The sequence below is a fragment of the Hibiscus syriacus genome, unplaced genomic scaffold, assembly GCF_006381635.1.
Source record: "Hibiscus syriacus cultivar Baekdansim isolate YM2019G1 unplaced genomic scaffold, ASM638163v2 tig00110831_pilon, whole genome shotgun sequence".
NCBI lineage: Eukaryota > Viridiplantae > Streptophyta > Magnoliopsida > Malvales > Malvaceae > Hibiscus > Hibiscus syriacus.
In genome coordinates, this window is record NW_024062882.1 from 1885536 (window position 1) to 1946518 (window position 60983).

Genomic DNA, 60983 nt, shown 5'->3' on the forward strand with positions numbered 1-60983 from the left:
TTCGGCCAAGGATCATTTCCCTCCATCTAGGGCCGAACCATCCTCTCTTTTAACATTAAAATTATGTCTTTATAGGGAGATACATAGGCTGGCCGAATCATCTTGTATTTATTCGGCCATGTCTCTCCATTTCCTATAAATAGGAAAACATTCCATCATTTATAACTACACATTTTTATTCAATTAAAGTGAGATTATTCTCTTCTTAAGTCCTGGTGACTTTTTATCGACTTATCAAGTATTTTATACTTGTGGCGTCAACCCCTTCCTTTCATCTTGATAGTTCTGGTTCCTAGTTCATATAACTAGTGGGTCAAAGTACTTAACACCATCCCTTGAAGAAACAATATAAAGATTGGGTCTCTGCTCTATATAACATTGGTTCTTCTTTGAGATTTCTTCAAGATACTATCCTCACAATCATCCTTTTATTTCATCACCATAACCATAGCCTTATCAACTATCTTCCGCTTCCACTACTCATTATTTAAATAGCCTACCAATTCACCCATACGTCTACCACCCTTAACCATTCTATTTTGAGCCATTCACTTTGCAGGTTGTTTTGCTTCCTTCCTAGATCCACAATCATTTGAAAAGGTACAAGTACCTTACATCAGTTAAGATCTTAACAATCTAATCCGTACTTAATCGAGTTAAGTACGAATCCTCAAATTTCTTTCTCATTCAGGGTCAACTGAGACTATTTTACCTCTCAAGGGCATTTTTATAATTTATTAACTAGATAATTTCGGTATTAACTCTTAACAAAAATAATATAATTTAAAGATCCTATGATTAATTGCTTTCTTGAACATTCTTTGATCTTGAAATGATTCCCTTAATAGACTTCTAGTATCTTGCACAAACCATCTTGGGGTTAAAAACTGATTATCCAAATTTTCTAAGCAAACTAGCATTTCTTATACATATCTATAGTTTATCAGATCAATAAGTCTTTTCAGAGTTATTAATCAACTTCCAGGGACAATTCTTATCATTTTACAATATAGGGGTATTTTTGTAATTTTACCTAATCGAAATATTCTCATAATTTATCATTCAAGTACCTTTAATGAGATAAATTATAATCTACATATATATTGTTGATTCATTTATCACTTAATTTCAGAACTTGAAATTTAATTCCAACTATCCTCCAATTCTTATAATAGTCTTCTGATCCATATTCAGTTACCTACTTTCTATCGCATTCACATCGAGTGTAGAACTTCATTAATTACACATATGAGACCAAACATTTACTTTAATGCATTTACCAAATCAACATGTTATATAAAGCATAAAGAGGTAGTAATGTATTACCTCGATTTTTGTGCCATATTGATCGACCATAAAAATTCCATTCGAATGCCCCCAATCTTGAAATCATCTTCCAATAATTCCTCAGATGCATAACACTAAACATTTCATAAAAAACGGGGCTTAATTCCCAAAAACGGATCGAATCAGGTGATTAATCAGTGAAAACCAACTTATCGAGTTTGAATTTGGCGAAACGGACCCCAAAAATAGATTCAGGACGTCAAAAACATAAAATATGACATTTCAAAATTTTTTACTTTTTGGCCAAAGTTAACGGGTTTGACTGGCAATTTTGAAGCTTTCGGGTCTGAATTTTGAAAAACGGAATGCGGAATCGGACTCAGGACGTCGAAAAATGTCAGAATAGGTTTACCCGATCAAAGTCAAAGGTCGTTTAACGCCCAGTCAATACCGGTCAAAGTTCTGGTCAACAGTGGTTAACGCCGGTCAACGATCAATGCAGGTCAACAGTCAACAGTTTTACACAAATATCATCCTAATAGAAATTAATTACAAATTTAGCCACATTCAAAAAATATTCACAAAACTAACACCCGAATTTTATACAAATATCACCGTAACAGAAATTAATTACAAAATGAGAACCCCCTACGTGCATTGGCGGCGCGTGAACAGTGATACTGTGTCGGAAAATTCTTGAAAAAATTCCTAAAAATTATTGTAAGGCATTTTGAGACACTTACCAAGCTCGGTTTACAATTTTGAATGGCGAAGAGCTCGATTCTGAAACATCAAAAACCTTGATTTTCTCAACCCTCCACGCCCCGACGGCGAAAGAGAAACGGAGAACAGTGGTGGACTTAGAATGATGCAAGGAACACGATGGTACGGGAGGTTTCGAAAACGGATGACCAGATCGTCGTGAATCGATGAAAAACCAATGAAAATCGAGGTAAAACTACGATACTTCCAACTGAAATTAACGACTAACGACGACGATTCATGACGAAAGGTTTAAGGGGTTTTGTTAATCGGTCGATAATGAACACGATGGTGGTTTCGATTCGTCAAACAAAGGTCGAACCGTGAGTAGATCGGAGTTTAAAATTGTTGACCGGGGAGAGGAATTATGAAACATTTCTGCAGAACCATACGAGGAAGAAACTTATAATTTTCTCTAAAATAAAAATGGTTAAACTATGAGTTTGCCACTAAATTTCCTGTACTTTATAAAATGGTCTTCCAATTTTGAAATTTTACAATTTAATCCTCAATTTCTTCCAAATTACTAATTAAATTCACCACTTTATAATTTCTAAAATTTATCCCCTCAATTGGGGTGTTACACCTCTTAACATACATAAGACTTAAATAATGTATGGGAACCCGAGTGTGATGTTTAAGGGAAATGAAGTGTCATTTTCGTGCTCAAACAAAGCATTTTTGGGTTTGGGTATCTTTACTGGATCAACAAAACTTATATTGTTCTTTAGATAGCATGAAACAAGAGCTTTTTAGGCTGGGGGTATCAATATTGTTTGTTGGGTATTAGTACTTAAGGGTGGAGTATTGATATTATGTTCAATATACATATTCCAATAGCCTATTTTGGTATCAGTACTCATGGGAGTAACGATACTGAGTGTAAGGTATTGATACCCTTAGTAAATGTATTGATACTATATTAAATTTCAAACATCGAATCAAATTTTGGTATCGATACTTAAGATGGTATTGATAAACCAGTTCAAAAGTATCAATAATAAAACTAAGGGTATCGATACTGCCTAGTTCCCTTAGATTCTAATAGCCATTTTCAGTATCGGTACCAAGGGTGGGTTTTGATACTCAAGGGTTCGTATCGATACTAAAAGGCTCAATATCGATACTAGTGTTCTGGTTTGGGTAAGAAACCCAACTGAATAAGGGGCCTAATAACACCAGAACATCATTAAATAAAACTACAATTGAGAACAATAATGAATATGGTTAAGATAACATAAAACTAGCCATTGTGTGATACTCGGGAAACAACCAGAACTTTCGAGTTACTTTAGCATTATGATGATAATCTTACATGTTAGAATATTTTTATATATCTCAGCTAGTACCAAGGCACTTCAGTTATTGTCTAGGCGTAGATTCCCCAAGACTATCAGGAATGAGCTAGTCGGGTGTACGTTTTTGATGCAGTTTCGAATATCACCCAGATACCCAAGGGTATCTTAGGTAGGCTAGAGGGGTGTACGTTTCGAGATACAGAACCCTCCAACCACACCATGATGTCTACCTTAACTTTTCATGTTAGAATTCTTGTACGTTTATGTTTATGCCTACTAGCATGCCCATGTAATGAATGCACGTAGTATAGTACATTTATTAGTGTGGCACTGAGCTCGTAAGCTCAACGTTCAAAATGTGTTTCCTTGCACAGGTTCTTAGAAGACTTTTTCGAGGAACATTATCATCACTAGTGATTTTCAGACCTGCCGAGGCTTTGAAGTACATCTTGAGTTATGTTTCAAAGGGCATAAACTATTCGTAAACCTTCTTGTATTTAGTCGTAACTCTATTTTCTTTTCGACACTATGATGTTACTTGGGATGTATTTAGGAGCTCCTCGTTGTAAACTTTAATTTAATTATAATTCCTCATTTTTAAATGGATGATATTTTTGTCAAGATTTCTCAATATAATTTTAATGTTGTTCTACAAATGTTTTGAAGAAAATTTTTGGGTTAACCACTTCGATGGTCCCGTATGATACTTTAATCCTTTAATTTTCGGGTACGACTGAATTATGACATTATATTTAGTGGTATGAGAGTGTCTTGTTCAGTCGTTCCTAGGATCTGTGGGTCAGAGTCAGTAAGCGTCTATCGTGCACATGCCTCATCAAGAGTACTTTAATATCTAAAATGATGATAATAACCTCATTTTCTATTTTAATTTTAGAAACAACCCATGGCCGACGACCCTACTCATTGTTAGGATTATAGGTACGAGAGTCATGTTTTTTTTTACAACTGATTCCAATGATGAGTTTATCCCATATTCTGAGCAATTCGAGATTTTAGTGGATGCATGGGTTGATGTAGCGACCTTTTTTAGAGGCTTGACCTTAGCCCTTAGACAGATAGTTTGGGCTATACCTAGGGCATCATCTATGCCATATTCCCCATTAATACCTCCAACCCAACTACCGTAGTTCCCCAAGAGTCCCTAGTAGAGAGGCTCCACAAATATAAAACCACAGAGTTCTACAGTTCTGGGGATAAAAACCTCATAATAGTTAGTTAGTGGCTCAAGGTGACCCTCCGTACACTCCATTAATTGTGTCTTACCCCTGAGGGTAAGCTATAGTACGTCACTGCCTTTTTAAAGGGTGACATTATAGACTGATAAGAGAAAATAAAGATGGCATTAGAGCCAAATAGACAATCATGGGAGTATTTTATATTCGAGTTCCATAAGAAGTAGATCAGAAAGGCTCACACCGACGACCTGAGGGACCAATTCCTACATTTAGTTTAGGGAGATCGGATAATAATTGAGTATGAGAGGAACTTTCTTTGATTGAATATATATACACCTTAGTTGGTTTCGACAGAGGACCATCTTTATTGGAGATTCAGATAGGGTCTGCACCTCAAATCCTATCACACCTTATGGTTGACCCTTCCATGGTCTTTATCGAGATGAGCCACTAGGAAAATTCGATCGAAAGAATCCTGAATATGAGATTTACGTAGGGTAGTGGAACCGTGGATAGATTAGGAGAGTTACCGAGCCGATGAGGTCCTCTCAGACTTTGGCTAAGAGAGCTAAAGTGATGTGGTATCATTTGACAATTACCTAGAAGAATTCCCTAGTGGACATGTGACACGTGCTAGGGAAAGGAAATTCCTAGAAGCCATGCAAAGTTTATTTTGTCAAGCCTATAATTTGAAAAATAAAACACCAAGTTTGAGGGAGGATTACTATATTTACTTGTGCATGAATTTGCAAGAGTATTAATAGTTTGCATATAATAAATTTACATGAAAAAATAAGCATGCTACATCATTCAAATCATGTACTTCATTTAGCATTTAGTTCATTAAAGCATGTAGTTCATCTAAGCAAGCTATTTCATTTAAGCATGTTGAATCATTCAATAAAGCTAGTCCATTAATTAAACTAGTCCATTCATTTAAATTGATTAATTAATTAAAATAGCTTCTTTAAAGTTTGCATGACAAGTTTATTTTTTTTTGTTCAAACATGAACATTTACTACTATTGTATCTAGGTGCAATAAGGGAGATGAACAATCACATCAAATACAAGAATATCAGTCAATTTGTCTTCTATTTTTGGATGCGATATAGATGCATGTGGGTCTTGAAATAAATTTGATATTATTTCTCTATCTCTTAGCTTTCTAATGCCTTTTGAATCACATCTATCCAATTTTGGAGCTTGAGATATGATCATTTTATTGAAGGCAGTGCAAGCTAGAATTTTATTACAAGAAATGCATGCAAGAAAGTGCTTGAACCAATGAGAGACTATTCAAATTCTACAATGAGACACACATTGAAGTCCTACTTTATTTATACCATTATGAAATTTAAGGAGGATAAATGGCATGCATGGAATATAAAGAGACACTCTCCTTGGACGTATAAGTTATCTACATATATTCAAAAGAGTCCACATTCATCATATATTTTTTCATAAGAAAGCAAACCATGGAAGTGCATGAGTTTTCCCCTTGGATGCATAAGATTCTGAATTTATCCTAGAAAGTATCCATTGTTTGGACCGTCAGCGCACCTCATAGCACAGAGAAAAAAAACTCGACTGTCTCACCAGCGATCCAAGTACACAAAACCGAAATTGGGAAGAAAAGATGTGAATACTTACAATGGGTTCCTTGAAAAATAGCAAAGACAACAACGACTAATGGTGATCACGAACTGTTCGAATCGTAAGCCACCACGAAAACACGTCTTGGCCTCTACTTAGTTCACCTGATTGAAAGCAAAATTTACTTTTCCCAAAAATAGTTTTGAGAAAAACGGCTGAAGAATCTGGCTGCTAGACCTTACCTTACTTTAAATATATCAGTTACCCTAACATATTAGGGATTTTAGGTTATTTTTGAATTAATAAAAAATATGATTTAATTAATTCAAATTAAATATACATTAAAGACTTATAATCTGAATTACAATCTTTAAGGTTTATTTAAACTCTCTTTTAATCATTCTGAATTAAATATCAAGTAAAAGAGTTGTAATCAAAATTACATTCTTTTAATGTTTACTTACTATATTCGGGATAATTAAAATCATATGTATATCAAATATATATATATTAACTCTAGATATATTTTAGTAATATACAACAAATTGTACATCTTTGCTCATTTCAAACCTAGGGTGTGACCCTGTAGGTTATTGTAACGTTAGTAGTAATTATTATAACAATTCTAATATTACATACAATGAGTGACATCAACAATATATCATTGTCACATAAGTTACAAGAAATTATGATTCGACATATCATCTTTTTCATTAACTCTTTTATGTATTACATCATTTTGTTCTTTATATCTAGAATAGGCACAAGTATTGGAATAATCACACTTGTATAGCCCATCTATTGTTTTTTGATATCTAGAGTAGACTATAATTAACGAATAATTTGTGATTTATGATATTAACTTATTCGAGCATGGCCATGCATTTCTAGTCTCACCCAATCAAATGGCATGTGATATATTTCCTATTATGTAGGAATGACAAATCATATCTTAATCACACACACCACACTACATATATCGAGATATATTCAATAGCAGTCTTTATAGTGCAACCAGTTACGAAGCATGTTTAACTGTATCAAAACATACAACAATATATGTTGGGATAACATTGATCTCAAGTCTGAGGATCATATATATAGTTATCACCATGGGCAATGTTATGGACGCTACATAATAATCCAAGACATATGCTTATGGTGGGTTAATCCAATACATTGTTCTCTAACAATATAATCATGTATCAATTCTGGTATCTCTATGTCAATGACAACTCGTTGTCATCAATCAATAACATGTTAGTCTTAAGCGTATTATTATTTTCCATGCCCATAATAATACTTGACTATGGATCCTTTTAATAATAATAATGTTATTATATGGACATTATTATCTTTTAGTTTATGTTAAACACATACATATAACTGAAAATAATAGTGACAATGCCTTTATTCAATAAAATCGGTAAATAAATGTATTATTACAATCATCATATGATTGGTCTTTGGGCATACTCTAACATCCATATCCATCCTAGGTTTCATGGACTATTCGACTACTAAAGAAGAAGATAAAAATAAGACTTACATGAGTATTCATCACCATTAAGATGAAGAATTCATTAATATTTTGTGACTTCATTTCCAACCTATGAACACTATAAATAGCCATCTTATTTTTCATTGTACATACATAACTTTGATATATAAAACCTCTTTATGAGTGCCTTCTTTGTAGTTCTCTATGAACTTTTTTAGCTTCAAGTTTGTTCTTGTGGTTATTCAATCCATTTCATTATTTTATAATGTTGGTTCTTAGTTCTTTATAGCTAGAGGGTCACTTTTCATCCTCTACCACTTCTATCAATTCCATTTTATTATATTGTTGGTTCCTAGTTCTATATAACTAGTGGGTCATAATCCATATTCTTCCAATTGTACACTTTCGACTCCAATAACACCAGTACCTTCATTATCTTTCCTTTTCATAAAAGTACAACTTCCATCACCTTCCATACTTTATCCCAATCACAATAACCATCTCATCATCAATATTTCATCACCATTTACATTCTTATCTTTCTTTATCAACTTACAAGTTTCATTTTCAAGATAAAAAAGCGTTCAATTCTAAACACTTACTAGAATCATGATCGGGCAAACACTACATATGATTTGGTAATATCGAAACTGGAATTATATCATTTGGTATAGAGCTACGATGATTCAATAAGTTTCACAGTTTTCTCTCTCTCAGGAGTTAGTACAAAAAAGTGAAATAAAAAAATCTTAAAAGGGGGAAGGATTATTTTATTAATCTTTTAAAAAATAAAAAGGTTTGATTTCAATTCCAAATTTCTTTAGAAATTTCAATTTTATTTCTCATTCTCACATATACCTTTGTTTCTTTGTAGGCACACTTTTCCTACACATCACCTCCTATTTTCTTAACCAATAGTTTCAGTCGAATTCCACTAGAATTATTGTCAAGACTTGAGGAAGTTCTATTAGGACTTGAAAAGTGAGCAAGAGTGGTAAAAGGAAAGAGTTCACATCAAAGGTAAAAGACATAACTTGAGTAAAACATGAGTATGAGTGACTTTTTCTTTTGGAGTGAATTGGCGAGGTTTTGTTTTGGAGAGGTTTTTTTATTACTAATCATGTCTTACACTTCTTGATACAATTCTCATATTTCAAGATAATAAGATGCCCAAAATTATGGTGGTGCACCAAACTTCCAAATGCAAGTAATGTTTCATGAGTTGTCTAGGTTGTTGAGGGAAAAATTAGAGTCACTCCATGAACAGATAGATCGTATTGAAGATGATCAAATTCAAATACGAAAAATGCAAGTTCAAAGAGATGATACCTACCATTAAGAATTCAAAGAAGAGAAAGAAGATGAGCAAGAAGATGAATGCATTTCACAATAAGGTGTGGAAAATCAAGGCATGTGACCTTAAAGGTTTCATCCTTGAATGGATGATAACCTTAACAATATCAACAATTTTCATTTCACTCTTCTAAGGAAAGACAAATCACGAGGCTTACCTTGCATGAAAAAATAAATTTGAGCATATCTTTGAGTGTTACAACTATTCCAAGCCTAAGAAGGTAAAACTTGTTGCCATTAAGTTTACAAATTATGCACTAATATAGTAGGATTAAATATCTTTTAGTAAAAAGAGAATTAAAGAACGTCCTATCTCTACTTGGAATCAAAAGAAAGAGGTGATGTGAAGATGATTCATTCCAACCCACTACCATCGAGAGTTGTTCAATACACTTCAAGCTTCATGCAAGAAAATCGGAGAGTGGAAGACAATTACAAAGAGATGAAGGTGGCCATGATTCGTGCTAATATATACGAGGATCGAGAAACCACGATGGAAAGGTTTCTAACATACCTTGATCCTAACATTACAAATATTGTAGAGTTGCATCATTATGTAGAAATTAATGACATGGTGCATATGGCCATGAAGGTGAAGAACTAACTCAAAAGAAAGAGGACTTCACTTACCTTTGGAAGTTCTACATCAAAGTGGGGGGAAAGCTCTTACAAAAGGAGTTCTTCATTTTTCACCCAATGAAAGAGGCAGACCATCCAAGAACAATAAACCCATTACTAAAACCAACAAGGGAAAGAGTTTAACCAATCATGTTCGTTCTCGAGATGTATAATTCTTCAAGTGCTTGGCGCGAGGCCACATTGCTAGCTAATGCCCAATTCATAACACTATTCTCCTTCAAGATGATGGGGAAATTAAAATGGATTAAGAGGGGGATGAAGAAGATGTCATTCCTATCCAAGAAGAAAAAGAGTTATAACATGACGTTGAAGGAGAGACCCTTATAGTCAAAAGGAGCTTAAGTAAGCAAGCAATTGAAAGGGATGAACAACACAAGAATATCTTTCATACTCGCTACCACATTAATGGAAAAGTATGCTTTTTCATAATTGATGGTGGTAGTTGTACTAATGTTGCTAGTACTTTGACGGTGGATAAACTTAGACTATCAACAACAAAAATTATCCACATACTTACAAGCTACAAATTAGCCTAGAAATCTTTCAGTCAAATTTTTAGAGATAAAAGTACGAGTATCTAGTCCTTTAGGATTAGATGTCCCTATGGACAAGGTTCACCGATGATGTCCAGTAGAGATACAAGGCCAAACCTTCTAAGCTGGCTTGATAGAGTTTCAATTCAAGGAGTTTGACATGATCTTGGGAATGGATTGGTTGTTTGAGAATGATGCCAACTTGAGATGTAAGGCCAGATAACTTAAACTCGGAAGGGTTGATGAGCAGTGATGACTACTGAGAAGTTGGGTTGTAAGTTAGCAATCGTTTCATCCATAATGGCTTAGCGGATGATCGATCGAGGTTGTGCATCCTTCTTTTCTCATGTAGTTGGGACTCAAATTTTAGTTCCAACACTCAAGGTAATCCGAGCTGTGGAAGACTTCCCTAACGTATTCCTAGAGGAGTTGCTAGGGTTATTACCTAACCAAGAGTTGAGTTTGCCATTAAAGTGCTACCTGGGACAACTCCAGTGTCTATTGATCCCTAATACATAGCACTGATAGAGTTGAAGGATTTAAAAATCCAAATTAACAATGACTCAATAAAGGTTTTATCAAACCAAGTATATCCATATGAGGAACACAAGTTCTCTTCGTCAAGAAGAATGATAGGTCAATGAGATTGTACATTGACTATCGAACAATTAAACAACTTGACCATCAAGAATCATTTTCTTATCCCTTGGATCGACAACCTATTCGACCAGCTTAGGGTGTAATACCCCAAAATTTTGGTTAGTAACTAAAATGTATTTTTTGAAAGTTTAGTGGCCAAAGTATAAATTTTGAAAAATCTAGGGACCAAAGTGTACTTTTTAAAAGTTCACCCCATAAATGAATAGTTCACCCTCAAGAATAACATTTTCGTGGGAATAATATTTTTGATCCGAAAATTATATTAAAAGCTATTAAGTGTTAAAGTCTGGTAAAAATTCGGATAATCGGATCAAACCAAAATTTTGAGAAATCTTGAAGGATGATAAATTAAGGTTAGGAATATTATTCCCAAATTTTAAAATGATGGAAAATAATATGGAACATTGGATTTGAGAATTATTTTTCATGTTAAATATGGACTGTGGGATAAGGAATGACTAGATTGGAATTTTTGGAAAAATAACATGGTTAAAGTTGTAAAGGGAAAATAAATTTGTTTATCTTTTACTTTGGAAGATTATAATTAACACGTGACAAGGTAATTTTATAATTATCAGGTTTTATTAACGGTAAAATTATCATTTCCCATTAAATGAATTTGTAATTCATTTAAACATAATAAATGGAAAATGTACATGAAATTAACTAGAAATTTCATGACAATTCTTCTTAAAAATCAGCCATGTACATAAGCTTCACAAGGTATGGAGGAAACATTTTATTTTTCATTTTCAAGCAATTTCCTTAGTTTTTTTGGATTAAAATGTGAAATGGAAAATTATTCTATTCGAAATGCTCTATCATTTGGTACCAATTATGCATGCTAATCATGAGTTCATGAATATGGTGGATGAATGAGATGTTAGGGTTTTATGAATTGATGATAGATTTTGATGTTGTTGATGTTGTGGAGTTGTTTCCAAGCTTGTATGATGGTTAAAACACTTGAAATCAAGCATTATTAGATTATGCCATAACATAGGGTTTTGAGAAAATTTTGATTTGGATAAATTATGTTAATGGTTTGATTGTAGAAGCTTTGAAATGTTGTTTGGAGGTTGAATTCTTGCTTGAACCAAGTTGAAAACCTAAGAATCCCTAACCCTAGAAATTCAACCATGATAAATAAATTTGGGGGAAAATATGGAAAAATTAACCTAGGCTTATAAATGATATTTGGAAGGTTCTACAAGCTTTAGAATGTTGTTTAGACCAATTTGTAAATTTGCACAAGTTTAGGGAACTATTTGTAATTTATGAAACAATTATGGGGTTGACGTCCAATTGTTCAATAGTTGTTGTACTATATTGGAATTTAATGTTATAATGTTAAATTTGATGTCAGAATGTGAAATTTGATGTCAGAATGTGAAATTTGGACTATTTTGGAAAGTTGGTAAAGTTTGAGGACCAAATCACAAATATGGAAAAGTTGGGAACTTAAGTGAAAATGGTGTAATTATTGATGTTCTATTTGTGAATTAAATGCTGGAAATTTTAACTATGTTAATTGAATCTTGAATGGAAGTTAAATGGTAAAGTGCCATTTTAAATAAAATGGAAAAGTTGAGATGGATTCTAAAAGAATTTATAATTAGTGGTTAAAATGTAAAGTTGAAAATGTTATGTGATGTTTTGATTAATTTGGATAAACAGGGACTTGAGTGGTCAAATTGAAGTGTCAAGGTTAACTTAGATTTTGTGATATGAAATTAGTATCGAATGAGCATCAAAAGATTTTCAGAAATTTATTTTATATTGCGTGCCTAAGTAAGATTCTAACATATGGTTAAATTATATATGTTTTGTAAATGGTGTTCATTTAGATTATGATTGAAATTAGGATCAAACAATATTAAAGCTAAGGAGAGGCAAAGGAAGGTTTGCAAGATAATGACACCATGTGAGTGCATATTTAATTTGTATTTATGTTATCGAGCAAACATTGGCTTGCGATGAGCTAGTGACAGAGTTACTATGGTAAGAAGTGACTCCTAAATGTTTTGTGATTTTTGATTCATGCATATATGTTCATTTGGTAAGCTATTAGAATTAGAGAGCAAGCTTAGGATGCTAGCTAGTGAAAGCTGCCTAGAAATTATGATTTGGATGATAAGTTTAGAAAATCACTATAAATTATACAGAAGTGATTAAATGATGATCTTTATACAGATGGATTTGTATATCAGTCTAGTTTCGTTTAAAACAAACAATTACTAATTTCAAGGAGTATAAAAGAATATGAATTTTTAATCGAGGATAGGTCAGAAAACAGGACAACATATTTTGCTTAAAACAACTTCTATAAGTCAGATTTGAAAATTCACTATAAATTATACAAATTGAACTAGAAGAAGTGCATTATATGGTTAGATTCATATTTGAGTCTAGTTTTCATTGGTATAAACGGAATAATTTTTAAGTGTGTAGATTAATACATAATAATATTTCTTTGAAGCAAATGATCAAGCTTAAAGCTTAGTGAAACTTATATTTTAACTTGTATATAAAGTTTCAATGTGAGTTCAATTCATGCATAACATGATACACACATATGTTTTATACATCATTAGGGAAGATTTACGATGAGTCTAACTTGTTATATTGGTATGATATTTATGTCATTTATCATATATTTGACATGTTTCAAATATTTCAAAAGTAGAATATAAAATTCATTGATCATTGGTTTATATATAATGTTTATCATGAATATTATTTTGAGTATGATAACCAATATTGAATTATATTGATATACATTGGCATGGATGAAATAAATATAAACTATATGCCCAAGTATGTCATTGAGGAACAGTGGTATAATTGACATGCCACAGAGTCCAGTAGCAGGTTACATATTCGGTTTAGCACTATAGTGTATATAAAGGACACTTAACGCATATGGTGGGCACATCCTTATGTGTATTAGCACTAAAGGACACTTAGTGCATATGGTGGGCATGACCTTATGTGTATTAGCACTAAAGGACACTTAGTGCATATGGTAGGCACGACCTTATCTGTATTGACACTTCAGTGAATATTTGACTCGTGTACTCAGGGTTCTCATAGGTTTATATTTGGGCTATTGGTTAATAAATGATAAACAAACGAATAAGTTTATGAGCTTTTGGAATGAATGACAAGTATATTGGTAAGAAATTTTATATGTGGTTTATATTAAATTCATTTATGGTAATATGGTTGAAATACAGGTAAAGTGATCATAATGGATTAAGTAATATTATTTATTTATATTTATGTGTTGTATTATATTGACTATTACTAAGATTGCCTCTTAAGTGTATTCTTAGCGTGTAATGATTTTCACGCGTAGGAAAAGGAGAATAAGAGGAGTAAGGAGCTGAGCTTGGCATTAATCATCAAAGAGTATTTTCAAGTAACAGTAATGACATCATGTTGTGTTCTAAATTTTCTAGATGGCATGTATACGAGTAAGAAATGTCTGCAAATTATTAAAATAGTTAGTATTAAATATAATTAATAGTCTAAATGAATACTATTATATTAAATTATGTTTTAAATATTAATTAATTAGATTTTAAATTAGAAAATTTTATTTATGATATAAAAAGGAATAGAATTGCCTAGTTGCTACCTAAAACCATATTTGAAATAGAAGTAAAAATATTATTATATTTTCATTTTATATAATAAACTATTTTATAATAAATGTTAAAATTCGGAAATTTTTAAAAGAAACAAAATTTTACCTATTTTTGGTTAAGAAATGTTTTGAATAGTTAGTGTGATATCTTTACTCGTAATAGTACACTATACGGGCTAATGGTGTTACAATTATTACTATCAAAGCTACACGTTTAGCTAATTCTAGGATTAAAATGAGCTTGTTTTGAGTCAAAAAGTTATATGCCACTAAGATATCATTGTTACTGATCTGGTTTTTGCAAGATTTGATTTATGCCACTCCTTACTAATGAAAGTGGATAAGTGTAGTATATGTATTACAAATGTGAAATTGAGGGTTTGAAATAAATGATTGAACAAAACGTTTGAGAATAAGCGAATAGTGGAAGTGATGAAGTTAATCTTAATCCTCTTGTTCAGTCTGATGAAGGTGGTACACCGACACAATTGGAAGTGTCAGTGCAAGAATAAGGAATCTTCATTCATATTTAGATGCTGCGTTGATAAAAAGAACAGACTTGATAGAATTGATTTTAAGTAAAATATGTGCGACCAACCCTTTAGGCTAGAGTGCAGGGTGAGTCGAATATAAAAAAATGGTTCGTAAATAATTCAAAGAGTTAAGTATTTAACGGACTTAATGGAGTTGCATTTTGAGGAAATTGAAGTAATGTTTGGTATGGATTGTTTATTCTTACCATGTTATTGTGGATTGTCGCTCAGAGCGATTAATAAAGAGGAATTTGGAAGGTGCTAAGATAATAATAGTCGGTAAAAGAGTAAATCCCTTATCTACTATGTTTTCCACTTTCTTTGATAAAAAACTATTATTACAAGGCTGCTAAGCTTTCTTAGTCGATGTGGTAGATACCGGAGCTTCTAAATTTAAGTGGAAATATATTTTGACTATTCGAGAGTATTTAGATATGGTTATAGAAAAGTTATCGGGATTATTACCCAAGTGAAAGATAGAATCTAAAATAGAAGTGCTGCCTATTTTTATGGCCCCATATCAGGTGGCTCCAACTGATCTCGGAGAATTAAAGGTATAGTTACTAGAATTGTTAATATCGAAGATTTACAAGACTAAGCATGTCATCTGGGATAGACTAGTGTTATTTGTGGGAAAAAAGGACGAGTCTATGCAATTATGCATGGACTATCGTCAGTTAATTAAGGTAAATGTTGAGTTAATCGATTGATGAATCGGCCAAGAGGGGTGAATTGGCAATAAAAATTTTGGTGGAAGCTTTTGCTGAAAATTGAAAATATTTGAAAAGCGATTTAGAGTGGTTCAACATTCTCAACCAAAGTCTACGTCCACTACGTTAGCTATCCACAATAAGGATTTTCCACAAATTCACTAATTTGTCTTTCTTTTGAGGACAAAGAGTAACCTTACAACTCCCTCAAGAATTATACCCCAAATTCTTGAGAACACTCTCTCCCAAAGAGAAAATTACAAATTCACAAACTTTACAGAAAAACCTCAAAGGGTAGATTGTTTGCACAATTCTAGAACAAAGAAAGAACACTCAAGAATGAATACAATTGAGTACAAGTAGAGTTCTTGAAAGCAAAATGAATATTGAATAAAAATTGACTTGAATTGCTCAAACTTGATGTTTAAGGCTTTCTCTTTGTTTCTCTCATAATTCTTATTTCTAGTTTTTGATCAATGGCTCCTCAGCTTGTTTAAATACACCTTGAATTGATTCTGAACGTTGGGGATCATTGGGGAAGTCAATAGAGCTGTTATGGTGTAATTATCATTTAAAAAATCTGTTGGGAGCGTAGGTGCATCGGTACACTCTCAAGGTTCATCGGTACACTGTGTGTAAAATTCAAATATTTTTGACCGTTATAAGACCTAGTGTATCGGTACACTAATTGCATTCGATGTTTTAATAGAGTTAGGAGTGCATCGATGCATTAGCTGTACATTGGTACACAAAATGGATTCGAAGTTGGGTGTGCATCGATACATTCGATAGTGTATCGGTACACCCCTTTGTAAAAATAATTTTTTGCCCGATTATGGTTCGAAATACTTTGTAAAAATTGTTTAAAAAATATTTTAAGTTTAAAACACAATTTTACACTATAGTAAGGATTGAAAATTTCCTTTGAAAAACTTGGAGAAATATTTTGATATTTGAATAATTTAATCGAATATACTTTAAAAATGATTATAAAATCTTAAAATTCAATAACACTTAATTTGTTATATCGAAACATCAAAATGTTTTCAACAATATCCCCTTTTTGATATACCAAAACATTTTAATAATTTTAAGATTTTTCTTTGAAAATCATTTTTGAAAATTATGAAAATTACTCCCCCTTACTTTATTCTCCCCCTTTTTGTTAAATCAAAAAGACTCTATAAAACGTTTTAAACAAGTTCATGAAAATTAGCTAATTGATATTTATATAGGTATAACTTAAGCTGCTAAGATCACAATCAAGAGAAAGATTATTCATTAGTTCCAAAATCAATATTAAAAAATAATCAATGTGAAATGGTAAATTGGTCATATTTTTCTAAAATGATGCAAAAATTAATAAATTAATAGAAACATTAAATCCAAACTAATCAAACCAATTCCAAACAATCAAAACCATATATATATATAAGCATTCAAGTTCAAATTAAAATTCAAGTCATTGAAAAACAAATATTGAAATCATCCAAAAAACAAATCCAAAAACATCCAAAATGTTTTAAAAATTGAGTTCTAAATCAACCTAAGAAAACAAAGCAAGGCAATGTCTAATCATCCATAGGTGGATCGGGAGGAGGAATATAATGTGCTCACATCTCGAGTGTAAGCGCATTTATTCGTTTGTTTATAGCTTCATTGTTTGCGCGCATCTCCCGTTGAATTTCCAATTGTTGATCCCCCACAGCAGTTAAATGGGACTCTATGGATGCAAACCTCAGATCAAATGACTCCAAAAACAATTGAAAGTATGGAGGCATTTGATCCTCTTGTTGGACCGGCTTGTCATCGGGTACGTGATCATCGATATTGCACATAAGTTCTTTAAGCTCTGGATCATCGTCCGCAGCCGGTGCCCGAGTAGCTCGTGAAGAGCTAGCTCTTGGTGTTTACTCGGGGGATCGAACCCATTGATCCTTGTCCCTGGACCATCCTGACTTTTTCAAGGTTGTGAGACTGATTGTGTTCTTAAGTGGGATACCTACGTCAAGTGATACCCTAAGCTTTGATTTGATAAACAAGTTGCTAAGAAGACAACCGTAAACTAAAGTTTCTACATGTTTGGATGGGACATTGTTCACGGTTTCGAGTAGCTCGACGAAAATTATTTGTGGCAAATTTATTTTCTTATCCTTTTGGATACAATATATCCACCATAAATTTATAACTCTAAGGGAGGAGTACCTACCTCTCGATGGTCTAAACCACCAAGAGATGATCAAGTGAAGAAAACACTCGTGATGAGTTCTTAAGGTACTTGCACTAGCCTTAGCTTTATAAGGTGTTACCACAGTCTCTTTTTTGTTATCTAAACCTACGTTATCTAGTCCAAAGGTGTTAGCGATAGTGTCAGATTCAATATAAACAAATTGAGCTAGAAGATAGGATCAATTCCTATAGTTTCGGTACGAGACTCGTTTTGGACACAAATCACATTGGAATAGAAAATGTGGACTAGTTAGTGATAAACGATAGGTTTGAGGTGAAAGAGTTTATCAAATTTCCAAGAACAGAGAGAAGGAAGATATTTAAATTTCATATCAACCATTGCTTGGATAGAGGGAATACGCTCTTCCCAGATTTTATATGGCTCAAACAGATTATGGAACCTATGGTAGAGGTTTTGTCTACGACCAGGCTCATTAAAACAGGAGTTTGGAATGGTCATTTCCAATTCGTTCGAGTTTGTATTTGGATTGGGAGGTAGAATAGAAGGTCGATTTTGAGGTTAGTTTGAAGACCGACTAGAGAATGACCTAGCGCATTTAGACATGATTTTGAATCAGAATAGATAGGGTTACCTGCAATTTTGAAACACATGTATGCAATATAATCAATCCCAAAACTCAATATGAGTCTGCAATATTCAAGGTTCTCTAAAATAATCCTAATGAGCAAAATTTGAAAACTATTTTTAAAACAATGTTTGAAAAAAATCATATTATGTATAGTTTTCATGAAAACAACCTAATTAAATCAAAAACAACAATTTTAAAAGTAAAACAATATTTTTTTTATTATTTCGAAAATTTTAATTTTTTTTATAAAAGTATTGTGTTTTTTATGAAATTTGTTGTAGAATCTAGTTTATAATCAAAATATAAGCAATTTTTGATCTCTATTTCGAACTAGAACTAACTAAAACTAGTCCTAAGTTCAAAATCAATAAAATAGTAGTTTTAGAAAAATACCTTGAAAAATTTCGGATTTGAGTGAGAATAGATGTTGTTTGCACGATTTTGTTGAATGTAGCAGGATTAAGTGTTGAAGAACGAACTAAATTCGACTTGAAATCGTTGATTTGCGCAATTTAGAGAGTAGGGTGAAAGAGAGGGATGAATGACGTTGAGTGTTTAGTTTTTGGGGTTTTGATAAAAATAAAATTTTAGGGATTATAAGCCTAAAACCCGACGAGTGTATCGGTACACTCTTGAGTGTATTGATACACATTCAAGGAATGCATCGGTGTACTTTCATAGTGTATCGATGCACATTCAAGGAATGCATCGGTACACTTTCATAGTGTAATGATGCACTTTGCACAAAAATGTCAAAAATCTAATTTAAACAATTAGAATGCTGAATTAATTAGCTCTAGTGGTATTGGCAACTCATATATCGAAAATTAACAATGTTAAATCAATCAAACCTATCATTAAATTTTATTTGAACATATAATTAATTTTCACTAAAGAACCATAAACCCCCTAACTATTAACAAAGAATGCAATCAAAAATATTATTTTTATAAGCATTTTTCAAAACTAATTAAAAGTTCTAAAATTATTTTAAACACTAAGTCAATGTAGGTTTGTTAAATCTAATTCTCTCCTAAGTGTCCAAAATCTTTCTTTATCTAAAGGTTTTGTAAAAATATCCGCTAATTGGTGCAAAGTATCAACATATTCTAGAACTATATCTCCTTTAGTGACATGATATCTAATGAAATGTTGTATAATTTCAATATGCTTACTTCTAGAGTGTTGGATGGGATTTTTAGTGAGACAAATAGCACTAGTATTGTCACATTTGATAGGTATGGTACTAACTTCAATTCCATAATCTAAAAGTTGTTGTTTCATCCATAAAACTTGTGCACAACAACTACCGACTGAAATGTATTCTGCTTCAGTGGTAGATAATGCAATACAATTTTGTTTCTTTGAAAACCTTGAAATCAACATATTTCCTAGGAATTGACAAGTATCGGAGGTGCTTTTCCTATCTATCTTCATCCTCCATAATCCGCATCAGAGAAGGCATGCAAGCTAAAGCTAGAGTCTCTAGGATACCAAAGTCCTAAACTAGGAGTGTCCTTAAGGTATTTAAAGATTTTCTTAATCACTTTTAGAAGTGATTCTTTAGGACATGATTGAAATCTAGTACATAAGCAAACACTAAACATTATATCCGGTCTACTTGCGGTTAGATAAAGCAAAGAGTAAATCATAGACCTATAAAGTTTAACATCTACACATTTACTTCCTTCATCTTTGTCAAGCTTTGTAGATGAGCTCATTGGAGTGGCTTGGGGTTTTCATCTTCCAATCGAAACTTTTTGAGCATATCCTTGACGTATTTTGCTTGATTGATGAAGATGTCATATTTTCTTTGCTTGATTTGGAGTCCCAAGAAAAATGAGAGCTCCCCCATCATGCTCACCTGGAATTCACTCTGCATTAGCTTAGAAAATTCTTGGCAAAGAGCATAATTAGTAGAACAAAATATTATTTCATCAACATAAATTTGAACTACTAATAAATCTTTACCTTTTCATTTTAAAAACAATGTAGTGTCAACATTCCCTTTTAAAAAACCTTTTTCGATTAAAAATTTTGACAATTTTTCATACCAAGCTCTAGGAGCTTGTTTTAAACCATATAGCACTTTTGTCAATTTAAAAACATGATCTGGAAATTTTGAATCTTCAAAACCATAACGTTGTTCCACATACACTTATTCTTTTATAAAACCATTTAAAAATGCACTTTTAACATCCATTTGATAATTTAAATTCATTGAAACATACAAATGCTAATAACATTCTTATTGCTTCCATCTTTTACTTCTCTCAAATTGATTTAACTCTTCTTGAATAGCCATTATCCAATTTTCATCTTTTAATGCTTATTGGATATTCTTAGGCTCTATGCATGAGATAAATGCAACATAATTACATATATTTCTAAGAGAAGATCGAGATGTCACCCCTTTAGATGGATCACCTATAATTTCACCATCCTTGACATAATTGTATTCTCTTGGGGTAAGAGACTTCCCTTTCTTCAATGGTTGGATTCTCGAGAACATCATGAGTTTCCTCGTCTTTTACTTCTTCATTTGATGATGGTTCTCCAATGTCATGTCTAACGTCATGTGCATTTACAATACTTGCATCATCATTCACACAAGAATCATTCCTCAAAAGGGGATTATCATCAAAAAAACATGTATAAACCCTTCTACCACTAAAGTTTTTTTATTAAATACTCGATAAGCTTTAGAATTTAAGGAATAACCCAAAAAAATCCTTAATCACTTTTAGCATCAAATTTGCCAAGATTGTCTTCACCGTTATTTAAAACAAAACATTTACATCCAAATGGATAAAAATAGCTAATGTTAGGCTTTTTATTTTTAAAAAGTTCATATGGAGTTTTCTTCAAAATAGACCTAATCATTACACGATTTATAATATAACAAGCGGTATTTGTGGCTTCTGCCCAAAAATATTTTGGCAAATTGTTTTCACAAAGCATAGTTCTAACCATTTCTTATAAAGTTCAATTTTTCCTCTCAACAACTCCATTTTGTTGAGGGGTTCTAGGTGCAACTTTTTCTAACAAAGTTGGATTTTGAACTTTCTCCATTTTCAAAACGTTTTGTTCCAACTTTATTAAAACAAGCTTTAAGATTTTCAATTTCTTTTTGATGATCATCATTGACCTTTGAAAGTAAATTATACAAATCAAAATTTTTCTTTTCAAACTCATTTAGTTTGATTTGTAATTCATTAATTTTACTTTCAAGATCATTGTTAGTCTTAGATATGAGATTATTTTCGTTCTTCAATTTTGAAATATCTTTATTGTATTTTGAAAATAATTTCTCATAATCCGAAGCCCACCCAATATATTCCTCTACTAACTCATCGAAAGAATAATCTTCAAAATTGGATGAGTTAGAGGTTACCTGAGAGTTTTCCCAGATGGCCATTAAGCACAAGTTTGCTACTTCTTGTTCCTCTTCATCGGATTGTTCATTATCGCACCATGTAGCCATGTGTGCCTTGTATTTTTTCTTCGATTGACCATTCTTCTTCATTTGTGGGCAATCGTATTTCACATGCCCCATTTTTTGTATTCGTAACAAATAATAGGGTCTTTCTCCTTCGGTTCATTCTTGAAGCCTTCATTTTGTTTGATTTTTCTTCCTCGGTTGGGCTTCATCAGTTTTCTGAATCGTTTGGCAAATAATGTCATTCCCTCGTCATCGTCATCTTCATCCGAATCACTCTCATCTTTTGTAGATTTGAGAGCAACTCCAACACTTTTCTTATTCTCTGTCTCCTTCTTTGTCTCGTCATTTTTCTCGAGGTCTACCTCATCTTGAATCATCATTTCATGAAGGAGAAGAAAACCGATGAGTTCATCGAGAGTTAAAGAGTTTAGGTTTTTAGCTTCGATGATCGCCGTCTTCTTCGATTGCCAAGCTTTAGAAAGAGAATAAATTAACTTCCTCACAAGCTTCTCATTTGGAATGATCTCTCCATATGATTTGAGACCATTGACAATCATAGAAAATCTATCTGTCATAGCTTTGATATCTTCTTTCGATTTCATCTTGAAATTTTCATAGCTATGAGTTAGAAGACTCATTTTAGATTCTTTTAACTCGTTTGTGCATTCATGAGTGACTTGTAGTTTATCTCATATCTCTTTGGCAGTTTTACAAGATGAAACTCTCTTGTATTTATCTGGTCCAAGAGCACAGAATATAATATGGATAATCTTTGAGTTGAGCTGGAACATTCTTGTCTTTTCTTCACTCCACAATCTTGAATGAGTGGAAGGTATGGTGTATCCGTCTTCCATGATATTCCATGCTCCGATGTCACTTTCTTGAATGAAGTACCTTATTCTATTCTTCCAATAAGCATAATTAGCTCCATTGAAGAAATGAGGCTTGTTGATGGGCATTGAATCAAGACCGAAGTCGAAGTTTGAAGTGGAGGTCATTGATGACTTGAATATCGATATAACTTTTCCCGAATCGACTCAAGAGGTGTTTAAACCTTCAAATGAGTGTAGCTCTGATACCAATTGTTAGGTTAATCGATCGACGAATCGTCCAAGAGGGGGGTGAATTGGAAATAAAAATTTTGGTGGAAGCTTTTGCATAAAATTGAAAATATTTGCACAGCGATTTAGAGTGATTCGACTTTCTCAACCAAAGTCTACGTCCACTACCTTAGCTATCCACACTAAGGATTTTCCAAAAATTCACAAATTTGACTTTCTTTTGAAGACAAAGAGTAACCTTACAACTCCCTCAAGAATTATACCCTAAATTCTTGAGAACACCCTCCCCCAAAGAGAAAATTACAAATTTGCAAACTTTACAGAAAAACCTCACAAGGTAGATTATGTGCACAATTCTAGAACAAAGAAAGAACACTCAAGAATGAATACAATTGAGTACAAGTAGTGTTCTTGAAAGAAAAATGAATATTGAATAAAAATTGGCTTGAATTGCTTAAACTTGATGTTTAAGGCTTTCTCTTTGTTTCTCTCACAATTCTTGTTTCTTGGTCTTGATCAATGGCTCCTCAGCTTGTTTAAATACACCTTGAATTGATTTTGAAAGTTGGGGATCATTGGTGAAGTCAATAGAGCCGTTATGGTGTAATTATCATTTTGAAAACTTGTTGGGAGCGTAGGTGCATCGGTACACTCTCAAGGTGCATCGGTACACTGTGTGTAAAATTCAAATATTTCTACGGTTATAAGACCTAGTGTATCGATACACTCCAAGTGCACCGATACACTAATTGCATTGATATTTTAATAGAGCCAGGAGTGCATCGATGCATTAGATGTGCATCGGTACACAAAATGCATTCGAAGTTGGGTGTACATCGATACATTCAAGAGTGTATCGTTACACCCCTTTGTAAAAATAATTTTTGGCCCGATTATGGTTCAAAATACTTTGTAAAAATTGTTTTAAAAATATTTCAAGTTTAAAACACAATTTTACACTTTAGTAAGGATTGAAATTTTTCTTTGAAAAACTTGGAGTAATATTTTGATATTCGAATAATTTAATCGAATATACTTTAAAAATGATTATAAAATCTTAAAATTTAATAACACTTAATTTGTTATATCGAAACATCAAAATGTTTTCAACTGTAACAATGAAGAACAATTATCATCTTCCGAGGATTGATGAGTTTTGATCAGTTAAAAGATGCATTGATGTTTTCCAAGACTGATATCAGATTTGGATATTATCAGTTAAAGATTAAGAAAGAAGATCTTTCTAAGATAGCTTTCAGGAATCAAAATGGACACTACGAGTTTGTGGAAATACCGTTTTGCTTAATGAATGTTTCTATGTAATTTATGGATTTGATAAACCGAGTATTTCAATAATACTTGGACTAATTAGTGGTAGTGTTCGTTGATGATATTTTGGCCTATTTTAAGACTAAGGAAGAACATGATGCATGTATTCGTATAGTTCTTCCAATTCTTCGAGGGAAAAATTGTATGCTAAGTTGACAAAGTGAAAATGATGGTCGTCCAAGGTTGCATTCCTTGGCCATATGGTCTCAGCTGAGGGGATAAGAATAGATTTCAAGGTAACTTAAGACTTATAAAAAAATTATCTGACTCAAGATCTCGTGTTGGTAGAGGTAGTAGTGTTCATGTTAAAGATATATCGCCATTATTTATATGGTGAGCGATGCTATATCCACAAATATTATAAAAGTTTAAAGTATCTTGTTAACCCCAAAAAGAGTCAAACTTGAGACAAAGAAGAAGGATATAACTCCTTAAAGATTATGTTGTGGTTATCGATTATCATTCAGGAAAGGCTACTGTGGTAACAAATGCGATAGTGCCAAAAGACATATGTTCTAAAAGTTTTGGATGTGTGATTGTCTTTAAAGAAAGATTGTTCATTGATTGTTAAATTAAATTTAAAGCCTATATTGTTGGATCGGATAAAAGATCTACAAGGTAACGATTATTCAAGTTAATCTCAAGAGTTGTTGATCGACAAATGTCTTATTTAGACTCAAAGAGAAAAGAGAACATCAAGTTGGTGATAAAATGTTTCTTAAAGTATTATCTTAGATAAAGAAACTACAATTTGGATGAAAAGGAAAATTGAAACCAAGATTTATTGGACCATATGAGATTGTTAAAAGAGTTGGTTCAGTTAGCCTTATCTCTGGAAATGGACAAAATTCATAATGTATTTCATGTGTTGATATTCAGGAAACATCGATAAAATCCTTCACATGTCATCAGCCCATAGGAAATAGAGATTCAAACAAAAATTTGACTATGGAAAAAAAAGTAAAAATAGACGATACTGCTTACTAAAGTTCGTTAGAGAAGTCAAAAGTTGAAAAAGCTAATTGGAGAAGAGAACAAGATATGAAAAAGCAATGTACTCTTCTATTTACATTATGTGCATATTGAAAATTAAAGGATGAATTTTATTAAGGGGGAAGAATTGTAATATCTCTAAATTTTGGTTAGTGACCAAAAATATAATTTTTGAAAGTTTAGTGGTCAAAGTATAAACTTTTGAAAAGTTTGGGGAGCAAAGTGTAATTTTTAAAAATTATGTATTTAGACCCTTAAATGAATAGTTCACCTTCAAGAATGACATTTTCGTGGGACCAAAGTATAAATTTTGGAAAAGTTCGGGGACCAAAGTACCAAATCCATAAATATGTTCCTAATGTTTTCTCTGTTACACTTTTAAGTCTTACCGTTAAAAAACCCGTTAAGTGGCATGTGTCACGCTAATATTTTTTATTCTTTTTTTAAAATATTATTTAAAATATTTTTTAAAAAATATGAACGTGACATGTGTCATTTAATATTTTTTTAACGGTAGGCACATAAAAATGTAACAGAGAAAACATTAGACACCTAGTTTTAATGAAAAATTCTTTAGACACCAAAAGTTAATTTGAGGTATAATTTAGACACCTAGAAGTTTATTAAGCCAGAAAATTTTAATAACATCTCCTTGCGTAGATGAGTATGTCAAAATATGCCTTGAAGCAATTGAATCATATGTCACTTTGACCTTGCCCACTAGCTCCCACCCCTCTAAAAAAAATGATAGTATAGAGTTTTGTAATTGCAAACCTATGATAGTATACAATTTTCTTGTTCCGACTAATAAAGAGTAATTTTGTTCATGCATGATACACGTTATTCATTCAATATATGATCCCTACATCTGTATGGAAAATTTTGATGACAAAGAGGAGCGAAGATCGAGAGGTTGTGGTGAGATCGTGATCGAGATTTGGGGATAGATTTAGGATATTTTATAGGGAAGGATCAAAATATAATGATCATAATTTTGAAACTTTATTGTAATTTATAAAAATATGGGTTGTTATTGTGTAATTTGTAAAAAGTATGTCATTTAGGGGTGAGCATTCGATCGAGTCGAGTCAAGTAAAAAAATTTCGAGTTATTCGAGTTGACGAGTCGTATTTTACAACTCGAACTTAACTTGAAATTTTTTCAAGTCGAGTCGAATTTAAGAAATTCGAGTCGAGTTATTCGCGTTTCTATACTAATTTTATTAGAATTATTTCTAGTTTTATGATAGCGATTTGTTCCATTTTTCTTACTTTCTCTAACCATATAAGATATATATATTCTTTTCACATTATAATGTTATTTAATATATCAAATACAATATAAAACTATGAAATATATTCATAATAAAATATTGATGAGAGTAAAGGAGTCAAGGAATTGATGGAAAGAAAGAATTTGCAAACAATTGTAGTCAAAAGACCAAATTGAGTAAAATGCAAAGTTAAGGGACTAAATAAAAAAAGAGAGTATAATTTTAGTAAAAAAAAAGTAAGAATTGAATTTACATAGGTATTATATTGTGGTATATGAGCATGATGTTCAAATTTGGTAAAAATTGGACTTAAAATAAAGAATGAATTGAATAAATAAGAAAAATATGAAAAATTAAGGGACTAAATTGAAAAATAAAAAAATTATTATCAAAAAGAGGAATTGAATGTACACATGTATTCTACGATGGTTGTGAGCATTTGATTCAAATTTGATAAAATTTGACTTAAAATGAAAGAGGAATTGAAAGAATATTGAAATCAGAGACTAAATTGTAAAATGGTCAAAAAAACTTATTCAAATTTTTTATTTTTCGAATAACTCGAAATTTCAAAATTTTAACTTAACTCTAACTCGAAAACCAAATTTATAATTCGAGTTGACTCAAATAACTCGAAATTGATTTTTTTCTCTCGAATTGAGTCAAGTTTTGCTCACCCCTAATGTCATTAATAATTTATAAAATGTTTTTATATTTATTGTAATTTATAAAAAAGTTTTCTTTTATTTAATTTATAAAAGTATGTCATTAATAATTTATGAGATGTTTAAACATTTATTAAATTTATAAAAAGATTTGTCTTTTATATAATTTATAAGTGTTATCCTTAAATGTAATTTACAAAAAAAGTATTCCTTTATTGTATTTATAAAAAAAATAGATATTTATTATAATTTATATTTAAAAATTTTAATTAAAAATTCCGATGATATTGTTTTTCGTTATTTATATATAATAAAATAATATATTATTGTTCACAATACAAATAATTAGAGGCGACATTTTATATTATTTAATGATATAATTAATTATCACTACATTTTAATGTGACATTATTCATTAATATCACTATGTGTTTAATAAGTTGTGATGAATAAATATACATCGTCACATTTGGCTTTTAGTGACACACATAAGGTGACATTCTCTATAACGTTAATCTTTACGTCACAAAAACATATAGTAACATAAATATAACTTTCTATGATAGTATTTCAGATGCCACAAGTAAGCAAATTTATTGTAGGGGAGAACACTAAAGGTGAATACTCTAATCTCGAACATGAGGTCGATTAGCTAAATTACTTTGAAATTCACAAATGTTAAAGTTTCGATTAACTAATCCGTGTAGTCTTAGACAATTTTTAATACCCTAAGTCAATCTGAATCAATCCAAAAAGAAAAAATAGAACAATATAGAAGAAAAGAACTTTAAAAGGAAATTGTTCACAAAGACAAAGCAAGAGAATTAAGTGAATGCTCTATGTATTCCTCAAAATTTAAGTGAAAAATGAGGTAGGGTAAAGGTCTTTATTTATAATTGACAGATCCAACTTTTTGCGGGAGCGCCCTAAGCAATGCTCAGAGCCTAATTTTTTAAATCTTACTTTTTACATTTATAATTGATGTTGTAATTTTTTCAATTTCATTTTTTACCTTTATAATTGTGCCCCTAATTTTTAAATTTATAATTGAAGCCCATACACTTTTTTTTTTCAATTTTACTTGCTACCTTTATAATTGAGTCCCATAATTTTTTTAATCTCACTTTTTATTTTTATAATTGAGGCTCCTATGTTTCTTTAATCTCACTTTCTACCATCATAATTGAGGTCCCTAATTTTTAAAATTTTATAAAATTTTCAACTTTTATCCCTTTCTCAGTCTATCTCGTCAATTCATTTAATTTTGGATCAAATCCAATCATATTTGCCTTTGTTTTTTTTACAACTCTCATTCTCTAATTTTTTTCAAATATTCTTTGACTCTTATACTTCTTCAGTCTCAATCTAACAATGAAATAACATATAACACTTTATTTTGTATTTAATATTCAAAATCAAACTCCATATCATAATTCATACCCACATTTGAGGGGGTTTTTTTTTTTAATTCTTTTAGTTGTATTTAAGGTGTTTTCTTAACAAAATAATGAAAACAATATATAAAAAAATAATTATTTTTCTATAGTATTAAATTAATTATTCAAAATAATAAAATATATTTCATTCTATAAGGATCTATTTTTGAGTTTTTGCTCAGGGCCTCGAAAATGTTCACGACAGATCTGATTATGGAAACCTCCTACATTTTCCTACCATTAATCTTGGGCTTCCTTTGGGATAGTCGATGAATTCATCAGACATCTGGAAGCCTATAGTTGAGAAGTTCAAATCTCGACTTGATGATGCTATCAGAGGAAGGTTGTAATTGTTTTTGAATGTGAAATCGTTACTGCTTCTTTGGAATAATCAGTGCATTCAGAATTTGGCCAAACCAGTCTGGAAGATGAGCTTTTTCGGTTTTATATGGTATATTTGACTGTGCAGGAACAACATTGAGTTTAACAATGGTAGTTACTGTGCGGAGCGAATCTATGATGCCGCGATTTTAAGGACCGGGTTATGGGTTAAAAAATAAATGGTCTCAAATTTGTCCATCCATTGATGATTTCTACGCGACTGCTTTCTCCTCGAAAACAATGGGCTGGCAGTCTGGCTGTTTCTGGAATGCTATATGGGATCGTAGTACAGTTTTGTTTGGTCATCAGACCAGTTTTCGTCTCAGTGCGAGTGCTTTGGAGTTGTGTCGACTAGTTCTTATGGTTGAGGAATCGTCATCTTCTGAGTTTTCGTATCGCTATTGAGTGCTTTGAAGCGACAAGTATGTCTGGAGCCTGGCGCTGACATTTTGAGAGGTCGGTCTGCTTATATCATGTCCTATTATGGTTTCAACGAATCTGTAGTGTTTCCTTGCATCTGGTTTGCTCGTGTGTTGTTGCCTCATCTCTGATAGTCTATGTATCTAGTTTTTTCTGTAGATTAGGTGAAGTGTTTTGGCTCATTGACTTTTTCTAAGGGTTGTGGCTGATCTTTAAAGTACATGTGGGTTGGAGTTTATACGGTTTTATCTGGTTTAGTGTTTCAATGGGGTAAAGTCCTTTTTTCGCTGGGGCTTTATAGTGCCCGTGGGGTTCAAGTGTGTTGTTCTATGGTTGTTCTTATTATTATTGTTGATTACCATCGTCGACATTTACATGTATATGATGCACTCTTTTTCTTCCACTTAGAATTAGAGAGGTTTTTTAACGAAGCTCATGCTTACGTCATGTTTTGTATGCATGCTTCCAAATAGAATACAAAGCATCCCATTTCAAAAAGAATTACATGAACAGCTGAGATTGAATCTCATTTAACAAACCCTATCTTATGGATTTCTAATTTAAACCAACAGTATCTCTACATTATTTATTTATTTTAAGTAACCATCTTAAATTAAATGAAACATGCTTCATCCTCCAATTTGAGCCCTAAAATAATCCAAATTTGAAGTAATATCGACTTAGAACAATTAGAACCCTAAATGATCTGAACAAATGACTCAAACTTAAAATTGACCCGAAACAAAATTATCTAAAATTTATCCACTGACGCGGCCTTATGAAATTTCCCTCGTGATATAATTAAGAACCGACCACTAGCAACTGGCCACTTGCAACTTGGAAGCAAAGGTGAAAGAAACCAGGAGGAGCATAGATGAAAACGTCGTCGTTCCTGCGCAACAGATACTGGGTTCTCAGGCATGGCAAGAGCATCCCAAACGAGAAAGGCCTCATTGTTGCTTCATTGGCCAGTCACTCAATTCCTTCATCTCTTCTATCGTTATCGTGTCTTTCAATTATTTTATCTCCATTATCAGACACATATTCAAACATGATTAGTAAATGTAACGGTGTTATTATATTAAAGCCTCCCAATTTTTTTTTTTTTACGAATACCTTAAATCAAATTTGTTAAAAAAAATATCTCAAACTGCTTACTAGGATGATCTCGCATCAGATACGGATCAAGAAATTAAAAAATGAGATCTAAAATTATAATACCTATTTTAAAACAGTTTGGGTATGCAAGTTTAATTATTTTTCCTATTTCCGTTAACAAATTAAACTGAATTTAATTTTTCCCCAAAATAATGGGTGTGCAAGTGGTCCCCTAAATAGCCACATAACTTATCTAAAAAAATAAATAAATAGCCACATGCATCCACTACACTCGCGTTCTACAAAAGGTGAGGTTAGATCTCACGTTTTACGAAAAATAAGTTTCATGCATTTATTATTGTCTTTATTCAAAATTGAATGACTTTATCTGAAAAAGTTTATAGTCTCGCGTCTTATAAAACTCGAGATCACTAAACACGTTTTATAGGGTCTGGTAGTGTTACGTGGTGGGCAGTTTGGAAGTATTTTTTTTATCTAATGTTGTTTTGGGAGGTATTTCTCCAAAAAATAATAAATTTTGAGGTTTTTTTATATAATAGCGTCATATGTAACACCCTAAAAACATTAAAGAAATTAAATATATTCGGATCGGACTGTACCGGAACAATAAGCTATATGGGCCTATAAAATTTCAGTTTTGGTGCTTGGCTCTTGTTAGTAACCAATCTTTAGAATTCCATCAGGAAAATGGTGTTCGTCTCGAATATCGGTTGGCATCGGGCGGTGTTGAGCAAGCTCGATTGGCTGGAAAATTGTTCCTAAAGGTAGTTGCTGCTCATGTAATTTTAACATAAAATGAACAAGTTTACGCTTCTGAAAAGAAGGTTTTGATGGTGTTAACATTGAAAAAAAACACACATATTGAGCTTGTGATTGCTTTAGTAGGATGTAGGCTCTAAGAACTGTTCGTAAATACAAAAACGAAACAACATGCCATTTGTTTACTTGCTTGCATCCCGATTACCGAGTGCATGAACTGAAGGAAAACAACATACCGTTCGAGAATGTGCGTATTTGTTACTCGCCTTTTGCAAGGACGAGTCATACGGCAGAGGTTGTTGCGTCGGTATTGAATCTTCCATTCGAGGGTCCTCAATGCAAGGTGAGCTTATAGTTATTGAGATTCTAAACCTGATTCTGTGTCGGAGTTTCTCTGCTTCCGATTTCATTCTTTTCTCAAGGGAAAATTTGTAATATCGAATTTGGCTAACTGGATAGTGTTGGAAATAAAACACACACACAAACAACTTTTATTGAAACTCAAACAAATATTACAAGAGCACTCTCACTCAAAACAAGAACTACAACTCACTCTTATAAGACTTTGCTTCTTCACTCACTTAGAAGCTCTTAATTTTTCTTGATGCTTAAAACTAAAATGGGAAGGGGTATTTATACTACTCAAGAACAATCCTACACCACACAAATAAACTAATTTAAACCATTACAAATTCAACAAATATCTAACTCTCACCTAACTAAATTGATGTAAGCAATGACATCATTACTTAAATGATGTAAGCAATGACATCTTTAATTAAATGATATAAGTAATGACATCAATTTAGTTTGGGTTTGGGTTTAGGCTCCCATAATGGATCAAGTTTATGATCCAACACCCCCCTTAAACTTGATCTCGTGACCCCTAGTAGGTTCCTTAATCTTAAGAAGTCTTCGCTGGTCAGTGGCTTGGTAAAAATATCAGTAACTTGATCTTGTGACTTCACGTATTCAACTTCCACATCTTTTCTTGCAACACACTCCCTTATATAGTGGTAGCGAATATCAATGTGCTTGCTTCGATCATGGAATACTGGATTCTTCGCTAAGGCAATGGCTGACTTGTTGTCGGCACAAACCTTGGTAGGCTCTTCTTGTATCAAACCTATATCCTTCAATAGATTTCTAAGCCAAATTGCATGACAAACGCATGAGGTAGCAGCAACATATTCCGCTTCACAAGTGGACAATGTGACAATCGGTTGTTTCTTTGACATCCATGTGAACGCAATATCTCCCATGAAAAATATGAATCCAGTAGTGCTCCTTCGATTATCTATGTCTCTACCCCAATCATTGTCGTTATATCCAACAAGCTTGTAATCGTCAGAAACTGAATAGAACAAGCCAAAGTCAATTGTACCTTTCAGATAGCGAAGAATTCTCTTTGTGGCTTTAAAATGGGTGGTTGTTGGAGATTCCATATAGCGACTAACCAATCCAACTGTGTGAAGAATATCGGGTCTCGTGTAAGTTAGATAGCGTAGACTTCCTACCAAACTTTTGAAGAATGTTGGATCTACACTTTCACCTTCTTCATCTTTGGTCATCTTGATCCCGTATTCTGCCGGTGTGCTTCTTGGCTTACAGTTCTTAATCTTGAACTTCTTCAGTATCTCCTTTGTATAGCTTTCATGTGAAATGAAAATTCCATCATTTTGTTGCTTAACTTCAATGCCAAGGTAGTACGCCATGAGCCCCATGTCTGTCATCTCGAATTCTTTCATCATCATATCCTTGAATTAATTAAACATGCTTGGGTTGCTTCCAGTGAAGATCAAATCGTCCACATAGAGACACACGATCAAAATATCTTCATCTTTGATCTTGATATATAGAGCATGCTAGTAGGGACATTTGTTGAAGCCATTCTCTTGGAAGTACTTGTCGATTCGGCTATTCCATGCCCTTGGTGCTTGTTTTAGCCCGTAAAGAGCCTTCTTCAACTTCAACACCTTGTTTTCGTGCCCTTTGACTTCATAGCCTGATGGTTGCTGAATGTAAACTTCCTCTTCAAGAACTCCATTTAGGAAGGCGGACTTTACATCCATCTATTGTATCTTTCACTTGTTTTGAGCTACCAAAGAAATGATTAGTTTGATAGTCTCCAATCGAGCAACAGGAGCAAATACCTCATCATAGTCAATTCCAGCCTTTTGACTATAGCCTTTAGCAACTAGTCTCGCCTTGTGCTTTTCAATCTCTCCTTTGGCGTTTTGCTTTGTTTTGTACACCCATTTGACACCTATCGCCTTATGTCCCTTGGGAAGTGAGGTAAGTTCCCATGTGTCATTCTTCTCGATTGCCTTGATTTCTTCATCCATCGTATCTCTCCATTTCTTTTCTTGTACCGCTTCTTGAAAGCTCACTGGTTCACAATCGACAAACAAACAAAATAATGTAAGATTATCTTGTCGTTCAGTTACCTCATAGAGATCTCTAAGGCTTCTTGTGCGTTGCACAACTCTTTCACTTTGACTCCCACTTGACGATGACGAAGGTGATGAGTCTCATTGAGTGGTTGATGTTGGTGAAGTGGGTGGAGTTGCAAGCTCTTGTTGAGATTCATCTAGTTGTTCCCTCATTGTCTGCTCATCTTCTTCAAACTGAGGAAAGAAATTGAAGTCATCTGTATGAGAGTTAAAATCCCATTCTCTTTCTTCGTTGAAGACCACATTTCGACTAATCACAAACTTCTTAATGTTTGGATTGTACAACTTGTAGCCCTTCGAATTAGCATCATAGCCGATGAAGATAAAACTCTCCCTTTTATCATCAAGCTTCATTCTTCTCTCATCTGGTACGTGAACATGGGCTATACTTACAAAGGTTCTCAAATGGGAAATGCCAGGCTTTCGTCCACTCCATGCTTCTTGCGGTGTCTTTCCCCATACACTTCTTGTTGGAGATCGGTTTGTCAAGTAGACTGCACACGCTACTGCCTCCGCCCAAAATTCCTTGGGTAGTTTCTTGCTTTTGAGCATGCTTCGTGCCATGTCGAGGATTGTTCTGTTCTTTCTTTCTGCCACACCATTTTGCTTGGGGGATCTAGGAACTGTCATTGGTCGACGAATTCCATTTGCTTCACAAAACTCTTGAAACTCCTTGGAAATAAATTCTCCACCTTGATCGGATCTCATGGCTTTGATCTTTTTACCGCTTTCTCTCTCCACTGCTGCTTTGAACTTCTTGAAGACTTCAAAAACTTCTGACTTCTGTTTTAAGAAATATACCCAAGTTTTTCTTAAAAAATCATCAATGAAGAGAAGAAAATAGTTACTGTTACCGAGAGAGCTTGGCTTGATCGGTCCACACACATCGGTATGGATGAGCTCAAATGGCTTCTTGGCTCTTGTCTCTGACTCCTTTGGAAAGCTTTTCCTGAATTGTTTCCCGACTAGACACCCTTCACAGAACTGGTCAGGATGGTTGATGCGAGGTAGTCCTTTCACCATCTCCTTCTTAGATAACAGTTCTAGACCTCCAAAATTGAGATGCCCAAATCGAAGATGCCAAAGCCATGATGCATCTTTGTAGCAAGATTTCAGGCACTTTGCAACATCATTTTGTATGTTGATCAAGAACATTCTATTCTTTGACATCGGCACTTTAGCAATGAAGTTATTCTTATCATCTTTTATAGAAAGATTATAATTATTCATATGAATATCATAACCTTTCTCTACCAGTTGCCCTAAACTTAAGATGTTACTTTTCATATTGGGCACATAGTAGACATTTGAAATAAATTGATGTCTCCCATCTTTCAAACGGATAAGAATGTTACCTCTCCCTTTCACTGCTATTGTGGAATCATCTCCAAACGAAACATTTCCGCTTACTGACTCGTCTAGCTCCACGAACATGTCTTTCCTTCCACACATGTGATTGCTTGCACCACTATCAAGATACCAGGAATTTGCTTGGCAACCATCAGTTTCCTTTCGTGCTAGAAGAAGAGTTTCTTTTCCATCTGTCTTTTCATCCACGTAATTGGCCTTCTCCTCAATTTTGTTGTTGGAAGCTCTACATTCTGAAGCATAATGCCCAAACTTCTGACAATTATAACATCGAACTTGAGATTTGTCATGCCTTGAGTTCGGATTGATTCTTCCACGGCCTCGTGTTGAGCTTTCTCCTTTCTCATAGTTGTTGATGGAATTGTTGTTGTTGTAATTCCAGCCTCGTCCACGACCTCGACTTCCACCTCGTCCATGACCTCTACCTCTGCCTTGGCCACGTTGGTTTCTATCATTGCGTTGGCTCTCATGCATATCCTTGAGTTGCAGCTTGAGGAGTTACTCAGTAAACTCATGCTTCTTCTTATGCTTCTCTTCGTATGCTTGCAATGATCCTTAGAGCTGCTCGATCCTCATTTCTTCCAAGTCTTTAGTTTCTTCAATCGTCACGACGATGTGCTCAAATTTGGGATCCAACGAACGAAGTATCTTCTCTATTATCCTCACATCTTCTAACTTTTCACCATTTCTTTTTAATTGATTAGAACAACTACTACTATCGAGAAATAATCTGAAATAGACTCAGATGCTTTCATGTGTAAGGATTCGAATTCACCTCTTAATGTTTGGAGATAAACCTTCTTCACTTGCTCGGATCCTTTGTAAGAGGTTTGCAGCTTCTCCCATGCTTCCTTGCTAGAGCTTGCACTTGAAATCTTTTCAAAACCATCATCATCTAATGCTTGGTAGATGAGGTAGAGAGCCTTCTTGTCTCTCTTTCTTGAATCCTTCAAAGTTGTCTTTTGATCTGGTGTAAGAGTAGCAAAAACAACATCATCCACAATCTCGTTATAGCCTTTCTCTATGATATCCCACACATCTTGTGATCCAAGAAGTGCCTTCATTTTGATACTCCAATTGTCGTAGTTGTTGTTGTTGAGTGTCGGAACTTGGAATGGTGCCATACCATTTGTCATATCTCTCAATATAATGAGATTTTGTAAAATCCGATTGCACAGATGAATCCGGAACGCCGAAAAAACCTTGGGAGGGACTTGGACAACTCGGTCAAGGGCTCCAACTCGGCTGACTTGGCTCAACTCGGTGAGTCAACTCGATTTTCTGGCAACAGTTTTCCGGCGGTGCGTGGTGGTGCGTCAGAACTCAGATTGAGAAAATTCTGGCGGCATCGGATTCCTCTCGTCGTGACCTTCGATCTTTCCAACTCACTCTGATGCCACTTTGTTGGAAATAAAACACTCACACAAAATAACTTTTATTGAAACTCAAACAAATATTACAAGAGCACTCTCACTCAAAACAAGAACTACAACTCACTCTTATAAGACTTTGCTTCTTCACTCACTTAGAAGCTCTTAATTTTTCTTGATGCTTAAAACTAAAATGGGAAATGGTATTTATACTACTCAAGAACAATCCTACACCACACAAATAAACTAATTTAAACCATTACAAATTCAACAAATATCTAACTCTCACCTAACTAAATTAATGTAAGCAATGACATCATTACTTAATTGATGTAAGCAATGACATCTTTAATTAAATGATGTAAGTAATGACATCAATTTAGTTTGGGTTTGGGTTTAGGCTCCCATAATAGATCAAGTTTATGATCCAACAGATAGGTCATGGAAGATCTTCGAGAACGATACTTTGGCCCTTCATTCGAGCTTCAGTTGCATGAAAAGAAAGCAAGTGACAAGTAAGCAGGCTCAATTTATATCTTCCCAAGCATAATGTTGAAGCTGATGGATTATAACGTATATCATATAACACCCTTTTGCTGTAATTTATAAACAATATCCAGAATTATGTGCAATTCATGAAAAAGATCCATCCACAAGGCCAGAAGGTGGAGAAAGTGTTGAAGATGTGGTTGCTAGACTTGCAAGTGCAATGGCAACTATGGAATCCGAATGTCAGGGGTAAACAACTCGCCTCACTTTACTGAAAATCGTATCAGATTATGAAATAATAGATATCAGGGGTAAACAATCCAAATACCAAGCAGTTTCTTTGTTTTCGGTTTTCGATTCAGTACATGCTGAAAATCATATCAGATTATGAAATAATAGATATATTCTCTCCCCATAGTAGGCCAACTTCCAGCAAATTATGTGTAGAGTCATGGGAAATACTCAAATAGGCATGCTTCTGTTTGTGATTGGAAATTGGAATCATGAAACACTTTAGAGTGCTCACACTAGTAGTCATGCTCCTAGTTTACTCCAACTAAAAGTACAAATTTGTTCTCGAATATTATCACATCGAAAGTAGAATCGATTATCAGAGTTGTTATTCAGATGTTATGCTACTCGAACAAGGGTAGAAGTGTCCCATACTGGTATGCTGAATCTTTCATTTCTATGTATTTTATGAAGTTTTTGGAGGGTCATAGTCATATTCTGCTCTATAAATAGAAGAGTATGCAGCATTGGCCTAATTCGAAGTTAATATCGTTTGTTTCCCGAAGCAGATGTGCGATATTGGTTGTCAGCCATGGTGATCCGTTACAGATCTTGCAAACCATACTCAAAGCAGCTTCAAAACAGACGGGATCAATTTGCGGTGACTGGGCATCGAGAATTCAAGCTGTCAGAATCCCTTCTATTTTGTTTCAGCATCGGAAGTTCGTACTGCGTACAGGAGAGCTTAGGACAGTTCTGTAATCTGTGAGGGGAAAAAAACCTTGGGTTGGCCTGCATTCCATGTCTGAATAATGAACTTAAAACATTTACAATGGTTAATCTTCCATTACATTGGAGAAGAGAGATCCATTGATGGTGAAATCACTCTGTTATTGTTGAACTACAATGCAAATTTTAAATAAATTTATAATTATATATATTTTGAAATATTCGAGAATAATATAAAAATAATAGAGGTTTAGAAATATATAAAATAATCTAGGTATTTATAATATTTAATATTATATTTAAAATTATCTATAAAAAATCTATATATTTATAAGATTAATAGTTAAGATGTTAACATGTGTCGACAATCTAATGACCACTAAAATTTATAATATGAATGATATTTGAAAAGAGTAAAAAGTGAGAGTCAGAGAAAACGAGTTTAGAGATAAAAAAATATAATAATACTAGATAAGCGTATAATATTATAATTATAACTTGTATTCACAAAAAAAAATTATTCTCTTAAATCTTCTAGTTAATCCTTAAATATTTTAAGTTTTTAGTGTATTTGTGTTAATTTTAGGACAAACTATACATGTGACAACCTAACTATTACTTTGTTTCATTTTTACCAGGATCTTTTGAAGTTGTCGAAGTGTTTCCTCATGATGTTGTCGTTGACACAAGATGGGTATCGATTTAAAGTCAATGAGAAATTTTGGAGATACACACACTACAATTGAGACCATTAATTTGAACAAAATTTTCCAACTTTTTGTGTAGCCACAATTGTAGACGTAATTTTTGTACATATTTCTTTTGGTTTGTTTAGGTTTTGTTTTTATCTATACAAGTACTCATTTCATTGCAGTGACAATTCATTGTCGACACACTTTGAACCTTTTCAAATTTTGATGACTTATCATATGGGGCTTTTCATCATAAATTGTCGTGATAATCTGGTGGTCATGAGGACAGTTTCATTTTTTGGATGCATTAAAATCCCAACCTCTATTTCTTTCACCCACTTCATGTTCTTTGCTCTCACTTTTATCCATTTTTGCATTTTATAACTGCAACAAAAACTCCAAAAGTTAGTGGCGAAACACGATATTTATTGTTTGGGGCTATTTAAAATTTTGTATACGTATTAATCAAAATATCATACTAATTAAAGAAAAACTTATAAATCCTTAATTCACATAAAAATTCAAAAAATATATATTGATATTCCCACATTAGCTTATGTAACTAGGGATGACAACTCAACCCGAACCCGACCCGATCGGGTCAGATTTTTTTTTTAAAAATTCGGGGTCGGGTCGGGTTTAGGGTGAAAAAAATCCGACCCGACCCGAAAATATATATAATTTTACCTATATATTTAGGGATAATTACAATATTACCCAACTATATATAATTTTTTTTCAATTAAATCACTGTTTTTATCGAATAAAAATATATATTTTTTAATTATTTCGGGTCGGGTCAGGTGAAACCTTAATTTCTTCGGGTCGAGTCGGGTCACGGGTGGAGGACCCTTTCTTCTCGGGTCGAGTGACCCAAAAACCCGACCCGACCCATTGACATCCCTATACGTAACCCAGAATCGAGTTCTATAAACGAAAGATTAACGTCTTCAATTTCAACAACTGGAGACTTTGGAGGAGATTGACTACAACTCTGATGCTCAAGCCTTGGAGTGGTTTCTAAGTTTTAAAGTAAAATACTCATTCTTTTAAATAATTACATTTAATAATATATTATACAAATCTTTTGAGGATATATATACATACATATATACCCAAGTCTCTTAAGGCTTTCACCCCTGTCAAAAACTCTCATTTTTTTTCTCTTTTCTCACAAAGCTTTAACCTTTCTACTTCCTTACATCTTTTCCGTCTTAAAAAAATATTTGAATTCGCAAAGCACGTTCTTGAAGCATAACTCTATTTCCAGAACTTACATCCACTCCTCGTGAAGTTTGCGCATCTGGTTCATCGGAGCCACTAGAGAAAAAGATATTCCAGACCACGCATGCACGAAAACGCATCATAAGTTCATATTGAGCCATAACCAATACCTAGAATAGGGCATATCTTTGCTGCTGCAATAGCTATGGGGATAGGTTGTTCATCAAACCATCACTCAACTCCATTTAAAGATCTTTTGCACCCATCGAGACGATTATGCTCCAGTAGTAATATGCAGGGATTTAAATTGCGGTCGCAGCTGCATTTTCGGTTTCGTTGCGTTTATCGCGGTCTCGAACGTAACGGATGCTATCGCGGTCACTGTAGGTATCGCAGACGTAAATTTTTTTTAAATTCGCACAACTTATTATAAAATACAGTAATTATAATTATAATTATAGAAAATTAATTTTAATTATTTTTAGAGTATTTTGTAACACTTATAGACTTTTATTAATACATAAACACAATTTTTACCATCATTAATTATTTTTGTATTTATTTATAAATTTCTTAAGAATATCATATTAATGTTGAAAGTATTAAAATGGTTTTCAAGTTTGGTAACCAACTTTGAAAAAATGGTTTTCAAAGTTTGGTAAATGTTTCTTTGAAAAATAATTTTTTCTAAGTTTGGTAGATGTTTGTTGAAAAATGATAATGTGATCATCACAATTAATCCCTAGGTTTTAGGGTATTTACAAGATTAAGTCCTTAAATTTCAACTATAAATACCCTAGCTCATTTAGCTTCAAAACCATCTCAAAATTCATTTCTTTCTCCCAATACTAGAGAGTTTTCTTGTGAGTAGTGAGTGTTTTGTAAACACCTGTAATTTTTCTCTCTTAGTAAAAGATCTGCAGTAGTCCGGAGACGTAAGCACAATTGGCTGAACTCCGTTATCAATTTCGGGTATTATTTTTCTGCTTTTATTTCGTATTCTCACTAATCTGACTATAGGGAAATTACTTGTTACTTGTTTATTTCCCAACAACTGGTATCAGAGCTTTTGGTTGTGAATTCTATCAATTTTTTGCGGGGTTACTATTTGGGTTACTATTCACGTGAATAGTGAATTTCATGAATAGTAAATTTCGGTTGCCGATACGAGTTTGTCGACGGAGGTGTTCTAATACACGGCGGTTGTTCGCAGAAATTATCAGAAATGATCCAAACGAAGCCAAATTCGAGTGGGAGCGATGGCTGCAGACGAAGGGAAGGTGAAAATTGAAAAGTTCGATGGTGCGGACTTTGGATTTTAGAAGATGAAAATTGAAGATTTTCTATACCAGAAAAATCTATATCAACCCCTCTTAGGAAAACAACCAGAGGGCATGAAGAATGAAGACTGAGCTCTTCTCGACAGACAAGCCCTCGGAGTTATCCGACTGACGTTATCCCGCAATGTTGCTTTCAACATAGCAAAGGAAAAGACCACGGCGGGTCTTATGACGGCTCTCTCCAGTATGTATGAGAAGCCATCGGCCTCAAACAAAGTTCATTTGATGAGGCGATTATTTAATTTGCGGATGACAGAAGGGGCATCGGTGGCACAACACCTAAATGAACTCAACACAATCACAACCCAGTTGAGTTCAGTGGAAATTGAATTTGATGATGAAGTTCGAGCTCTAATTCTCTTATCATCTTTACCAGACAGTTGGAATGCTAATGTTACAGCAGTCAGCAGTTCATCGGGAAACAACAAATTAAAATTCGACGATGTTCGGGATCTGGTACTGAGCGAAGAAATTCGACGGAGAGAATCGGGTGAAGCATCAACCTCCTCAGCCTTGCACACAGAGTCTAGAGGGAGAACTTCAGAAAGAAATTCAAATCGTGGTAGATCGAAATCCAGAAGGGGAAAATCAAGAACAGGAAATAAAGATTTTACCTGTTATAATTGCGGCAAGAAGGGCCACTTCAAAAGAGATTGCCGAGCACCGAAGAAAAATACTGGCACACAGGAATCTGCCAACATGACGGAGGAGACAGGTGATGCCATGATTTTAAGCATCAACAGTCTGATTGAATCATGGATTTTGGATTCAGGGGCATCTTTCCACTCCACGCCATACCAAGAAATCATGGAGAACTATGTCAGTGGTGATTTTGGGAAGGTTCATCTTGCTGATGATGAAACCTTGAAGATCGTCGAAAAAGGAGACATCCGGCTAAAGCTGTCAAACTAGACCACCTGGAAGCTGACAGGAGTGAGACATATTCCTGGTCTCAAAAGAAATTTGATTTCTGTAGGACAGCTTGATGGAGAAGGATACAGTACAACCTTTTCAGGTTGTGAATGGAAGATTACCAAAGGAGCACTCGTCATTGCTCGTGGTAAGAAGACTGGTTCTCTCTATGTAACCTCAAATTTAGAGAATATCATTGCAGTAGCAGATGCTGATGGAAAATCAAACCTATGGCACCAAAGGCTTGGTCATATGAGCGAGAAAGGGATGAAGACGCTTTGTCAAAGGGGAAGCTGTCGGATCTAAAGAATGTAGATGTCGGACTATGCGAGGATTGCATCTTTGGCAAACAAAAGAAAGTCAGCTTTGCAAAGATTGGTAAGACACCCAAGGCTGAAAAGTTAGAGTTAGTTCATACTGATGTATGGGGACCATCTCCAGTTCCATCTCTTGCAGGCTCATTATATTATGTCACCTTCATCGATGATTCTACAAGGAAGGTGTGGGTTTATTTTCTGAAGAAAAAGTCAGAAGTCTTTGATACCTTCAGAAAATGGAAGGCCATGGTGGAAAATGAGAATGGTATGAAAGTCAAGCGGTTGAGGTCTGACAATGGAGGAGAGTACAGAAATAGGAGATTCAGAGAGTTTTGCGCAAACAATGGGATCAAGATGGAGACAACAGTTCCCATGACACCGCAGCAAAATGGCGTAGCAGAGCGCATGAACAAAACTCTGAATGAACGTGCCAGAAGCATGAGGATACATGCCGGATTGCCCAAATTTCTATGGGCTGAAGCTATTAACACTGCAGCTTACCTGATCAACCGTGGGCCCTCAGTTCCTTTGGATGGCAGAATACCAGAGGAAGTTTGGAGCAAGAAAGAAATAAACCTTTCACACTTAAGAGTGTTTGGTTGTATTTCTTATGTACACATAGACTCTGCTGAAAGAAGTAAACTTGATGCTAAGTCCAACAAATGTGCCTTTGTTGGTTACGGCGGTGATGAGTTCGGTTACCGGTTTTGGGACTATGAAAATCGGAAGATCATTAGAAGCAGAGATGTCATTTTCAATGAGAATGTGATGTACAAAGATAGGTCAACTGTAGAATCAAGCAGCTCCAATACCAAAGCTGAAACAAAGGAATTTGCTGAGTTTGAGGAGATTTCTGAAAATGATGTTCAGATCAGTCCTGAAGCAGTTCAAGAAGAACCAGGCACACCGGAACTAAGACGCTCCTCCAGAATTCCTAAACCAACCCAACGGTATTCTTCTTCTTTGCACTACTTGTTGCTGACTGACAATGGTGAACTAGAGTGCTATGATGAAGCAATGCAAGTGGAGGATTCAGTCTAGTGGGAGTCTTCCATGAAAGATGAGATGGACTCGCTTTTGTCAAATCAGACGTGAGAATTAGCTGAATTACCACCAGGCAAGAAAGCGCTTCACAACAAGTGGATTTACAGGATCAAAGAATAGCATGATGAGAGCAAACGCTACAAAGCGAGATTGGTTGTCAAAGGTTTTCAGCAAAAAGAAGGTATTGACTACAATGAAATTTTCTCTCCAGTCGTGAAACTGTCTACAATCAAACTGGTGTTGAAAATTATAGCTGCAAAGAATTTACATCTTGAGCAGTTAGATGTAAAGACAGATTTCCTTCATGGTGATTTGGAGGAAGAAATCTATATGAGGCAGCTAGAAGGCTTCATAGAGGCAGACAAGAAAAACCTGGTATGTAGGTTGAAGAAGAGCTTGTATGGTTTAAAACAAGCTCCTAGACAGTGGTACAAGAAGTTTGATAGCTTCATGAGTAGCAGTGGTTTTACCAGATGCCAAGAAGATCATTATTGCTACATCAAGAGGTTCGACAATAGCTTCATTATTTTATTGTTGTACGTTGATGACATGCTTGTTGCAGGCTCAGACATGCAAGAGATTATAAACTTGAAGAAAAAATTGTCAAAGCAGTTTGCTATTAAGGATCTGGGCGCTGCAAAGCAGATTATTGGGATGAGGATCAAGAGAGACACAAAGTCAGGGACTTTGATATTATCACAGGCTGAGTACATCAACAAAGTACTCTCCAGGTTCAACATGCAAGATGCTAAACCAGTAAGTACACCTTTAGGTGTTCATTTCAGACTCTCCAAAGAACAAACACCAAAGAAGGAGGAAGAACGTGCACACATGGTGAATGTGTCGTACGCCTCAGCGATTGGAAGTCTGATGTATGCCATGGTTTGTACCAGACCAGATATTGCTCAAGCAGTGGGAGTTGTTAGCAGGTACATGAATAATCCGGGCAAGGTACACTGGGAAGCAGTCAAATGGATCCTCAGATATCTACGGGGTACCACAAACAAAGCACTTTGTTTCAAAGGTGGAGATACGATACTGACAGGCTATGTAGATGCTGACTTAGCCGGAAATGTTGACATCAGAAGGAGCACTACAGGGTATGTCTATACTCTAGGAGGAACCACAGTGAGTTGGGTTTCTCAACTACAGAAGATAGTTGCTCTCTCCACAACTGAAGCAGAATATGTCGCTGTTACGGAAGCTAGCAAGGAGATGGTTTGGCTCCAAAGTTTCTTGGAAGAGTTAGGCAAGAAACAAGAAAACAATGTCTTGTATTACGACAGTCAAAGTGCTATACATCTAGCAAAGAATCCGTCTTTTCATTCCAGGACAAAGCACATACAATTGCGATATCATTTTATCCGGTCTCTCCTGGAAGATGAGATTTTGAAACTTGAAAAGATCAGTGGAGCTCAAAATCTGGCAGATATGTTGACAAAGACGGTGACTACATACAAACTGAAGTTGTGTTCAACTTCAGTTGGCATGCTAGAGTAACAAGACTAGAAAAGTTGTTGCATTGATCGAGGTGTGAAGACATATTAAAATCAGTCTTCAAGTGGGAGATTGTTGAAAGTATTAAAATGGTTTTCAAGTTTGGTAACCAACTTTGAAAAAATGGTTTTCAAAGTTTGGTAAATGTTTCTTTGAAAAATAGTTTTTTCAAAGTTTGGTAGATGTTTGTTGAAAAATGATAATGGGATAATCACAATTAATCCCTAGGTTTTAGGGTATTTACAAGATTAAGTCCTTAAATTTCAACTATAAATACCCTAGCTCATTTAGCTTCAAAACCATCCCAAAAATCATTTCTTTCTCCCAATACTAAAGAGTTTTCTTGTGAGTAGTGAGTGTTTTGTAAACACCTGTAATTTTTCTCTCTTAGTAAAAGATCTGCAGTAGTCCGGAGACGTAAGCACAATTGGCTGAACTCCGTTATCAATTTCGGGTATTATTTTTCTGCTTTTATTTCGTATTCTCACTAATCTGACTATAGGGAAATTACTTGTTACTCGTTTATTTCCCAACAATTAACTCATAACAAATAAAAAATTAGAAAATATTGAGTTCAACATAGAGTAGGGCTGCATAAAGTTTTCAATGCATTGAGTTAAATTCTCTTAACTGGAACTCAAATTTCTCATCGTACCATAACTTTCTTACAGATTCTTTACTCAGCATAACCTTTTTGGTTTCTTGTAGAAATAAATCCTCTGCCCTCTGGAGTTCATCATTTTGCCTACAGTCAATATTTTCACCTCCGATCCAAGACCCCTTATGTTATAGTAAATTATCTCTATCACGTTCCGACTAACTCTCGACTGAAAGAATCAATGTAGCTTTGACCAGCCTCCACTTCCAGTGAAGCTAATTCATAAATTAAGTCTTGATTGCTTCCTCAAAAGTTGATACTTAATTCTTTACCCAGCGAGATTCTTTCTCCTTCTTCCTTTAAGCCTTTTTTCAGAACATGCATGTTGATTTGGAGATGAGATTTTAATTTCCAGATCTTTTGAAAGCTTGTCTCTCTTCTTTGGTCTTCTTCGAATTCTTCTAGATTTTACTTTGTTTTGTGGCTTTTGAGATCATTCTCTGAGAACCCTGTTGAACACCAGTTTTCTTAGCAATGTCTTGGAACTTCTTTGATTCCCACTCTCAAAAGAAACTATCCTCCTGATTACTTTTGGAACCTCTTTAAACTAACTCCCCACTTATCTCGTCATGTTGTAAGGATTTTTTTTAAGCCTGCATCCTAATTTAACGACCCGACCGCCCCACTTTCCTTTATCATTCCTTTATAGACTTCATATTCAACTCGACCCAGGTATGCTCGATAATCTTCCATACATAAACTTCCTTTATGAAAACTCATAGCCTCTAATTCTTCAATAGCCTTTTGAAAGCATGTTTTTACTAAAATTGGGTCTGCTTCAACCAAGACTTCTACCCTCGAGAGCCCAACTTCTCACACGAGACCCTTTGATCGTTGTTCATCTCTTTACTTCTCACGTTATGATTGTTGTTAAAGTTTAAAACGTCGGGTTGAATTACGATGTTGCAGCCCACTAATTTCATTTCCCCAAGAGATCTATGTTTTTCTCTTGAATGAGATGATGTGTAATCATACTCCGAAATTCCCTTATTAATAGCATTTATGGTTGCATCGGTTCTAGTAACTTTGTTTTCTTCTGTCATCTTCATTTTCCTCTGAGATGAAACTGCTTTCATTTCTGACGACCTTTCTTCTTTCTCAGAACTTGATTTTTGGTTCCTCATGCGATTCTCATTTTCTTTGTTATCCTCTATGACTAATACTCTTCCCATAGCGTGCCTACAACAATCACTAGCCGACATCATAATTATGTTTTTTTACTTTACACACGTTTGGACCAATCCAATCCCTATTAGCATTTAATTTAGCTTGGAGATTGCCCATCGTTCCTGGACTGTGCTCCTTTTCTGATGACTTTGATGAAGGGGTCTCCTCAGAGGAATTTTTAGAAGGCTCCTGATCCGAATCATAAACCACAGCCCTGGTAACCCATCCAGAGGATTAAATGAATTATCCGAGAATCCCAACTCCGTTACTCCAACTTTGAAACTAATATCCCCTACCAAGACTCGACCACCTCATTGATCTCTCCGCTTAGTGAGTTCAAGACCAGAATAGAAATTTTTTTACACTCACTCTAGTTCAAGTTTTCGCAATACTCCTCAAAACTTCACCATAGCTTTGCAAGATTCTTCAATGTAACATCATTACAGCACTATAACGCAACCCAGAGAACTCTAGCCATGTTGATCTTTGCATCTAACTCAAAGTTTTTTGACCAATGAGTTACCTCCACAAAGATCTCTTTAAGATACAACCACTACAACTCTTCAAGAGTCGGATACAGATCCCCATCTGTAATAGTTAGTAAAAATGTCTTCCCTCCCATTCTTTGAATCTTTATATATGAATTTCTATTTTTTTTGAAGTAACTCTGTTGTTGGTGATGTTTGGTGTTGTAACGGGGATTTCGGCTGATATCGATAACAAGGGCCACCGATACCGCGATATGCAATCAACTTGGAATTATTTTAGATTTTATTTCATCTGAATTGTTATTTTTTCTAACACCCTTCACCCACAACACTACTGTTTCTTTATATAGAGTGTGTAAAATGCATTTAATTACAGAGAGGCGATCTATAAATGTTGGTGCAATCATCGACAGTTAAATAGTTGAATGCACTGATGTAATCCCAATACATATTATTACTATTGAAAAAGAAAAGAAATCCCAATACATATTTAGGGCATTTAATGCCCATTCACTACAAGAAAATATACCTTTAATAACAAACGAACGATGACACGCGCTAATTTATGACTTGAAAAAATGTGTATCATAAAAAAATGTCATGTTTTTTAAAATCTGAACGATTTATGACTTACAATAATGTGTGTCATATTTAATAGTCATAATCCAAAAAATTTATCAAAAAACACAGAGTATATTTTTAATTGTGTGTCATCTGTAACAGTCGTCTTTTAATTTCCCCCCATTATTTTCATCCTTTCCCGCTTCTAGTCCTGGCCTCCTAGATAATCAGTTAACGCACGCATATGCTTCCCCCTTTTTCTCTTTTTCCCTCCTAGATGGTGAGAAGAAAAAGATTGAAAAAAAGGTTCAACATGGATAACATGCAAGTAAATTATGCATAAGTTTGTAATTTGATCTTTTTTACTGAGTTTGTCCTTTTTTTTTTCTTTTTTCCATCTCCTTTCCTTGCCATGATAGCTTTCTTCTCTCTTTTTTTCCCATTGAAGTCTGGTCATGTTTTCTCTTGTAACCAAAATCTTCTGAAAAAATTATCCAGTGCACTTGCATTTTGGGTTTCAGAAAAAAAATCAATAATAAAGGGGATGCGGAATATTAGTATTTTTGTTGTCATGGAAGTCAAATTCATGGAGTGTAACATTGTTCTGCTTCCTATTGGTCTATTTTCAGCCTTCTTTTCTTGAATTCTGTTGAACTGTTCTGTTCTTATTGCAATTGGAGATTTATAATATGCTTTTTTTCATTCTCATAAGCTTGTCAGTTCTTAAGTTAAAGTTGTTTTTAGCAGCTATGATATTTATTACAAAAAAGATTAGCTATGATATTTAAATTGTTCTGCTAATCACATGTTTTATCAAGAAAGGTTAGCCTGTATTTTTTCATCAGTGCTTCAAATTTTAAATAGTCTTGGGAGGAAAGTAGAAGATGGCTTCTTTTTTTATCATCCGGGGTGGGGATTTGTGGTTGATTGAGCAATATTAGGACAACTGACTTAAATTTGAAAAAAACAACTGAAAATATACAGAGATTCGAGCCCTCTGGGCATTTTGTAGTTAGATATTTCAACCAATTTTATAGTAATGTTCATATCAATTTGAGTTATTTGCATACCCAAAGCTGATAAATGTTTGTCTATACCAGATTCAAGACTTTTGGAGAGAAGAACAAATCCTCTCAAATCTGCATCATCCAAATGTGGTCGCATTTTATGGTGTAGTACCATATGGAAGTGGAGGAACATTGACAACTGTAACTGAATATATGGTAAATGGATCACATAGTAATGCCCTAATAAAGAAGGAAATATTATCTTGATCCTCTCTCTCAATTTTATCATCATTCATTCATTAATAATGCACTTATTGGTTGTTTTGGAATTCTTATACAAATCACTTGATATTCACAAAAGGCTCATAATTGCCACGAGTGATGCTTTTGGCATGGAATACTTGTATTTCAAAAACATTGTTCATTTTGATATGAAATGTGACAATTTGCTTGTCAATCTAAGGGACCCACAATGACCCATATGCAAGGTACTCAATCTATTAAAGACAAACACCGTTCTTGTGGGCATTATGATTTCAAGGTGTCTCACGTGATATTATAAACCATAAATGACCAGAAAGAAAAATTCTTAGTTCTGGTTAACCCCAAAATTATTTTTGGCCCAAGATGATTGGTGATCATATGTATAGAAAATAAAATTATAGAATAACCTTAAACCTTCATATTTCCCTCAAAATTAGTCTATATAGTGTAACTTATCAAGTTATCATGTTAGGAACTAGGACGACTTATGTCTCTGAAAGGTTTTCGTTGGCTCTTAACTTGAAGTATGGCTACTGCGTGTTGTTTCTGCAGATCGGAGATTTTGGATTATCAAGAATCAACCGTAATACTCTAGTTTCTGGAGGTGTGCGAGGAACCCTACCCTGGATGGCGCCAGAACTGCTAAATGGTAGCAGCACCAAGGTTTCTGAAAAGATCAGTAAAGCCATATTCAAGTATATATGTCTTGCCACTGGGAAGGGAAAAATGAGACATTAAAGCTAAATTTATGAATATTTAATTTGACAGGTTGATGTATTCTCATATGGAATTTTAATGTGGGAAATCTTGACCGGAGAGGAGCATATGCTGATATGCATTGCGGTGCCATCATTAGTAAGATTTTTATTTACCAATATGCTACTAGCCCTGATTAGTGATTATAAATAGAAAATATACATGCATGGAAAAGTCATTGATGATCAATCAAATGTTGTTTCGTTGAAGATGAAGATCATAAAAGGTGTATGTGAGTTTTAGGGTATAAGACTACACTTGCTCTTGCTCTGTAATAGTATAAAACAACATCCTAAACAATTCATGTATAAATTGAAGCCATATCAAAACCTGCATACACTTGACCATCTTTCCTTTTCATTTTTTCACTCTATCTGAAAGCTAAACAAAAGCCTTCTGTTTGATTACTGAATTATGACTGCAGGAGGGATCGTGAAGAACACGCTTTGACCTCCTATTCCAGAATGTTGCCATCCTGATTGGAGGAAGCTAATGGAACATGTTGGTCTCATAATCCTAAATCCAGGCCATCATTTACTGAGATAACAAAGAGGTTGCGATCCATGTCCATGTTGCTTAAGCCGAAGGGAGCTACTAATCAGGCGAAACCAAAGGACTTGAAGTGATGGTCAATAAGAATGTAAGCAAACTTTTCTGATAAACATCTGTCATATCATAATACACATTAGTCATACAACTATCATATGGACTTGAGTAGGATGCTATTCTAAACAAATTAATGCAAGTACTTGTTAGCAAGACTGAAAACTGTGAATTTGTGCCGTAATAATGTATATAATTTATATGGGAAATTTTACTAATTAAATGTGTAAAATTTATTTTTACATATGCTTCAAAGAATGCATATGTAAAATTAGTCATTTTAGTACTCTTTGATAGTTATATACTTCATTTTAAATAAGTATAAATTATATACTTATTTCATATTTTTTACTTAGGTTGGCGATGGGAAGGAAGAATACACGGATGATGACATTGATGATATTCACAAAGAATGGGTATCTTATGTGGCAAACTTTATTATGGTGTGATATTTTGTATCGACATATGATTGCAATATTTTTGATAACTTAATGTGAATATATTGTATGTAAATGGATTGCTTATATAAAATATGATATATATATTTAGTATTATAAGGCATTAAATGTGATTTAGTTTGATTATTTGCCAATCTACAATATATATATATATAATTTATGAAATACAATCACGATACACGAATGTGTGTCATCCTTTTTAATGACGTGTTCTTCAATGACACACAATATAAGTCATACATGCGTGTCATAAATTTATGACACACAAATGTGTGTCATCTTCATTTATGATGGGGGCTTCAATGACACTCAATGCGTTTCATAAATGAGCGTCATAAATGAGCGTCATAAATGTGTGTCATAAATACGTGTCATAAATGCACGTCATAGATTTATTACACACAATTGCGTGTCATCTGAGATTTATGTCGGTGGCTTCAATGACGCACATTTGTGTGTCATCTGCACCCATATATGACGCGCAATGAGCGTCATTAAAGGGGGTTTTTTCTAGTTGTGATTTATGATCCCAATAGTGATTCATGAGCAGCCCTAACAATTCAGAAGCACACCACCAGTCTTCTTTTCTTTTTTATGCATGCAGCAGTGGTCCTTATCTGCCACCTCAGTAAGTCTCCATGCTTGTCCATCACTCTATGTCAGAAGTTACATGCACACAAACACACATAAACAAAATTGTAAAAAAAGAAAAAAGAAAAAAGAAAAATAGATTGTATATTTGAGATTTTTTCCAGAATTTTCATGTAACTGGTGGGTTATTATGTATACTCGAACAAACGAATGTAACGGGGATTTCTCCCCCATTTGAAAAAAAAAACCCATAAAGAAATAGATAGCAAATACCATTTTCTTAGGTATCTTCCATCTTTCTTTCGATTTTTTTGTTGTTTTTTTCATGTTTGAGCGGTGAATCGAAGCAAAAAAAAAAGACAATATAGGAATAGGGGTAGTTTTGTTTAACCTGGGTTGTATAAGTCCGTCGTCATACGTTAGGAAGACCCCAGAGTCGAGTTCTTCGTCGGAGTTCATTAGGTCTTGATTTGGGGATAAAAAAGGGTTTGCCAAAGTTTATTAGATCTCGTTTTAGGGTAATAAAAAGAAGAAGAGGGTGCCAGATTTATTTTGGGTATGTGATCTACGAGGTCTGACCAACCTGGTGGTGGTCGGAGGGTCGATTTACGACGTTATAACCTCTCTATAGTCTCTGTCAAAGTGAAACGGGAAGTTAAGAGAAGAAATGAGAGATTTTGGGTTCATATATGTTGAAAGTCAAATGCACTTTCGGTCCATTGTAGAAAACAATGGTAGGCACCGAATTAGGTGTAGATTTAGTCATTGTACTTTAGGGTATTTATAAGAATAGTCCTTAAGCTTCAACAATAAATACCCTAACCCATTTATCTTCAAAACCATCCCAAATCATTCTAGCTTTCTCCCAAAAAATAGAGAGTTTCTTGAGAGTCATTTTTCTCCTTTTTATCAAGAGAGAATTGTCATTGTTTTCTCCTTGGCAGATTGAGAGAATTTTTAATTCTTATTTTCTCATAGTAAAATTCTTCTACCATTACCCGTGGTTTTTACCCTATATTATTTAGGGTTTTTCCACGTAAATTTATGTGTCTTCTTTATCTTCATTTTTATTTTCTAAAATTATCAGTTGCGATTTTGCTTTATCCGATAGCCATATTCTGCAATAATTGGTATCAAGAGCTAGATTTGAGTGTGTAATATCTACTTATTGTCTTTGTGATTGCCACCAAAAGGTGGATCCTCCAACATAATAAAGTAAGAAGTTATTACCAATTCTTTGAAGATTCCAGAGAACTATTCACGATAGTGAAATAGTGGGAACTATCCGTAATAGAAGCTATGGCAATGAAATTTGATATTGAAAAGTTCAATGGGAGAAATTTCTCATTGTGAAAATTGAAGATGAAGGTTATCCTGAGGAAAGACGATTGTCTAGCAGCTATCAGTGAAAGGCCGGTAGATTTCACAGATGACAACAAATAGATTAAAATGGATGGGAATGCTATGGAAAACTTTCATCTAGCATTAGCAGATAAAGTATTGTCAAGCATCGTGGAGAAGAAGACAACTAAGGAGATATGACATCATCTCACCAAATTGAACGAGGCCACATCGTTGCACAACTAAGGAGATATGACGTTATAACCTCTCTATAGTCTCTGTCAAAGTGAAACGGGAAGTTAAGAGAAGAAATGAGAGATTTCGGGTTCATATATGTTGAAAGTCAAATGCACTTTCGGTCCATTGTAGAAAACAATGGTAGGCACCGAATTAGGTGTAGATTTAGTCATTGTACTTTAGGGTATTTATAAGAATAGTCCTTAAGCTTCAACAATAAATACCCTAACCCATTTATCTTCAAAACCATCCCAAATCATTCTAGCTTTCTCCCAAAAAATAGAGAGTTTCTTGAGAGTCATTTTTCTCCTTTTTATCAAGAGAGAATTGTCATGGTTTTCTCCTTGGCAGATTGAGAGAATTTTTAATTCTTATTTTCTCATAGTAAAATTCTTCTACCATTACCCGTGGTTTTTACCCTATATTATTTAGGGGTTTTCCACGTAAATTTATGTGTCTTCTTTATCTTCATTTTTATTTTCTAAAATTATCAGTTGCGATTTTGCTTTATCCGATAGCCATATTCTGCAATAATTGGTATCAAGAGCTAGATTTGAGTGTGTAATATCTACTTATTGTCTTTGTGATTGCCACCAAAAGGTGGATCCTCCAACATAATAAAGTAAGAAGTTATTACCAATTCTTTGAAGATTCCAGAGAACTATTCACGATAGTGAAATAGTGGGAACTATCCGTAATAGAAGCTATGGCAATGAAATTTGATATTGAAAAGTTCAATGGGAGAAATTTCTCATTGTGAAAATTGAAGATGAAGGTTATCCTGAGGAAAGACGATTGTCTAGCAGCTATCAGTGAAAGGCCGGTAGATTTCACAGATGACAACAAATAGATTAAAATGGATGGGAATGCTATGGAAAACTTTCATCTAGCATTAGCAGATAAAGTATTGTCAAGCATCGTGGAGAAGAAGACAACTAAGGAGATATGACATCATCTCACCAAATTGAACGAGGCCACATCGTTGCACAATAAAATTTTCCTTAGGAGGAAATTGTACACTCTCCGGATGCCAGAATCTACTTCAATGACAGAGAACTTAAACACGCTGAACACTTTATTTTCTCAGCTTACATCCCTAAGATGTACAATAGGAGAACAAGAACGTGTTGAACTTTTACTTCAAAGTCTACCTGATTTGTATGATCAACTCATCATCAACTTGACAAACAGTAATGTCACCAGTCTAGTATTCGATGACGTTGTAGTTGTTGTACTACAAAAAGAAAATCGGAGCGAGAACAAGGAAGACAAACAAGTAAATCTGCAACAAATAGAAGCGTTGACAACGATGAGAGAGAGATCAACGGAACATGGCCAAATTAGCAGTCACAAGCATGGTAGATCAAAGTCGAGAAGCAAGAAGAATTTAAAGTGCTACAACTGTGGAAAGAAGGGTCACCTGAAGAAGGATTGTTGGAGTCTAAATAAAAACTCCAATCCACAGGGAAACATATCAAACACTTCAGATGATGGAGAAGCTCTATGTTGTGAAGCGTCAACCACCGTGGAAGGTAGAAAAAGATTTACAGATATATGGCTCATTGATTCAGGAGTAACATATCACATGACCTCAAAAAGAGAATGGTTACATCATTATGAACCTTTCTTAAGAGGATTTTTGTATAGTTGCAATGATCATGCCTTAGAGATCATTGGCGTAGAAACCATTAAATTGAAGATGTATGATGGAACAATTAAAGTTGTTCGAGATGTGTGGTACGTTAAAGGCTTGAAGAAAAATTTATTATCTTACGGATTGTTGGATAAAAATGCAAGTAAGATTGAAACACGGAAATGAATAACGAAGGTGTTCCGTGGAGCGCTTGTGGTGATGAAAGGCGAAAAGATAGCAGCAAACTTATACATGCTGAAGGGAGAGACTTTTCCAGAAGAAGAAGCCTCTGTTGCCTCATGTAGTTCATATTCTGCAATGCTATGGCATCAGAAACTTGGACACATGTCAGAACAAGGAATGAAAGTCCTTGTGGAGCAAAAACTACTTCCAGGCTTAACAAAGATATCACTTACTTTGTGTGAACATTGCATAACAAGTAAGCAGCACCGGTTAAAATTCAACAAGTCAAATTCTAGAGGAAAAAGTGTTCTAGAATTGGTTCATTCTGATGTATGGCAAGCACCAATTACATCCCTAGGCGGAGCAAAATACTTTGTCTCATTTATTGATGACTACTCCAGGAGATAGTGGGTGTACCTTATTAAGAGGAAGTCAGACGTGTTTTCCACTTTCAAAAACTTCAAAGCGCGAGTGGAACTTGATTCTAAAAAATAAGATCAAGTGTTTCAGAATAGATAATGGAGGAGAATATACAAGTGAAGAATTTGATGACTTTTGTAGGAGAGAAGGTATAAAAACAGTTCACAGGGGCGAACACTCCTCAACAAAATGGAGTGGCAGAGCGGATGAATAGAACTTGTTAGAAAAACAAGAGCAATGTTGAGGGCTACGGGCCTAGAAAAATCATTTTGGGCAGAAGTAGTCAATATCGCCTCTTATTTGGTGAATCGAGCTCCATCAACTGCAATAGAGCTGAAGACACCAATGGAGATGTGGACTGGTAAACTAGTTGGTTATTCAAACCTCCATGTATTTTGATGTATTGTGTACGTGATGTACAACTCCCAAGAAATTTCAAAGTTTGATCCAAAATCCAGAAAATGTAAATTTTTGGGGCAAGCTGATGGTGTAAAGGGGTATCGCTTGTGGGATCCCACTGCCTGCAAAGTGATCATCAGCAGGGATGTTATCTTTATAGAAGATAAACTACAAAGAAAATAAGACGATGATAGTGATGAAAAGTCAGAGACTACCCAGACACATGTGGAAAAGGAGTTTGAATAAGGAGATTCTTCTGAAGCAGAACCTGCACATGATGAACAAGATCTAGAGAGTTCTGAAGCTCCAACAACTCGTGAATCAGATCATGTGATAAGATGTCCCAATTGACACTCATATTATGTTATAGAAGGAAATATTGCATACTGCCTTTTAACAGAGGACAGCGAGCCATCAACATACCAGGAGGCAATAAACAACTCAGATGCTTCACTGTGGATGATGACGATCCAAGACGAAATTAAATCCCTTCATAAAAATAAGACATGGGACCTTGTGTCACTACCACAAGGAAGGAATCCAATTGGTAACAAATGGGTCTTCAAAATCAAGTGAAATGGTGACTATTAAGTTGAGAGGTATCATGTAAGACTGGTGGTCAAAGGATATGCTCAAAAAGAAGGTATTGATTTCAATGAAATATTTTCTCATGTGGTTCGACTAACAACAGTTCGAGTAGTCTCGGCAATGCGTGCTACATTGAATTTACATCTAGAGCAGCTAGATGTTGAAACAAATTTTCTTCATGGAAATCTTGAAGAAGAGATTTATATGCTCTAGCCAGAAGGTTTTGAAGAAAAAGAAAAGAAGAACTTGGTTTGTAGGTTGAACAAATCTCTGTACGGTCTAAAGTAGGCGTAGAGGTGTTGGTGTAAGAGATTTGATTCCTTCATTATGTTCCTTGGATACAACAGACTTAACACAGACCCTTGTGCTTATTTCAAGAGGTTTGGTGATAACGATTTTGTTATATTGTTGTTGTATGTGGATGACATGTTGGTTGCAGGACCCAACAAAGATTATATTGAAGAATTATAGGCACAACTGGCTAGGGAATTTGAAATGAAGGACTTGGGATCAGAAAACAAGATTCTAGGGATGCAAATTCACCGAGACATGAATAATAGGAAGATTTGGCTTTCACAAAAGAATTACTTGAAGAAGATCTTGTCACAATCCAACAGGCAAGATTGTATTCCAATTTCTACCCCTCTTCCTATTAACTTCAAATTATCCTCCAGTATGAGTCCTAGCAGTGAAGAAGAGAGGATAGAGATGTCTCGAGTGCCGTATGCATTGGCAGTGGGAAGTTTAATGTTCGCTATGATATGCACAAGACCAGACATTGCACAAGTAGTGGGAGTGGTTAGTCGGTACATGGTGAATCCAGGCAAAGAGCATTGGAATAGAGTAAAGAGGATCCTAAGATACATCAAAAGGACCTCAAAGGTTTCATTATGTTACAGAGGATCAAATTTATTTATCAATGGGTATGTTGATTCTGACTATGCAGGGGATTTTGATAAAAGCAAATATACTACAGGATATGTGTTCAAAATTGATGGTGGAGCTGTAAGCTAGGTTTGAAAATTGTAGTCAGTTGTGGCTACATCCATAACAGAGGCAGATTATGTAGTATCTATACAAGCTAGTAAAGAAGCAATCTGGTTGAAGATACTATTGGAGGAGCTTGGGCACAATCAAGAGTATGTCTCTCTGTTTTGTGACAGTCAAAGCGCCTTGCATCTAGCAAGGAATATAGCATTTCATTCAAGAACAAAACACATACGAGTTCAGTACCATTTCATTTATGAAAAGGTGGAAGAAGGGACGATAGATATGCAGAAGATCCATACCAAAGACAACATAGTAGATTTTATGACAAATATGGTAAATGCTGAAACATTTACTCGGTGTCAATCCTCTTGTGGCCTGTCAGAGACGTAAGCAACATGATTGTACAAGGTAGAAAGAATGGTGTGAAGATATGATTGTTCCAATCAAATTTCAAGTGGGAGATTGTTGAAAGTCAAATGCACTTTCGATGCATTGTGGAAAAAAATGGCACACATCGAATCAGATGCAGATTTTGTTGATTTTTGGGGATAGTAAAATTTTACATTTAGTCATTATAATTTAGGGTATTTACAAGATTAGTCCTTAAGCTTCAAATATAAATAACCTAACCCATTTAGCTTCAAAATCATCCCAAATCATTCTAGCTTTCTCCCAATACTAGAGAATTTAGAGAGTTTCTTGAGAGTTGTTTTTCTCCTTTTTATCAAGAGGGAATTTTTCATTGTTTTCTCCTTGGTAGATTGACAGAAGTTGTAATTCTTATTTTCTCATAGTAAAATTCTTCTACCGTTGCCGTGGTTTTTACCCTATATTATTTAGGGGTTTTCCACGTAAACTTTTATGTCTTCTTTATCTTTATTTTTATTTTCTAAAATTTCAGTTACGATTTTCCTCTATCGGATAGCCGTATTCCGCAACAATATAAGTCCTTGTTTAGATTTACCGTGCAGAGAGAAGGGTGGTCAAAGCGTAAGCGGACGCCGTTGTACGGTGGCTGACGAGGTGGCTTTGTGTCTTAGTGTCAGCGACCGTATGAGCGGGAAAGGAGAGTTTGAGAACTCTTAAAAGTGGAAGTTGTTAGGTTTAGTTTTAGGGTTAGGTTTTACCCAAAATCAGAAATTATGGTAAAAATACAAAGGATTTAGGGAAATATCTCATATAGGTCACTCCAACTTTAGCATCTTTTTATAGTTAAGTCACTAATTTTGTATTTTTGTTTCATTATTTTCGAATTAATGTCCTCATCGTGCTATTTTCCATATTTATGTTTAGTGTTATTTTTTGGTTTATTCTCACTCATACCCCTATTCATTTGACATGGTTTTACATTATAGTCCCTGATTTCACGATTTAATTTTTTATGTCCTTATTGCTTTTTTAATTTAACCTTTAAATTATGCATTTTTTATTTCAGTTTCTTTTATTCACTTGTAAATTTTCATTTTTGAATTTCCTCTTTTTTATGATTGTTGTATGTACTTTTAAAATTTATTTTCCTAATTTAATTGTCTATTTATCCTACCTTAATTTTCGTTTAACGTTTTTAATTCTATCCTAAATTCTAATAAAAAGATTAATATTTTAATTTACTTTATTCTAGTGATTTGCTTAATCTTAAAATCTTCTTCCTTTCTAAGTCATTTCTTCATTCAATTGCAATTGCCTTGACTTCGTTTCCATTTTTTCCTAATTTTATTTTTTATTTTCTTTAATTTAGTTTCCTTTTTCTTTTTTGATTACTTATTATACTAGATCTATTTCATTCCTTTTCTAAATAATTCTAATTCGATTTTCTTACCCTTTTTATTCAAAACTCTTATCTAATATAATTTTTTGTATTTATATGTCCATTTATTACTATTTTTCTTTGTTCGTTCCTTAGATATTTATATGTCCATTTAATATTCTAATTGCTTTTAATTTTATCTTATAATTTTACATATTTTTTTTTAATCCTAGATTAGTTACTAGACTTTAGATCTAGTCCCTAAATTTTAGAACTTTGAAATTAGTCCTCGAATTTTCTTTTAATTAGGGAATATTTGATTTGATCCTCACATTAATGCCCGAGGGTCTATTTTGATTATTTGATTCCATAACTAACATAATTAATTAGGGTTTAATTGAAGCCTTACTTTAGGCTAAATCTCACTCAGTCCCTTAATTTAGGGAATAATTCGATTTGGCCTTCGCATTAAAATGTTTAAGGGTCCAAGTTGATTATTCGATTCAATATTTGGTTAAAATTGATTAAGATTAATATTAGAGCCTCTATTTTTAGGTTTAGCCCTCTAGGTTCTTTAAATTTCATAATTTGACACTCTAGGTTAGAGAAAACCTTAATTAATTCACATAGTATAATTAGGTTCATAAATGGTTGTGTGATTGCATTTCGATTTCAAAAAATAATAAGACAATGTTCATTTATCAAGGAATTAATAGTGTATACTGTGTGTTATACTCAGGGGGTGACCATTGGTAATTCCCGAAGTAAATCGACATCTTTTTCAATACTTTACATCATATTTCCTTAATTATCAAGGCAATGTTATTTATTGGGATCGATAACGAAGCTTTCGCATAAAATCCCCGAGGGTGGTCGTTATTGGTCCTAATAGCCAATAATCTTTCAGAATATGCATACATAATGGATTTTAAATTAGATAAAATTTCAAACTCAAAATTTCTTATTTTAAAATATAGGGTAATCGAGCAGGTACTAATTTTAGGCACTGTGGGGTGATAATCTTTCCCCACGCGTAACTGACTCTCGAACCCAATTATGGACTTCGCATAATAAAATATGGTATTTTTAGTAAAATAAAATATTTTATTAAAATTACCAGATTTTAGGTGTTCCAATCACGCCATAAAAGTGATTGGTGGCGAATCCCATCTTTTCATTAAAAACCTTTTTTTATTTTCGAAAACGTCGGATCGATTCTTGCTAAAAGTTGGTTACAACAACTAACAAAAAGATGAGTCTTCTTTCCTTTCGATCTCTAGTTATGCCCATTTGTTAAGCACAAGGAGTGAAGTCATAGAGAAGCGGCAACGAATAATGGATGTTTCTCGAAGCTGAGGAATCAAACCTAGAAAGCTCTAGACACGTTGAAGAAATGAGGGGTCTTGATAAAACAAGGTGGACGACAACAAGTATATTGAATTAGGGTTTATATGTTGGTTTTAAGACAAGGGAAACAAAAGTTAGGACAAAGAAACAAGGGTACTATATATGAATAAATAAAGACAATGTGAAAACAAGGGTAATAAAATATAACTAAAGACAAAACATGTAATAAGAAACAAGCTTATCTCCCTTGTAAGGTGGGTGGCCAAAGGGATGTTGATGTTGGATTTTGATGGATGAATGCTCGTTGAAAAGTTAGAAAATTAAAGATCGTACTAGTGAAGATGGAATGAAAATCAGATGGTCGGATTGATGGGAAAAGTGAAATGGAAATTTACCCCTGGTATGTATAAAGTTAATATAAACCCTAATTTAGGGATATAGATGGCGTGATGATGGAAGGAAGAATA

At 34.0% G+C, this 60983-nt stretch overlaps 1 protein-coding gene and 1 pseudogene across 1 annotated transcript; both read left to right on the forward strand.

The window, feature by feature from the left end:
* Positions 1-37216: 37216 nt before the first annotated feature.
* On the forward strand, positions 37217-38085 carry LOC120142795 (the record flags this gene model as incomplete). Its single annotated transcript, XM_039157296.1, has 2 exons — positions 37217-37341; positions 37893-38085. Coding segments are annotated over 2 exons (318 nt in total), but the record flags the coding sequence as incomplete, so codon positions are not given.
* Positions 38086-48265: 10180 nt separating this feature from the next.
* The window catches only part of LOC120142796, a 21201-nt pseudogene continuing 8483 nt past the window's right edge, over positions 48266-60983 (forward strand).